The sequence below is a fragment of the Hippocampus zosterae genome, chromosome 10, assembly GCF_025434085.1.
Source record: "Hippocampus zosterae strain Florida chromosome 10, ASM2543408v3, whole genome shotgun sequence".
NCBI lineage: Eukaryota > Metazoa > Chordata > Actinopteri > Syngnathiformes > Syngnathidae > Hippocampus > Hippocampus zosterae.
The window spans coordinates 5264108-5336196 of NC_067460.1; the positions used below are offsets into that span (position 1 = coordinate 5264108).

Sequence of the window (72089 nt, forward strand, 5' to 3'; positions counted from 1 at the left end):
AGCCAAGTGTTATACAATAGGGATCAAATGGATCTGGCGGGAACAAGTGCTTTATCATTGTGTCATATTTATCCACCTGTCTTTTGTCAAAAGATAATATACGCATAATTGGCATTAGTGTTTTAAAATAGATTTATCAATTTGGTCAATAGTATCAACAAGCAGAGGCCCAAATGAAGAACATTTACGATGATCAACAGGAGTGATTTCTTGAGGAAGATAAAACCACGATCATCGCACGGTAGTTTTGGATGATGCAAATGTTGGCTGAAAACAGCAATACTTCATGTGTTTTGACATTGCCCAGTTCAATTTTCATCTATCTTTTAAAGGTTCCGTCAGAAGCAGGGGGCCACGTCATGACAAGTTTAATCCAGTGTATAAAGTTGAATTTATCGTGAGCTTTGTTTGCCATCTCAGAGAGGTAGACAGAGAAAGCCTGTCGTAAATTCCTTTAAAAGGTACATCCAAACATTTAGTGAAATAAATAAATAAATGCATTGTGGGCCATTTGTCGTGCCATCTTGGGAAACTTGCTTTATCATGACCAAATCCTTTCTCTCATCTGCCTGACTGCACGAGCTCTCCCAAAACCAGCAGAAACAGCACCACACATGGAATTTGTTAGGTTTCTTTTTATTTGCATGTTATGCATTTACAAAAACACCCTTTTTAATAACAGGACTGCAGAGCCAGAACATTAGCAAATTCAGAATCAGTACAACCACAAACCTTAAAATACAGAGTGGTATTGTCAGTTTTTAAGAGCAAGCTGTAAAACAAACTCCAGACACACCACAACATCAGTTTCTCCCTAATGTGCAGTTTATATCACTAACCGGGATGTTTTAAACAGTTTCTCAAAACTAGGTACAGTATCAAAGACACAAAAATAAGTTTGTCAGAAAGTGGGTTGTAATCAAATAACCTACAGTATAAACAATATGCAACATACAATGTACTGTATATACTGCATATATTATTATTAACTATACACATACTGCAGACAGTCACAGAATGAAGACGAACCTGACATACTCCCAACTGAAACGGTTCTATTCACATTTAACAAGAAAGATGCCATCAAACAGTAACCCATGATATAAAATTCAACAATATGTATCTATATATATCTATATATGCCATTATGAAGACAACTTTTAAATAAAGCATCGACTGGTAGAAAACTGGTATACAACACCAAGTGCACACTGTAAAGGCCTACCTTGCATATCATCAAGATATTGTCAAAGCATTGCACATAAAAGGGCTGAATATACGTGAAAGAAAGGTCATGCTCCAGCGAAACAGATCCAAAACCAGGCTGTAAGATCAACACATTACACTTGACAGAACACATCGGCAACGGAACATGAAGTGCTCTCAACTTTACATAGCATAAACATGCAATTTCAGAGATGAACACAAAGGAGCAGAACGGAACCAACCCCTTGTGTCACAGATCAAATGGTTCTATTTGTCTCCCAAATAAGTGATACATTCTTTTTTTAAAAATACATCTGTAACTGATCAGCATTCCAGAAACAGAAATTTAACTTTAAAACAACACCTCTCCATTTATTGCACATGTTAGTTCACAAAACAAAAAAACAAAAAAAAAAAAACAGCTGGGGCACTTTTCAGCAAACAGCAGCATTTTCATGTATATTAGGGATGCACGATAATTATCAGTATCGGATGGGTAATGACGTTTTTTATCAGTCCTATACTGCAAATTAAGGACGATATTGAAGCCGATGTTGAAAGTCGCATCAAATAAACTAACGTACAACTCGACTAGTGGTTCTTAACCTGGGTTCTATTGAACCCTAGGGGATCGGTGAATCGGTCTCAGGAGTTCGACGGAGTCTCTGCCATGAAGGTTAAGACACACGCAACTCAACATGTAAATTAGTTATGACATGCCCGCTTGGCCATCACTAGCTACAGATGATCACATTACATTGCTTGTGCAATCAGTGCTGCGGGAAATTGTTCGCTCAGTAGTCAACGTGTGACTGTCATGGTAGCACGTTGTAAAATTTAGTTTTAGTCTTGAAATTTTATTCACTGTTTTTAATAAATGCATTTTTTTATGTCTTGAATTTGTAAAAAGTCATATTTTTGTTTTTCACAAATGACGGGTTCAGTGAATGTGCATATAAACAAACGCGTTGGGTTCAGTTCCTCAAACAGGGTTAAGAACCACTGAACTAGACGAAGTCTCATCAAGTCTAAATACAATATTTATTATTATTACTCATATTTTAACAAAAAAAAAAAATCACAAGTGCACGTTCACGTTCACTCGAATGAGAGCCGTAACCGAGGCTCTCCTCGGAGGACACTGCCCAACAGTAGTGGCATTGCCTCAATGGCGGCCAGCTTCTGAGGCTGCCGCAGCTGGAGAATGATGAACACCGATGCCTTTTCCTCTTTAATTGCATTTTTACCTTTGTTGTTGGCTACTATAATCGCATGGACTTCATCAACATTGCTTTACAGCAAGAACTGATGACTCCCAGAGACTTTTCACCACAGTTTCAAACATGAACGACATCACATGCGACCGGCAGATACTCCGTAAATTGTTGTTGGGTCAAACAAGCGTCGTGGGTGGCGGAAGGCAACGTAAACAAAAGCGGGCCAGCCAAGTTTCAGCGCACTTTCAACATCCCGGAGGAGATCGCCGACCAGCGGCTCCTTTGTGGATTGGTGTCGGGTGTGTCAGTCGGCAGAGGCAACGTGCAGAATGGCGCATCTGTTTTTATGGTGTACCCCACAATCGAACAAAGACACCCGGAATAGGCTCGACAGCACGTCCACGACAGTCATGTTTTATGATGGATGGAAGGTATCAGTATCGGCCATACAAAACAGTATATTATTCAGAGAATGTGATGAACTAGTGGCGAAACAGTTGAAAAAATATTTGCTAATGTGCAACTAGAGTTAATAGGTCCATTGACAAAGGCTAGCCTGTTGGATGCACAACATTGTAATTTTTGTTTTTTGTTGTCGTTTTTTTAAGGGAAAAAACAGCCCAACCCCTTCAAGAGACTGCATGGACTGCTGATAATGATTATCTCTTTCTTTTGTGTGCAAGCACTGATTGGCATGGTAAATCCTCAAATGAAATAAGAGAACATTTGGTCCTAAGGATAAGAGATTGAGTTTTTAGTCAGACAAGGAAAAAATCAAATGGCACAAATTTCAAAATGTGGCAGACAGTCACTCTGTGTGACACAAAATCTTCAGACAGCACTCAGTGAATTTAAATAATGGTCACAGTTACAAAGAACAGACAATGTTCATCTCTACAATCAACTCTTCAAGGAGGGCTGGGGGGATAAGAATTACGTCCTCTTTTATGAACCTAAAGTGGCAGCTGCAAAATTTACAGAGGTTAAATATAAAGTTAGGCAGTCAGTAGCATTCAACTCGTGGATAATAATAAAAATGTGTGTCATTAATCAGTATCAGCAACGTCTCTGAAGAGAATGGCAAACACACAAAAAAATATATTAATTAAAAAAAAACCAAACCCCCCAAAAACAAATCACACGAACAACAAAACTACAACTACGACATCTCTCAAGTAATCTCTTCACATAATACCAAGAAACTATGCTTGGATAAAGTGGCCATGGGAAAACAACAGCCAGCACATGTGCTTCGGGATCATCATCACACAGGGACAACATTTCTAGACAATCATGTTGTAACAAACGTCCAACTGTTTGCAAGATCCTTTGCATGACTGTTATGCAACTAGTTACTTTACAAACAAAGATCACAAACATTTATGTGATCCAGCTGTTCAGTTCTCTTTTTTTGGGTACACGCTAAACGGGGAAAATGTGAATCCCAAACTGTTGCATTGTATTTGGACATTAGAATGAGAAATAAGATCATGTGTGGAAAAGCGAGAGATAAGTGGACACGGGCAGACGGGGAGAAATATCATCAGGTGTAAAAAGAAACAACACATTATCAAATAACGAGAAGCCGGACTGCAACCGACATGAAATGCTACATTCGGGTTTGTTTGAAAAGCTTGCAGTTTGAAATGTGAAGGTGTCACCTTCTACAGTCGTGCTCAAAGCTTTTTGGCAGTCACAGAAATATTGAGTTTCATGATCTTTGCTGCTTTACTTTTCAAATTTGTGATTCACACCGCTTACTATGTTGTTGCATTTAGATTTTTATTTTTCAACATTGGTTTGCCTTTGTTTTTTTGGGGGTAGACTAGAGCTGTCAGTTTAGCGCGTTTTTATTGGCATTAATTGAAATGAATTTTAACAGGATTACATTTTTTCTTGCGAGATTAACGCGGCACACGTCACAAGCGGATGTTACGTTGCTCTATAACAAAACAACAAGCACGCTGCAGAAGTCGACGCCCATGCCTGTTTTGCCAGCAATGGCAGCGCGAGACACCGAAAACGGATACTTAAAGAGTTTATGAATGGAGAGTTTACTTTTAAAAAGTTGCCAGATTGCTCCACTGACAAGACCAAACTTATCTGTTCTTCTCTCTCTCTGTATCATACAGGTTAATGCTGAAGTATGCCACTGATGCGATTGTTACCGTACTTGTTTGGAACGATTTTGTGTGGAAGGTTACAGTGTTCTGTGTCCATATAAGTAGAGCGGGTGGAGCTTCTCTGCGTTGTCTGACAGTGACAGTGCGCTGCAGTGGTAGCGACCTAGCGAAAATAAAACGTCTAGAGTGTTGTCATCGAACCAAGTGTATAAATCAGCATGTATTGTATTGTATTCGAAATGAGGTCGACACAAAACCGTAGAGAGACTTCCGCGCAAGAAGGACCAACACAATCAACATAGCCTGACTTTGATAGGGGGAGTGAAACCCCCCTCTTTCAGAATGGTTTGCCCCAGCAGCACGGGGGAAGTGCTTGCGCTTGTTTGTATGGCCGGCAGTTTTGAATACAGCGGCACATAACGAACACTGGTGTCCGGGGTCTCGTTATTCTCCTACAAACATACAGAAACAGACTGCTGTGTTCAAAGCAAACTGGTGAAAAACGAAGTATGCAACCATGGTTTAAATCCACTATAGGCTGAGTACTAGTTTACCTTAGATGTGCACTTTATAATGTTATATTACTCTGTTTTGATTTCATAAAAAAAGCTGTTAAAGCAGCTGTTGTGTGACACTTTTTTTTTCACTGTTGTTGATGGACAGTAATATGGTGTCAGAAATTATGTGTGAATAACTGCTCCAAATGAAAAATGTTCATCTAAAATTGAAAATGCATTTGCACATGGAAAACTGATTCATGATTCCATGTCGATGAGAGCATTAAAATGGGGAAAAATAGGACAAAAAAATGTAAAAGGAAATTCAGAAATGATAAAAAATGTGTGAGTAATCACGATTAATTTTTTAGTTCATTTGAGTTAATTATGACAGTTGCATTTTTAATTAGATTAAATATTTTAATCGTTTGACAGCTCTAGAATAGACATATGATTCAAAACAGGGAATGCAAATTGTTTTCCAGTACATAACAGAAAAGCAGCAACGTTAATTGTCGTCTTCTGATTGCCAACCTATTGAACTGACCGAAGCATAATAGATGTGACAGACCATGAAAATCATTCCATCACCTTCAAAGTTTAGTTTTTCGTGCCATTTTCCAAACATTGTCAGATGACTCTGTGAGGCAATCCACAACTTCAGACCACAACTGTGTAATTGAGTGAAAATGTTGCCAGTGCTAAAAATATTGATTGATTTGTGAGTGAACCCCAGTCCTGGCCTAAAAAAAAAGACAAAAAAATTAATGAGGAACTCTACTTGCAGTTTTAAACATATTCATGAAATGTATTTCATACACACATCATTTTTGTTCTACAACAGTTGACATGTACTGCAGAAGGGAATCTACACTAAGAGATATTGCAAGAGACGATACTGACATGTTGTGACAAGACCAAAAGAGACAGGTGTGTGCCCATACACATTAACATCATCGTAAGAGAGAAAAAAAAGCTCAGCTTGTAAAGCCTTAAGTTGCTATTGTTGGCAAACAAGTGCTCTTCATCTATTCTCAGGCACTTTTCAAAAGGACAAGGCTAGAATTTCACATACCTCCAGTGGCAGTGCATTCACGTCAAACAGGATGAATAACCCTTGTGAAAAACACACACGCACATGACTCATTTTATGGTGGAAAGCCATCACCGGGATAACCAAAGTCTTGATAAAATTTGTGATTCTGTCAATGGAAATGTGAAGTCCACTTGAGCTGTTTGGGCATCAATATTCCTCAGATTTTCCCAGATGTTATCACTGCAAAGTTGCACAACATGGGCAAGAAGAAGATTTCCATCACTCAATGGTGATAGAAGCCAACTCCTAGGCCAGGATATTGGGCCTCCGATGATGCACTTGGTCAAACGCGACGGGTGAACTGCCTCCTTCTCTGTTGTCCTTCTTGGTCTCCTCTGCCAGGGCAGCGGTGCCGCCTGCATGCTTCTTGAACGAGACGCGAGCTTCCAGGGGATCCATGGAATCGGGTGAAAGGAAGCCAGGTGAGCTCTCACAATTCTGGGTCGAGGCGGAGACCTGGGAGATGACAGCCATCTGAACTGAGGAGGAGGACGAGGTGGGAATGGTTGTGGATGTGGAGGTGTTGCTCGCATAGACACGGTGATGGTGAGATTCTTCCAATTCATATTGGACTCCGAGCACCTCCTCCTCCTCCTCCTGCACATGGCTCAGGTAGTCGGGCACGAGGAAATCACTACTGGGAAAGAGGAAGGGGAGGAAAAAAACAAAACAAAACAAAGCAATCACAGCACTTTTCACTTCTCCGTTGACTCTTCTAATATAATAAATATACAGCATATTGTTTTTTGTCTGCAGGCTCCTATAGCTCAGTGAAATAATTTGCAATACATTCCAATGAAGGTACATGCCTCATCGCCAACACAATGAAAACATGATTAAGTCCTTTAAAAGCAGTGTGATGCAAAACTGAAACCGGCTTAACATCTCAAGTTTGTTTTGTCTGAGGCTCTGAGGAAAGTGACATTTTGCGACCATTTGCGATCCCTTTGTCATTTCCAGACTGCTCTGAAATGGTCCGATTTTGCCCTTTAAAAAGGAGGCACTGAGAGTTAAATTTTCCTCCACTCGCGCAAAGTGCAACTTCTAAAGCTACTGATTTTGAAATGTTGTATTAAGATGAATATTTTTTGTTGCTGGCAAACTGCCAGCAACAAAAGCTGCTCCACACTTCAGATCAGAACTTTGATGACCGAAACAACGCTGGCAGGATGTTGTGATGACAAATGGGAAGGAAAAAAGAAAGAAGAAAAAACAAAAACGACCGAAATTTATTTTGGGTCATTATAAAAAGTAGGAAGTACACACAGTAAGACAGAGTAAGACCCATTACATTCCAGGGAAGTAAATGTTCATCAATTCAAGATACATTGACATGAATTGACAGTCTGTAATACAACTGAAGCGTGGCCCTCTAAATCAGACATGAATCGAATCACTTGTGACCATGATTCCCATGTTCAACCAAGATGTCCCCTCTAATTAACATCACAGACGTCTTCGAATTTGGAATAAGTAATTTGGTCTATTTAAATGGTGACAAGTAGTCGCTGTGCTATTTGGTGACATGCCGTGTACCACACTAAACACCCACCAGAGAAAGTGAAGGACAGAGGTGTCTCAACCTTTGCCACATTATAGGCTTCAAACAAAGATATAAAAGAGGATTTTTTTTTTGGTTTGTTTTTGGCAAAGCAGTAGCACCAAGTGGGACTCAATCTTGTAGTGGAATAAAATCAGAGATGAAAGTGGACTTTCCTGAAAATTGATACGTATATGAAGTTTAAATATCTATCTATTATATATATAAAATAAAACTTTAACGTTTGTCGACCTTTCTAATGTAGTCGGACAAAAAATCTCCGTTCAAGTCCTTTTCCTCAAGCCATGACCACTTGAACGTGGTGTTACAGTTGGTAGTGTTCGTGCCTCAACATGGCTACGCTCAGGAAATCAAAATTTGGACAAAAAGACACAGATTAGCAGAAAAACGTGTCCGTCCGACCTCGAGCGTCGTGTCATCTCCTCTCCGGAGGAACTTTCATGAAATTTGAAAATCCGGAATTCCGGGAAAATCTGCAGCACTTTCATTATTGTAAAATGTACTTGATATTCTAAATTTTTCGTTTTACAACCAAATAACTGAAAAGCTGAACTGAAAAATTATGAACCCTTTTTTCTTTCAGTAGAAAGCTGACGGACTCCAGAATTTCCCTGATGATTTCTGAATGATCCAATGTTGACCTAAATGACTGATGATGATGATAAACAGAGTCCACCAGTTTGAAACTGAGACTCGGTAGAAATACACCTACTCTGCGATGCTTTCAAGGACTGTTAAAAGAATATTGGGGAGCAAACAGCATTATGAAGAGCCAAAGGAACACACCAGAGAGGTCCGGGATAAAGTCGCAGTGAAGTTTAAAGCAGGATTTGGTTATAAAAAGATTTCAACATGTTTTAAAAATTTGATGGGGCAGTGTTTGATCAATCATGTTGAAATGAAGAGAGCATCAGACGAATGCAAACCGATCCAGATCCGGCCATTCCTCTAAACATCCAGTCCAAACAAGGTGAGCACTGATCAGAGATGCAGCAAAGACGCCTGTGGATCAATATGGATTAACTGCAGTGATCCACAACTAAAGCGGGGAATTTGTCCAATGGACACACTGCACAAATCGAGTCTTTATAAAAGAGTGGCAAGAAGAAAGACATTTCTCAGAGAAAACCATAAAAAGTACGGTTTATGTTTTACCACAGGCTACCTGGGAAACACAATAACCATGGAAGAAGGCCATTGTCAAAATTTGTGGTGGGGGCATTATGGTCTGGGACTGTTTCTCTTCAGCAGGACGTGGGAAGAGAGATACAGTTGATCGGGAAGGTAGATGGAACCACATACAGGCTCCTATTTTGGAAGAAAACCTGTTGGGGTCTGCAATAGACCTGAGACTGCAACGGAGGTTTATCTTCCAACAAGACAATGATAACTAAACGTATAGCAAAATCTACAATGGAATAGCTCATCCATCCATTTTCAAACCCATACTGCAGCCTATCCCAATTGCAAAGTTGTCAAGGAACACTTTATATGTATCAACATATTAGATATGTTCAATACCACTTTTTTTCAGCGCATACCAGAATGACTCTTGAGTCATCACAGATACTCATACGAAGTATCGATACATAATTTTCTTTTTTGTCAAACCAATGACAGATCATTTTAAAGGATATATGTAATATAAAAAACACAACCGTATTTTGCATTTGTCCTTGAAATGGCGTGAAACGAATGGCGCATAATTCATCATTTTTCTTGAAATATCTGGAACTCAACATTACAGCCATTGTGAGGTCACGATCAGTGATTTTAACAAATGATGGACAATCCATCACAACTGGCAGCTGTGTATACATACGTACGATATGTATTGGATAGAAAAACTGTGGTAAAGTACATTGTCACATAACCATACCAGATTGATTGAAGTATCGTATAAGAAAACAGACTTCAAGTACATTAATGTGACATAATGACATCAATATGACTGAGGTGTTTTCTATGTACTGTAAGTATGTATCAAATAAGAAAACAGAGTTAAATTACATTAATGTGACATCCTGAAATCAATATGATAGAAGTGTTCTCTGACCCCAATGTGAATTGAGTGAACGATGGGGTCTTCTCACCTGCTCTGGAAGTAGTTTGCTAGTTCAGATGCCTCATGGTTCAGACTCCTCAGGTGTACAATTAAATTGCCAGAGTTGGTGAACATGGCGCCACACGTTTTGCACTCATAAATCCGCGGCTTGCGGATTATGTGTCGGGAGACCCTCATGTGGTGCTTATATTCACCGAAGGACGTGAATGTGGCACTACAAATCTGGCACCGGAAACAGCGTTTACCTTCGTGCTTCAGCCGATGCATCTTTAGAGAGTAGGCCCGTGTGAACTTTTTCCCACAGCGGTCACACTGGAAAGGCTTAATGCCTAGCGGAGTAAAGAAAATAAAAACTTACATTCAGACTCGGTTTATTTCAGTCGCTGAAAATGAAATGTTTGAAATGTATAGTGGAGGAGGAAGCTAATAACAATTTGATTTTTTTTCCCGAGTTAACCGTTTCGTGCACCCTGTAACCTGATAACACGGTCAGCTGTCTTCTGTTGTAACCGCTGTCCCCGAAAAGGGTTAATAATCATTTTCATGAATTACAGTACAATTTTGTACACGGTCGTACTTCATAATGAGAGAATAACATCCATCCATCTATCTTCTACCGCTTATCCGGGGCCGGGTCGCGGGGGCAGCAGCTATAGCAGGGAAGCCCAGACTTCCCTCTCCCTAGCTACTTCTTCCAGCTCTCCCCAAGGGATCCCGAGGCGTTCCCAGGCCAGCTGGGTGACATAGTCTCTCCAACGTGTCCTGGGTCTTCGTCTGGGTCTCCTCCCGGTGGGACATGCCCGGAACACCTCACCATGGAGGCGTTCAGGCGGCATCCAAATCAGATGCCCAAGCCACGTCATCTGGCTCCTCTCGATGTGGAGGAGAAGCGGCTTGACGATGAGACCCTCCCGGATGACCGAGCTTCTTACCTTATCTTTAAAGGAGAGCCCGGACACCCTGCGGAGAAAACTCATTTCGGCCGCTTGTATCCGGGATCTCATTGTTTCCGTCACAAGCCATAGCTCGTGACTATAGATGAGGGTTGGAACATCGATCGACCAGTAAATTGAGAGCTTCGCCCTTTGGCTCAGCTCCTTCTTCAACACGACAGACCGACATAACGTCCGAATCACAGTAGACGCTGCACCAATCCGCCTGTCGATCTCTCGCTCGCTCCTGCCCTCACTCGTGAACAAGACCTCCTCCACTTGGGGCAAGATCTCCTTCCCGACCCGGAGGGAGCACTCCACCCTTTTCCAACTGAGGATCATGGTTTCAGATTTGGAGGTGCTGATTTTCATCCCAACTGCTTCACACTCGGCTGCGAAACGCTCCAGTGAGAGTTGGAGAGCCCTGCTTGAAGGAGCCAACAGTACCACATCATCTGCAAAAAGCAGAGATGCAATACTGAGGCCACCAAAACGGACCCCCTCAACGCTTCGGCTGAGACTAAAAATTCTGTCCAGAAAGGTTATGAACAGAATCGGCGACAAAGGGCAGCCTTGGCAGAGTCCTACTCTCACTGGAAACGATTCCGACTTACTGCCGGCAATGCGAACCAACCCCTAACATCGGTGGTATAGTAACCGAACAGCCCGTATCAGGGGGTTCAGTACCACATACCCACGAAGCACCCCCCACAGAACTCCCTGAGGGACACAGTCAAACACCTTCTCCAAGTCCACAAAACACATGTAGACTGGTTGGGCGAATTCCCACTCCTCCTCAATCTGAGGCTCAACTTCCTGATGGACCCTCCTCTCCAGCACCCCTGAATAGACTTCACCAGGGAGGCTGAGGAGTGTGATCCCTCTGTAGTTGGACCACACCCTCCGTTCAATCTTTTTAAACAGAGGGACCACGACCCCGGTCTGCCAATCCAGAGGCACTCTCCCCGCTGACCACGCGATGTTGTAGAGGCGTGTCAACCAGGACAGCCTCACAACATCCAGAGCCTTGAGAAACTTCGGGCGGATCTCATCCACCCCTGGGGCCTTGCCACGGAGGAGCTTTTTAACCACATCGGTGACTTCAACCACAGAGATAGGAGAGCCCACCTCGGGGTACTCAGACTCTGCTTCCTCCAAGGAAGGCGTGTTGGTGGAGTTGAGGAGGTCTTCGAAGTACTCTGCCCACCAATTCACAACGTCCCGAGTCGAAGTCAGCAGTGCGCCATCCCTACTGTACTCAATTACATTTTGTTATATGTTCAGAGCATAATTTGCACCCCACCATTTTATTGCATGCACCAAGCATTTTATACATTTTACTGTCCACATGATGGCGTAGTCGAGGAAATGATTCATCTTGAAGCCCCGAATCGTGTGTGAAGCATTTCCCTGCAGGGCTTCTCTGCTTTATGGTGCTTCATTTTGCCATCACTAGTCGATACCCATCTCTGGGGTCCCACAGGCCATAAAGGCCCGATAGGACTCATTCTTCAGCTTGACGGCATCCCTTACTGCTGGTGTGCACAACAGGCACCAACCACCTTACGTCCACAACTCAAATTGGCCGCCACAACAATAGCGGTCCATGGTCCATTCGGACTCAATGTTCCCCGCCTTCCCCGCATCCCCCAGGAAAAGCTCTGTCGGAGGTGGGAGTTGAAACTCCTTCTGACAGGAGATTCCGCCAGACGTTCCCAACAAACCCTGACAATACGTTTCGGTCTGCCAGGATGGACCGGCATCTTCCCCCACCATCGGAGGCCACTCACCACCAGGTGGTGATCAGTTGACAGCTCCGCCCCTCTCTTCACCTGAGTGTCCAAAACATGCGGCCGCAAATCTGATGATACAATCACAAAGTCAATCATCGAACTGTGGCCTAGGGTGTCCTGGTGCCAAGTGCACAGATGGACACCCTTATGTTTGAACAAGGTGTTTGTTATGGACAATCCGTGACGAGCACAGAAGTCCAATAACAAAACACCACTCGAGTTCTGATCGGGGGGGGGGGGGGGGCATTCCTCCCAATCACGCCCTTCCAGGTCTCACTGTCATTGCCCACGTGCGCATTGAAGTCGCCCAGTGGAACAAGGGAGTCCCCAGCAGGAGTACTCTCCAGCACACCCTCCAAGGACTCCAAAAAGGGTGGGTACGCTGAGCTGCTGTTTGGTGCATATGCACAAACAACGGTCAGGACACATCCCCCCACCCGAAGGCGGAGGGAGGCAACCCACTTGTCTCCCGGTGTGAACCCCAATGTACAGGCACTGAGCCGGGGAGCAATGAGTATGCCCACACCTGCTCTGCGCCTCTCACCATGAGCAACTCCAGAGTGGAAGAGAGTCCAACCACTTTCGAGAGAACTGGTACCAGAACCCAGGCTGTGTGTGGAGGCAAGTCCGACTATATCCAGTCGGAACTTCTCTGCCTCACACACCAGCTCGGGCTCCTTCCCTGCCAGAGAGGTGACATTTCATATCCCAAGAGCTAGCTTCTGCAGCCGAGGATCGGACCGCCAGGGTCCCGGCCTTTGGCTGCTGCCCAGCTCACATTGCACCCGACCCCTTTGGCCCTTCCCATGGGTGGTGAGACCATGAGAAGGGGGACCCACGTTGCCTCTTCGGGCTGAGCCCGGCCGGGCCCCATGGGTGTAGGCCCGAACACCAGGCGCTCGCCAATGAGCCCCACCTCCAGGCCTGGCTCCAGAGGGGGGGCCCTGTGACCTGCGTCCGGGCAAGGGAAACTGAGTGCCATTTATTTTATTCATCATTAGGGGTTTATGAGCCGTGCTTTGTCTGATCCCTCACCTCGGACCTGTTTGCTGTGGGTGACCGTACCAGGGGCATAAAGCCCCAGTCAACTTCGCTCCTAGGATCATTGGGACACACAAACCCCTCAACCACGGTAATGGCTCACGGAGGGGTAGAGAATAACAAGAGAAGCCAATATTGTCAAAATGAAGAAACTGTTGACAACTGTATATATTAAAAGGAATATTTCGAGTTGATGAAAGACAAAAAAAGTTGTCATTTTGCCAGACCTTGTTGTTTCACTGTTGAAACGGTCAGAATACAGTGGCAAAATTAGACAAAGCAAATGAAATGCAAGACTGTATTTTGTTGACAGTGCATCTGTATTGTGGCACAAATGACGGTGGATCTTGATTCTCATATCAGTGCAAGGTTCACTGCTTGTGGTTGCCAATTTGGCAAACCAATCTCCTCCAAGTTGAGCAGGGCAGTGCAGCATTAGGAGTATTTTTCGAAATGCACCTGGTGGAGTGAACAGTTGGTGGCAAAATGTCAATCTAGACTGAACACATGCTCAAATCACGTCGTACAACAGAGCAGGGTAGACAGCTGGTCTAATGTGATCCATTTCAAATATGTGAGTACAGTATACAGCCCACTTCCGTTTACGGGTTCCGGATTTGCGGTCAGAATAAATTTGCCCATTTTTTTCCCCCCAGGTATAACTAATTTGTGTTCTTTATTTTGGTGTATAATTCCACTTTAATTCGTTCATTCATGTACAGTATTGTGAAAGCAAGGCTCAAGATAAACGGTTTCGCATTGCATTTTGCGAGTCAAAATTTGCATTTAGCGCCACATCATACCCCACAGAATGGCAAAATTGAGAATCACAGATGTTGAAGTGTTTTTCTGATAATTGAATGGCAGAGATAGTCGCAAAAAGCTTTGCTGGCCAAGAGGCACACGTTTCGTCGCCAAGGCAAAACGTGTGGGCAGAGGCAATCTCGGCATTATTTATTAATTTTTCATATTAGACTTAAAATCCCCTAATTTACTCAAAAATCGACCTTGTGCTGCGGTGCTCCTGACACAGTTAAACCTCGGTTTTCAAACAAATCGGTTTTCGAACAGCCTTCTGGAATGGATTATGGTCAAAAAGGTAGGGCTGTATATGGATGGATGCCTGCCTTTCAGTTTCACAACTTTCATTTAAATTCCTTCATATTAGCTTTGCATTCTTATCTGCATCTAATCGCAAGCAGGTGTCATACCAGAATTAGAACTGCTTTCTGCTTCTGTGTCTACAAGAATGACTTTTTAACCTGGGTTCGATCGAACCCCACGGGTTCGGAGAATCGGTCTCGGGTTCGACGGAGCCTCTGCCATGAAGGGTAAGACACACGCGACTCAACATGTTAATTAGTTATAACACACCCGCTTGGCCATCACTGGCTGCAGATGACATTGCTTGTCCCATCAGTGAAGTGGTAAATTTAGTTCGCTTAGTTGTCAACTGTCGTGATAGTACGTCGTACAATAATTTTATTATTTTTTAAGTATATTTATCGCTTTAAATTGTATTTACTTTTTTCTGTTTTTAATAAATGCGTTTTTTTAATGTCTTGAATTTGTAAAAAATATACAGGTATATATTTACTTTTCACTCATGAAGGCTTCGGTGAATATGCATATTAACTGGCTGGGTTCTGTACCTCTAAGGTTAAGAACCACTGGTCTACAGTTTGTTAGTGCACAGGACATCTCATTAAATAAATAAAAAAAAACAAGGTAAACCGTGTGTGCTAATGCTAGCTTTTCCCATTGTCAAGCATGGTGGTTGCAGCATCATAGTCTGGGGCTGCTTTTCTTCAACAGGGACTGGGAAGACAGAATTGTTGAATGTGGCAAAAGGTCATTAAGTTCAAGGGGGTCTAATGCTATTGTAAGGCCCTGTATGCAATATTGTATTTTTGATACTTTAATCACTGCCGTGGACAGCCACAGTGGTGCACCATCGTCTGACAGCTTACAAGCCGTTTCATATTTTTTCTCTGAAACTATTATCTCAATTTCACATCTTTACTTACCGGAGTGTATGAGCATGTGCTGCTTCAGGTTTTGAATGCGTGTGAATCGAACTCCACAGGTTGGACACTGAAAGGGCCTGTCAGGGCCATTGGTGCCGGGCCGGGCTGATGGGCCAATATAGAGGTGGTATGGATATTGAATACCTTCTAATCTGAAATACCAAACAAGAGGAAGCACAGATTGATCTCACAAAAGAAGAACATATTTTAAAAAATGGATATTTCACTGGCTATGATTGAAGTCGGCTGTGACTATTCCCTCAGAGGTGCAACCCTCACTTGAACAATTCCGCCACCTGTTCTTGTCAGTTTAATTACCATCAGGTCTAACCCATCTCTGCACAGTTATGCCACATGCAGGTGCATGGTGGCAATCGGAAATTGTGTGAGATTCTGAACGCACCACCCCTCCACCAATGCTCATTACAATCAGTTATCATCTATATCAGGCGTGCCTGATAACTTTTTTTACCGAAGATCTCCCTTTCGATCAACCAACCTCCCGCGATCAACCCATTACCACGAGCACACTGGCACATACATACAGGCATGATGAGGAACAGCCTGACGTGGAGGCATGCGAAGCACTTTGGCAGCTTATCTATTGAAGATATAGCGCAACAGCTCCAATCACACGCAGGTCACGCAACACCGTAAGTTAAAGATTTACCTGATTACATTTTTAAGACTTTTTGTGAAGATGTGACTGATAGGATGGTTAGGGTGCAGTGTACATTAACACAATAAATATATTACTAACATCCACAAAGACACACAAATGGTTGAGGGTTTTTTTTCTCCTCAAAACCCCTCGCGATTGACTTGGGACACGCCCGTGAGCTACCGGTCGATTTCGATTGAAGTAATGGGCCCCCCGATCTATATCAATTACTCAGCTAATTACTTTAATCACATATTTGGGATGGATTTAGCAATGTGCTGTCGAACACCTTATCATTATATTGAACATTTCAATTCATTTCAGATGTGTTGTCTCACACTTTGGAGATTTATGCCATATTTCGTAGTCGACCACACTAATGACTTACTTTGCTGCAAGTCTAAACAAATTTAGATACCTTTCATCATCCTCCGCATGTCCTCCAGCATTAGCGGTGCTCTGAATTGACGGCAAGCCCTCTGACACTCCCTCATCCATTGATCCTGAAAATAAAAATTAAAATTAAAAAAAAACCTCAAAAGATGACATGGGGGTTTTTCTGAATTCATCTTAAGCATTCCTCTCACACAAGGAGTGTTCACATGGCACACAATTGCATCGGTGCTGCACCGGTGTATTTTGTTGCAATATATCTTACACCGGTCTAAATTTTGTGGACCGTTCACACATATAAAGCTGCTTACTGAAGAGAAGCGTGTTAACCCCGGTGCAGACCCACTTGCGTTCACACGGCAGTTTCTGCGGCCGTGCAATACGATAATAATATGGAAATAAAACATGCGAATGCGTAACGTGTACTTCCTTTTCCCCGCCTTGTTTGTGACATATCGAAAAACCATCCATGGCTGAATTCTGATTGTAATCTCCCCATTGCGGGACAAATAAAGGTTATCTTAATCTTTATAAAGTACTTCTCCAGATAAATCAATGCTGTGGTGTATCAGACACCGTAAAAGGATGAGAGAAGAGAGAAAAGAAAGATGACGGAAGTACAACAGAGCATGAAAGCAATGCATTCCATCCGTGTGTAATCAACTCTTCTCACGCGTACCGAGTCTACTCCTGTTGCGTTCACAAGTCCCATTTTATATCGGTGCTGCCCCGCAAACTAGCATTTACTCCAGAGTAAATGTATAAACCACCTCATGAGCAGGGTTAAATTTGCTCCAGTTTAAGCTGTTTTCAGGGGCTACACCGGTACAACTTTGTATGTGTGAACGCTCTACGGGGGACAGCCCCGGTGCTACACTGGAGTAAAAATTGCCTAGTGAACACCCTAGTAGTATCTTTAAATTGATAAATGTGCACAGTGTGTTGGGAGTCCACACATTTTGGCACTTTTGTACACATTATACACTTCATTATTATTGGCATATATGATCTACTGTGGAAATATGGGGAAATGCCTGCAAAACAAACACACTCCCTATTCTAAAACTACAAAAGAAAAGCAATTCAAATTATTAATAGATCAAAATATACGGAACCCACAAATCCACTATTTATCAGATTAAATACGATGAAATGTTATGATCTGGTTGACTTTAAAATCGCCCAATTAATGTACAAAGCACACAATAACCTGCACTGCCAAAACATTCTGAAGTTTTTCGAAATTCGCGAAAGCAGCTATGATTTAAGAGGTACCAACTTATTCAAAAAACTCAAAACAAGAACAAACATCAAGCAAAGAAGTGTATCTAGCAAAGGTGTTAATCTGTGGAATAATCTCGAAATGGACCTGAAAATGAGTAAATCGCTTGCTGAGTTCAAAAACAAATAAGAAAAAATAGTACAAACAACCTCCATCAGGAATGTGTAAAAAGATTTTTTTTACCCAAAAGAGTTCACGAACAGTCAGAAGTGCCTGAGTTTCCATGAAACCCTCAAGAAATACCCGGGCTTGACATTGAACTCAGCGTAGTGCAGATGCATTTTAACTTAACTAAAGCCCATGAGTTGCACTAACTCCCTCACCTATGGATGATGACTGTGGACTGATGAGGAGATCCTCCTGACTCTGCTCACTTCCTGGAACCGTCTGTTGATCATTCAGTGAGCTCTGGGAGGCGCTGACAGGGTGGGAAGACGCCTCCTGGACCTCCTCGTCGCTGAGCCTTTCCACTTTCACCCTCACATCTTCTTCCTCAGTTGGCACGGGTGGTGACACTTCCTTGGAGCTTTCACATGACAAAAAGTCACTGAGTCGCCGACCAACCACTACCTCAGAAGTAACTGTTGCTGCCTGCTCTTGGCACCGGGGGCTCTCTGGGAGCTTTGATTTATCTGAGTGGAATCTCCTATCAATGCCGAATGGGAAGGTCCACGGGAAGGCCAGCGAGGACTCCACAGGCTGGGCCGTGCTGTCTGAAAACGAAGGGGATGGATTGGGCACTTGGGGGGAGGTTGTGACCATCTGTGTCGTGCATTTGAGGGGACTCTCGGGCGAAGCCATGCTTACAAAACTCTTTCGTTTCCGTCGTGATTCACGGCAAACGGGAACGTTTCTCTCCATCACACTACAGTCAGATGACACGGGTGACACGCTGCCGTCAAGTGGCGTGAGGGCACAGTTTGAAGAGGCACTCTCAGGTGCTGATTCAAGGGGTTTGCCTGCTGTAAGCGTGTTGCTGTTGTGGTTACTTGGACTCCATAGAATACTGGACTTCATGAACTCTGAACAAGTGCTTGCTACGGCAAACATCTGCATGTAACTCGCAGCTGCGAGGACGTCGATAATATTTTCTGTGCTGATGGAGAGTGTGGATGTGTAGGCGTATTCCAGCAGAGGAGCAAAGCCACTAACGGTCACGTGGTGAAGGTCCAAGACAAACTTGTCCTCCTCCTCGGGCCGACCCACCAGTTTGGAACGGAAGAATTCACTGCAGCACGCCAGGACCACTTTATGTGCCAGGAAATGTTTGTCTTGCACCCTGATGGTAACATCACACAAGTCACCTTGATTACGCAAAGTGTTGAGCTTTTCGAGCATCTCCTGGCTGTGGGAGGTCGAGCAATGGGTAAAGGTTTTCACTCCCATGTTAGTCAGCTTCTGAACATGTAGAGAAAACGTGTCCTACGAAGACAAACAAAGTATTTAGTACGTACTTTAATAGAGGAATAAGCTCATGTAATCACTTACTACTCTGGCTAATAAAAGTATAGGATTTGCACTTAAACAACAAAAAATATGTAATAAAACAACCATTGGAATCTCTCTGTGTCACTTTCTTGTTAAATTTATGAGTGCATGCCAGTTGCAACTTAAAAGTCGAATGGCCGAAGTAGGGTTAAGTTTTAGAAAAAAATGATTCATTGTATCTAATTGATTTTCCTTGGCAGAGCCCGTTATCAATTCATAAAATCATAAGAATATAAAAAAGTAGTGTGTTTCCGGTAACCCGACGACCGAGAATTTCTACGTCGAAAAAAACTTTACGGTCGGCATTTTTTTCAAACAACCCTCTACATTTGCAAACTCTCGCGATATTCAAGTTGAGCGCGAGCCCTGTCGTCTGTCAACATCATTGAAACATGGCGGCGGCCGCGATCTGCGACGACAGTTTAAACCGCATTTTCTGTGTTACAGTTGCATGCTCGCACCGTAATGTTAAGAAAATAGCATCCATTGACGTATCGAAAAAAATCTGCGAACTATTTGATGAACACCACGGGCCGAGTAAACACCGATGGCGGAGGAGGACGTCGGCGGAGGCGGCGGCGCGCCCCTGCCCCCCCGAGTCCGGAGCGGGGAGAAAACTAAATAGGTGGTGGCGACCTACCGAACCTGTACTGAAATTTCATGTTACCGGAAGTTTCCACTGTCTGTCGATATGTGCTGTGCACTGCTTCTACCCCTAGGTGACAGTAATGCGTAAGGCATGGAGTTCGATGCGGTATTGTTAAGGTTTCAAGAAAAAAAAAACAACAACCACCACCACCCAGAAATAGATATGCTGATTAGAGGTATCAAATTATCGTATTAACTGTGATTAATTAATTACAGACCATTTAACGTGTTAGTTTTTAATCGCATTCTTCTTGATTTTAATCTCTGCCATTTTATTTTATTTTTTCTGTAGGTGGGTTGCCTTTTTCGAACAGCCCTTTTTATGTGTTAGCTTCCTGTGTTCAAGTTATTGAGGGTGGGGAAATAACTGTCAGTCACAGCCTGAAGCGGACATTTATTGGCTGCCATTATGTTGGGGCTTGTTTAGCCGGAGCTGATAGGCTCCCATTGGAGTTGGGCGGGCTTAGTAAGCAGCGGTGAAGAGTGGAGAGGTGAAAATGGAGCGTGAGAGTTTTCGGCACAATGAATCATAAATGTACATTCCAAAAACGCCCTGACGACACAATTGATAAAGGTAGAGTGGTGTGCCTAATTTGTAAGAAGGAGTTTGCGTACCACTGAAGCAACTCAAATTTAGCCCCACATCAATGCAAAGCACCGAGTCGCAAGTGCAGCCACAGCTAACATTAGAACCGAAAGCGGGAGCAATATAGCGAGCGAGCCATACGTAGCTCTTCGGCAAACTAAACTTAAGAACACTCCACATATGAGGCATCGTTGATGTGTCCTCTGTAGACTACTAGAAGTGATTGATGTTTTTTTCAGCACGTTTAGTTTGTCATGATGAACAGTGTCATTTCTGAAGTGCTAACTTACAGCACTGTGATTTAAGGGTATGTTTAATTATTATCTGAAGCAAGTTCAGTGTTGGGTATTTGTATTGCTCAGAAAATTGTTCTGTTTTTGTTATGTTAACCTAAGCACTTTATAAGGACCTAATTTTATTTTTTTTTGTAATTCTTTGGAGATTTACAAAAACAAAAAAAAACAGTGATATCCCCCCTCGTGGTGGAAACTAAATAATAATACATTTTATTTATAAGCGCCTTTCAAAACACTCAAGGACACCTTACAATCAAAACAAGAACTATAAAACCACAGATAAAATGATAAATTTGGTAATCACACTCTTCATTGTGATGTGCCAAATTTCAAAAGCATATTTTCGAAGACATCTTTATTTTCACTTTTCAGCAACTTTAAATTTAATTACTTCAGAATCTATTAGCAAGAGAACTTTGTAAAGTTTGAAAGAGAAGTTAAAAGTCCATTGTGGACAGTTAAACAGCAACATTAATACACTAATCGGAAAAAAACAGAGATGGGTGATAAGTGAATGGAGTGTCGAGGACAGAACGCCAGGTTATGTAACCACAATAAAGGCAATCCAGGCTCAAGTGGAGGCCAGTGAACTTCAGGATGCTTAGCAGCTGTCTGTGAGACATGTGGACTCCCAGCCATGAGATTTCCATCAAACAAAAGCTTGAGTACAGGCGTACCAGTAAGGAAAGCACACGCGCTATCACACACGCACACACACACACACACACACACACACACACACACACACACGCACACAGACCAAATAAAAGTACCTGCCCTATTAAAAACATGGAGAATAACAGACTTGGAGTAAAAAGAATAGAAAATAATATAATGCCATTTTCTCACAGTTGAAGAGCTTATCAGGCATTTCTATTGAGACATTTTGAAGGGACTTAAAGTTGACACACACAATTATTTTAGTTACATTACTTTGCCGTAATCACAAAACATTTTGACGGTTTTTCTGCAACATTGTAACAGAATGTAAATAAATCTTGAACGTGTGAATAAATGCCAGATTTACAAGACAAAAAACAACGTGGAGACTTTGGTAAACGAATAGGATTTTTTTTACTAAAATGAATAGGCCACAGGTGGTGATAGATGCTTGTTATTGGTTGTTGCAGATCATATTTTCGCCAACATTTTAAACCTAACCTGACATATTTATTGACTATGAAAGAATAACACACAAAAAGTTCACATCCACCGTACCTTTCAATTACTTGTGATGGCGGCGTCCAGTTTACAACCTGGTCCTTTCACTGTAACTATCATCACATCCTACTAGCAAGTGGTCAGACAGCTGAAACAAGTAGGAAAATGCTAGTTGAAGCCGTTGAGCCGAAATAAACAAAAAGACATGTCCTCTGTGTAAGACGAGCAATAGGAAGCCGCAAATTCCAAAAATGAACATTAAAAAACTCACAACAATACAGTTTAGCAAACACCAGCTGTGTGTCAAGTTCCAATTTCGAATAACGGTTGATATAAGAAATACTTCCTTTTTCACCTATCAAAATAAAACATTTCACAGTTACGTACTTCGACAGATTTTCATAACGCTGCCCCCCCCTCCCGCCCCAAAATGAGTGTGTGTGCACGCGCGCACGTGTGTGTGTGTGTGTGTGTGTGTTGGGGGCAGGAGGAGGGGTGGGGGGCAACCTCCTATCCCCATAGGTGGTTGCTAACTATAGCAATGGGCATTCAGCATACATGACGATGGCTGAGGGTAGAGTTAAATAAACATACAATACTATACATATTTAATTTATGAGAGTGCGTATTTAATTTGTAAGACTTGGCAAAATTGTTCAGCCATCACCCAATGCTTTAACGCTAAGTAATTAAAGTTTCCTAAGTGGCTGCTATGTCGTAAAGAACTATATTTAAAACAATACCGTGATGAAGCATTGTTTTCTTTATTAATATGTACATTTATAACTATTTAATCAGCTCGCTGCGTCGATTAATACGAGGTACAATCTCGACACCAAGTACACCTTGTTTTTCTGTCCAATTCAACAAATGCTTTTCTTTCGAAGTTTAAGATGATGAACTTCCGGTTTGACCGTGGATAACCCTGACTACCTCAACGAACCGAGCGATGCACGACAGCTAGCACGTTAGCTACGAAGATTGCCTTCGCATAGAATACACCATCCGACAACCAACGAAAAGGCTTAACCGACATATTAGTCGGATAAAAACCGCGCAACATAAGAATGAGACTAAAACAAATTACAACAAGGATATTTACCTTTAGTCCGAGGCCTCTGCGAGCTGCTGGGCCTGAGTAGGCAAACAGTCGAGCTGACACAAAGCAACTCGCGACGTGTCTTACATCCCCAGCGTTATCCCGGAGAATTTACAGCCCCCGACAACGCTCATTGGAACTCACATCATAGCAACTTGTCATTTAATGATTCCGTTTGTTATTTTCTCTCCTTTGTTATACTGGCTAGCCTTTTGGCGCTCGTATTTGTGTCCCCACAATGCAGTGCGCATCTGTACTGTACCGTACTGTAACGGAGCAGGAAGTGTCATTGTCCAACATCCCAACAATGACTCTGCCACATAGTTACCCACTATTTACCTTCACCTTTGCCAAAGTTGAATTAATTGCACGAACATTGGACTCAGTTCCCACAATATGGGGAACACAAACACCACAAATTACAAGCATTGTGACACAACATTCCTTTTAAAAACAAATTATCTATGCTCACTGATGCTTATTATTGTGGTTGTGGTCCTAAACCTCAAGTAATGTAGGTTTTCAATATTTGACCCTGTAGTACATGTCTCAAAATCGTAGGAGTACTGTACAGGCTTTTGGGAGACATTAAAGAATGACCCTAAAATGCGCCGAATGAATGAATGTACATACAGTGTCGATCAAAAGTTTTCTATTCTCTAAGCTGAATGTAAAAATTCTTGACAGGTCTTCTGTATATGTTAATGGTACTCACGAGCAGATGCCAACAATGGCTTGTTAACTTTCAAATACTGCTTGGAGCAGACGTGAGTCCAGTCATGCAAGCTATGATCATGAAATCTTTGATCACCTGGTAGAAGGAGGCTTTGAATCACTCCTCTTTCATCTCCACCCACTTCAAACAACAACGTGTATGTAGGAATGGAGACAAATAATTTGGTGGTTTATGTTTGTATTGTTGTTCGTGTTTCATCTCATGTGTTGTGTGAAGTGCTGTGTAACAGCTGCAACTATTGTCAAAGCACTATATGAATAAAGTTGAATTGAAAATGTTGAGCGCTTGATCAACCAATGTATTTCCTGGCTTGCTTAGAACTGGTGTTTTTCTTCATCGTGCTTTTATGATTTCGACACATCTCACAATTGATCAAGAGTACCTGCCTGTTCCGAGCTACAGACAGGATGGAAGTGGCCACTGACTTGTTTATAGTGTCACGTTGTCTTCAGAAGGTTACAAAAGAGCTGCACAATAACTGGAAGAGTGTCAGAACGGAACAGAAGTTCTCTTCTACGCCTTTCTGACACTCTTCCATATATAAAAAAAAAATATATATATATATATATATGTGTGTGTGTGTGTGTGTGTGCATATATATATATATGTGTGTGTGTATATATATATATATATATATATATATATATATATATATATATATATATATATATATATATATATATATATATATATGTGTGTGTGTGTGTGTGTGTGTGTGTGTGTATATGTATATATATATATATATATACATATACATATATATAAATATATATATATACATATATATGTGTGTATATATATATATATATATATATATATATATATATATATAAATGCATTTTTAATGTCTTGAATTTGTTCAAAATCATATTTTTATTTTTCACTCAAGAAGGGTTTGGTGAATGTGCATATAAACTGGTTGGGTACGGTACCTCTAACAAGGTTAAGAACCAGTGTTCTAAATTGTCGCTAGGTGTGAGTGTGAGCACGGATGGTTGTTCGTCTATATGTGCCCTGCGATTGGCAGGCAACTGGTTCAGGGTGTCCCCTGCCAACTGCCCGAAGACAGCACCCCCCGCGACAACTTGTGAGGATAAAGTCGATCAGAAAATTGATGGATGGATGGATGGATAATTGCAATCTCACATTCAACTGAACCACTCTATCCGAACAAATATTGTATGCTGGCATGAGTCTGACATTCCACATTAAATGCCTCTCATTAAAAGGGCCATACTACATACGTTCATAATGAACATGATTTGAATACATTCTATTGATTATCTTAAGTTTGTATGCGTTACACCATTTTGAAATACAATGAAAATGTAGATTCATACATTCCCTTTTAATCAGAACTGTGATTTTTAACCTGGGTTCGATCGAACCTCAGGGGTTCGACGGAGCCTCTGCCATGGAGGGTAAGACCCACGCGACTCAACATGTTAATTAGTTATGACAATTGGCTTTGACCCACTTGGCCATCACTGGCTGCAGATGATCACATGACATTGCTTGTCCAATCAGTGAGGTGGGAAATTTAGTTCGCTTAGTAGTCAACGTGTGACTGTTGTGATTAAAAAAAAGTATACTTATCGCTTTAATTTTTATTTTATCTGTTTTTAATAAATGCGTTTTTTAAATATCTTTAATTTGTAAAAAAAAAAAATCGCTCATGAAGGGTTCAGTGTATGTGCATATAAACTGGTTGGGCTCAGTACCTCTTAAAAGGTTAAGAACCACTGATATATATATACAAATTCAAGACATAATTGTATTTTTTTTTAATTGGATGGTCAGACGCTCTGTCAAACCCCTGAGACCGATTCACTGAACTCCTAGGGTTCGATCGAACCCAGGTTAAGAACCACTGACATACATACCATACACACACACACACACGCATGCACACATTGTGTGTATGTGTGTGTGTTTGTGCGTGCGTGTGTGTGTGTGTGTGTGTGTGCGTGTGTGTGTGTGTGTGTGTGTGTACATGGCATGGTGGTTGACTGGTGAGCATGTCCACTTCACAGTACAGAGGTCCAGAGTTTGATTCCAGGCCCCAGCCTTCTTGAGTTTGAATGTTCTCCCTATGCCTGTGTGGGTTTTCTTTTTTGCATAGTAGGTCAGTGGAAAAACTCTAAATTGTCTGTAGTTGTGGCTGAGAGTGCACTTGGTTCTTTGTCTATGTGCCCTGTGGCTAGCAACCAGTGCAGGGCATCTCCCATCTCCTGCCCGGATAGGCGCCAGCACACCTGCGACTCTTGTGACTCAGATAATGGATGTCTATGTGTGTATGTGTATGTGTATGTGTGTGTGTGTGTGTGTGTGTGTGTATGTTTCCATCCATCCATTTTCCGATCCACTTTTTCCTCGCAAGGGTCATGGGGGGTGCTGGAGTCTATCCCAGCCGTCTTCCGGCAGTAGGCGGAGGACACGCTGAACCGGTTGCCAGTCAATCGCAGGGCACACACAGACGAAGAACCATCCACGCTCACACTCACACCTAGGGACAATTTAGAGTGTTGAATCAGCCTGCCATGCATGTTTTTGGAATGTGGGAGGAAACCGCAGTACCCGGAGAAAACCCACGCCGGCCCCGGGAGAACACTCGTAATCACCATTTAAGAGCTGTATTCTATGTTTACTTGTATTATCGATGTCTAATATTTTCGGAGTGATTTTAGCTGTTCTCTTCATGGTGTTTGTTCACTTTGAGAACCCCTGACCGATGACTGAGCCCAAGCTGTCTAAAACTCAACAGCACACTTTACTCCAGAGTTTCCTTGCCAGTCTTGAGATTTCATTGGTCTCGCATAGATTCAAGACTCCCTGCTTTCCAAACTTTTTTTTTTTTAATGCGGTCCCGAAGTCTGTATTCTGCTCATATTTAGTGATGCCGTATAACCTTCCCATGCCCACAGCGTAGCTTGGCGTCCTTGTAACAATCATCTCCTAGAAATGGAATACTCGTCTTATTCCTCTCTTCTTAGTTAGGTTTGATGGTTAAGGTGTTATTCCTCTCTATTAGTTGTGTTTGTTCAGACACTTGAAAGAAACAATGTAGAATGCTGTTGAAGATATTTCCTGCTCACTGGGTTTAAAATCACCTTTAGTGCCCCTCGCCCCCCCCCCCCCCCCCCCCCGTGATATCATTACACTTGCGATGCACTGTTATTTTGAAAGTAATTTGAAAATAATATTTTCAATGTGGTCTTTGCCACTTTTGCCTCCGACGTACTGTATTTGAAGGAATCCATTAGGATTCAAGCCAATGACATTTTTACACTCACATAAATGGCTCATTGTGTTCTTTTTGTACACTGGTACAACACAGAGTCTTTGGGGAACATTAAACGCTGCCTTATTGACATAAATGTGTTTATTTGACCATTTTTAGAAGCAAAACCATTCTTGAGACAGTAGCATCTGCCAGGTTCATTACACATACTAAGTAAAAACTTAAAAAAATAAATAGCTTAAAAGGAAGCATTAATCATAGAATTGTAAGGTCCTTCATTGAAGGGATAAAGGCCTGATGCTCCCTCGATTTTCTCTCATTGCATACTGTGAATTAACAGGAACTAAGAATAAAGTAATACATAGAAAAGTTTCAAAAAATTGGATATGATTGTTGACATTGTTAAGGAACATGACAAATGACCATCGTAATCACATAACATGAAATGCACCTTTAATTTGGTGGAACTGACCAAATATGAATGTGTTGTTGCTTAAGCCCGATACCCTCAACAGTAACATAAAGCGGAAAGGAAAATACAGGACAGGGTAATTCTCTGTCTTGCACTATTCTTGATGTGAAATATTTCACACAGTGTGTCAACTCCCAAAACGTTTAACTTACTACAAATGGAGATTGGCACTGAAAACAAATTGTTTTGGCAAAAGCAGTCCAATATTTACATAGAGCCCAAGATCTTGCCCTATTTTGGACTCAATGAAACGTATGTTGATTTAAAAAAAACACACACACACATTTACGATCCTTAACATAAATCAACTGTCTGTGTCTACAAATAAGGAGCAGTGAACACGTCGAGAAAGCTTCAAACCCACAACACACTAATCTCACCCACCTCAGCAACTGAGATAAAACGCTAAATTGAAGCAGCGCAGCGGAGGACAGTATGTCAGATAAAAGCACAGTATATTCACACCATGCTGCACAATGTTAGGCGTCATGCTATTTTCTTCCTCCCACTATAAATGAAAGCTAATTTACAAATATATTCTGTAACCAAGACTAAATGGAGCGCCAATAAATTAGTTGTCATTTAAAGCGGAGAAAATAAAACACAGCACCTTAATCGTCTAGCATCTATAAATGGCATCTTATGACATTTCCGAGGTAGTTTTTTTTTCCCATTGGTTACTTTCAACAGTGGTTGTCAACAGTCCAAAAATAAAACGGCCAAACCATACTCAGGCAAATGCACTTTCTGTGATGTGATGCAATCCTTTGATAAGTGCAGTCAGATCAAAAGGGGAATTGTTCAGTGGGCTTATGTTCTTCATCAGCACTCAAGGTTAAAACATTCCCCAGAGACAGGCGCAGGTCTTTTATTCGGGTCGCACTTTTCTGGTTCAACAGTCTTGCCAGTGTAGTCTATACAGAAAATACTGCGGCGCCGCTCACCCTGACCACAAGTTCGTGAGCAGGCCGACCAAGGTCCCATCTGCCAGATGGGACAGGGCTGATCTCCGCAGGCCCTGATGTCCGTTGGCTTCAGGTCTTTATCACAAAGGCTTGAGAGAAAGCCCGCACTGTCTCTGCACTCCACATTCCTCCGCGACCACCCCGAACCGCAGCTCTTTGAGCACTCGGACCACTCTCCGAGCACCCAGTCTGACACACTGAAAGGATGAATCACGTGCAAAGATGCTGAAGAGCCCTTCTTCTCTTTTGACTTGAAAGCAACATCTCTGGGGATAAAAAAAGAATATTTGACTTTCGTAGGACTGCTATCCCCTGCTGTGGCCAAAAGCTGAATAACGATGGCCTCCTTGAGCCGCATGAAACTCTGGATCCTCTCCAACGTGGTGGAGGAACCACTGTATTTCAGCACAGCACCAAGTACAGGAATGTCCTGTTCCACCATCGATACGGAGAAATTTCCATTGAGGATGTAACTTCCACTCTCTCTCATGATAGCCAGATAATTCCCGTCGTGTTTGATTCCTCTGTGGCTGCGCTGTTTGATATCGATGTTGGTTGCACCGGCAGGGATTGTGACAATGTCACTGTATCCATAGCTGAAAGTGAAGAGTTCGACATCATTTAAATACAGAGTATTCTGCCCCGGAATAGTTCTGTGGCACAAAGGTACTTTTCATAGTGTGGTGTGGCACCAAAAAGAAACGTTTCTGCCCTGACCAACTAAACCAGGGGTGTCAAACTCATTTTTGGTGCGCGCCACATTTTAGTTAGCGTTTCAATTGGAGGACCGTTATGACTGAAACCATATAAAGAAGTCAGGAATAACTGTTGATTCAACTATTGTTTAAGTTACTATCATGAGGGGTTTGGTAACAAGAATATGCTTAGAATATATCTCTTATTTATAACATGTGGGAAATTTATTACATTGTCGACAATTTAGAAAGGATCACGGAAGATGATATGTTTGAGCTGCTTTTGCAGGCCACATAAAATGATGTGGCGGGCCACATCTGGCCCCCGGGCCTTGAGTTTGACACCTGTGAACTAAACTTTATAGATTTCAATATTTTATGCAAAAAAAAAATAAAATAGGTCACTTACCTTGCCTTGTTGTAGGACCCAGTGATCTTCCTGCAGCTCAGTCCGTTTCCTCCACACACGCCACACTTATCCACCCGCTTATTGGATCCGATCACCTGATCACAGCCTGCCTTCACACACTGGCCTTGTACGCACACAGATGTGGTGTCAGGACCACAAGGTGTGCCATCAATTACCTACACAAATGTATTGATTGCATGATTAGAGTTCACAAGACGTTTTGGGGAGTTTTCAAACAGTCATCATCTTTTCTGGCGATGGTGTTGTATAAAATGCGCTGTACGAAATACTAATCAATTGACAGTATGAACAGCCACAGTGAAACAAAGTTCAGTTTGTGTACAGTATTTCCATTTGTAGATGTTACCACAACAAGTCGCCTGAAAGAAAAATGCCAATTCAGGACCGATTTGGATTACTTTCATTTGTTTGTAATCCTGAGTCTCGGATAGTTTTTGAACACGTTGTGATGTTGGATGTGTGTACCTTGGACTCAAACACCTTAAATTCACTGCTGCCCCTCGCCCGGCAGAACAGTTTGCATCTGTCCCTGGGAGACACGCCAGCATACTTTGGTATCCAATGCTTCATTTTACCATTGTAGTCCAGGTAGTTTGGGCTATTGTACTTCTCACATTGCTCCTCTCGATAACTTTTGCCTGTTAGGGGAAAATAGAACAAAGATGTGTCCGCGACCTCCACGACGTATCTTACAACCAAAACACTTTGTTGTACTCATTGTAACTGGCTCATTATGTTTCAGAAAGTTCCTGATGCAGCAAGGCCAGAAATACTGACCGTAAGTTAACAGAGCTCCTGGGGCAAAAAAAATGTGATTGTACTAACAATATGAGATGATATAGAGCACAGGTGTCAAAGTCAAGGCCCGGGGGCCAGATCTGGCCCGCCACATCATTGTATGTGGCCCACAAAAGCAAACCAAGCATGCCAAGTTCCTTGATGCTTGCTAATGTCTGAACTAAAATTTTAAATTGTCACATGTAACAGGCATTATTCTTGACTTCTTATTTTAAAACTAGTTAATCTGTCAATTTGTTGTGTGCTGTGTTTGTCATAAGTGGAGGAGTGATTCAACATTTATATGGTTTCCCAAAATTCATAATGGCCCTCCAAGGGAAATCGTAACCACAATGTGGCCCGCGACAAAAATGAGTTTGACACCCGTGATATAGAGAGACTACAAAAAAACCTACACACCCCTCTTGAAATGGCAGTTTCAATCATTTGAACGTCACATTCAAAGGTGGATTTTTGTGTGGTTTCTTTGTGTGTATGCATGTGTGTGTGTGTGTGTGTTTATAAACATACTGTATGTAAAAACAGACCAAGATAAATCATTTCACAACTTTTTAAACCATTAATGTGGCTTATAACCTGTAAAAATGTGAGGGGAAGTAAAAATAAATGACTGAATCAAAACTCATTTTAATCGCAGCCATCACACATCTGACACCGGTTAAAGGCCTCTGATTTAGCCCAAATAAATGTTAGACGTTTTTGAAGGCTTGTTTCAGTTTTGTTTCGTTTTTCTTTCTGGCAAAATAATGAAGGTTTTGTGATCATATTGGCTGCTATTTCCAAGTGTTCTTTATTCCCCCCACATTGCCTAAGGCCCCAAATGAATTATCCTGGTCTCAGTTTTAATAACACAAACAAACTAACATTTGAACAGGGGCGTGTAGACGTTTTATTTCCACTGTATGGCGCATCAGTTGATTATGTGGCTCAAAACCAGAGGGAATCACTGAACTTTTGCCTCACCATTGTTGTCACAAGGCTGTGTGTTGCAGGACTGGTATCGAACCCTCTGTCCCTCACAATAGTTGCCCCCATTCTGAGGCTCAGGGTTCGTACACTCCCGATAGGAGAACTCTACTCCACCTCCACATGTCCTGGAACATTGTTGCCATGGTCCCCACGTGCTCCAGCCGCCATCCACAACCACCTGCGGTAAAGAAAAAGGGGACAAAAACAGGCAGTAGTTAGAGAGGTTGGTTGCCACAGGAAGTCTCAACTGTGCAGGCGAAACCACAGTCTGGGCTTCTGGCTCTGAGGCTGCAGCGGGTTGGCATGCCGTGACTGGAGGCTAATTCTGTGTTGAAGTACGGCACGCGTCTCCTGTCTGCTTGTGTCCACATTCTTGCTACATGTGTCACTCACTACTTGTGGAGCCTGCCATAGAGCTGCTCGCCGAGGTAAAATTTACAATTTGTGCGCCTTTTCCAGAGGTTGAATGACTTTAGGACAGCTCAACTCCCAGCTGGCGATGCGTCTGTGCGTAAAAACAGATGTGGGATCATAACACATGGGTAAGATATCAAGGTACCCAGACTAAATTTAAACCGAGCAAGCGACTTTTTCTGAACAACATCTACTAAGAACTTGCTGAATATTAACGATAATTTTGAACATTTTATTTTGCTGTCATGTACATTCCCAGCCTTGCAGTGGCAAAAGGCATTCATATTTAAAGAGTTGTTTTGAAACCGAGAGTTACATCTTTGGTACTGATTAATGTGTTATACACACTTTTGAAAAAAGACATTTGCTTAAATTAATACTACATGTTATTATTAACTAATGATATTCATTGTTGTGAAAACCCCCGCTTACGTTTGTCAGATTAATTAGGAAACAGATAAATATCATATGTAACACTTAATTTCTACAAATTTCTCCCAGTGTTTCCATTTTCAAATGTTCCCTTCCACGGCATCCCGACAAAATAAGGTCCCTTCACTGGTTAGCTGAATTTAGAACACGCATGCGGGCTGCTCATGATTCCTTGAAGGTAGCTGGTGCACACCACCATTGGTGACCTCTGCATTAGATCCATTCAACAGATGGTTGTTATTTTAACGGGTACTTCATATTGAAATGTTTTTCTTGGTCACAGGAAATGGGTGATGCTAGAACAATTTTAAAACAGGGTTCTTTTCTGTATATTGATGTCAGAAATTCCACTTAAAAAGAAACTGTGTTCTGTTATGAGTTTGTCATTTAAATACCATATGACTACCACTTAAATAAACATAAAGAGCTTGATTCCGGCTCCGGCTTTCCTGTGTGGAGTTTGCATGTTTTCCCCATGCATGTGTCGGTTTTCACTGGGTACAACAGTTTCGTCCCACATTCCATAAACATGCATGGTAGGCCAATTGAACACCCTAAATTGTCCCTAGGTGTGAGTGTGAGCACATTAGGTTGTTTGTCTGTGTGTGCCCTGCGATTGGTTAACAACCAGTTCAGGGTGTACCCCGCCTACTGCCCGAAGACAGCTGGGATCGGCTCCAGCACGCCCTGCCAACCTTGTGAGGATCCGATTCAGTTCCATTCCATACACACATCCTTTAAATCAAAGCACATTTGACAAGAGCTGTATCAAAATATTTTGAATTTTAACAATAGATTTTGCATTGAGGGCATAATTTGTTCAACCACATAATGTATTACAGCCTGTCCCAAAATAATGTTTAGATTCCTGAAGGCTAAACTGCCCTTTTCAGATTAACCGTTACAGTCTATAATGGGGTCCAGAATAATCTTTGAACAAATTAAAAGTTTTCCCTAAAACTCGACTGGACACCAAACATAACACAGTACACCCTATTCTAAGTTTGAGGTCTGATTACATACAAGTAGCATTATCTTCATTGAAATAATGCCTGATAATTTCCCTGCATTTAAAAATGAAGCGAAAGTAATCAAATACCATCTTTATATCTGTATACAAGTGTATACACGTGGCCGCCTTGTGTACGCTGCTATTCTTACCAGTGGCTCCAGCACCTCCTTTGTCGGCATGCAAACACCGTGGAGGCATGTCCTGTTGAGACTACAAGGGGTGCCGTCAGCCCAGGGCAGGCTGCCATTCTTTGTGGAGCACTGGGATGTTCCATCCTCTTGGCACCAGAGCTGGCTGCAAATATCATTTTCTGTTGTGTTAGGACAATGGTAGAATTCCTCTCCAAAAATCTGTTGGCACTGATGGTCTAGGTTGTATTTGGTGCCTGGCAGGTCCTTTGGTAATGGCAAACTGCTCTCTGGAACATCCAGCAGGCAGTCTCCTGTGGTGACAATTCAGAGCAACATTGAGGTAAAAAGGAAACCGTGGTTTCTGTGGCGATACGGTACTTGTGCATATGCCTTTTTTGCATGGTGACAACAAGAAGAAAAACATTCAAGTTTGTGTCCTCAATATTGAACTCATAAAATTAACCGATACAATGTGCTTTTATAGGCATATCTGACCTATTCATCACTGTCGAATTTGCTTTTATTGTGTTCAATAAGCGATTCGTCCCGAGTAACATTCCCACTTTGGAATGAATGTGTTTTGCCACAAGCTTTCTTTGCAGACAACTGATAAAAAGCATATTTTTCTGACAAGAGCTGTTTCTTTTGGCTCTTGAGGGCAAACTGGAAGTATTCCATGCATAGTAAGACTCAAAGACCAAAAAAGGTTCATCAGTAGTTCTAGCAAGTGTACGAGCCGATGAAAGATACAAGAACAATGAGTGTCCTGCGAACAAAAGAAATCTAAGCCGCTCCTGAAGTAGACGTGTGAAGACAGTATTAGGAAACCTAGGGTGAGATAAACTATACGACTTTATTGGGGTGGCATGTTCAAGCAGGAAAGAGAGTTCATAGGGAATATCGGCATGTTATTCATATTAATAATTATAGAGTCTGTGCGCATGACGGATGTCCACAATGACGAAGTGTCAGCTCATATTATTTACACATTTACTTTTCTTACCATGACCGTTGTCAAAAAATTCCGTGATGTAGAGTGCACTACAGGGAGACCAAGGCATGTTTTTGTTGAGGCTAACAAACAAAGGGGCCATCAAGTAATGTCCTCCAAGATCCCCAAACAGCCTCTCGCAGGTTTTGGAGTCATCATGGGGCATGCTCAGAACATGACCTAAAGTAGGAAAGAGTGTCAAATATAAAAAAAATAAAAAGACAAAATACGGAAAATGTATTTCACGCATCCAACAAACTAACCAAGTTCATGTGCAGCTGTGAACGCAGCTTGCAGACCGTTGTCCTCGATAACAGAGCAGCTTCTCTTGGGATCGCACATTGTCCCGACATCGGCAACACCCAATGTATCACAGCTCTTTTGTCCACAGATGTCCTGCCACAAAATGAAAACACAGAACACTGCAACAGCAATATTTTGACAGGAAAGGAATGATGTCCATCCCAATGCCGACAATAAAATAATTTTTGTCAAAAATAAAATGAGAGAACAAATTAGCTTTTGTGTCTCCCGAGTGATGCATATTATTGGACTGTATGTCATTAAGACCAGCACGCCTTCTGACGACACAAACTTTTCCTGGTAGGAATTTTATTATTCAGTGCCAAACGGTTGCTCGTTTAGATTACTAGTGATGTGTTTTGATCATTTAATCAGCACACGGCACACCCAACACACTGGAATCAAACGATGTGTTGTGAGTCTCATGAGATTGAACACAAGAGCTGGATGGGGAAAAAAAAATTCACAAAGATAATAATGAAGTGGTAAAGATTTGTCAACATCACAGTGTGTCTGACTGCAAATTAAGTCACAACCATACACAGTGCTTGCTACCTTTGCTGTAATCCCATCTCAACATTAAGTAAATCCTTTTCAATGTCAATTGAATTGTTTTTGTTGTGTTGTGTACTCTTTTCACCGATAAACTGTAAATCCTATCCATTTTGAAGTACTGCTCTTTGTAGCTAAAACAAAAAAGCAACCAACATATCGGAAACAGCTCTCACAACTGTGCAGTGTTTCTTCTTTACAGCACAATGACATTAAGAAACAAAAAAAGCAATACATCTCTGAATGAAAATCAAAAGAAAGCAGCGTGTGTGTGTGAGTGTGTGTGTGTGTGTGTGTGTGTGTGGGCACACGAACACGAACAACCATCCACGCTCACAATCACATCTAGGGACAATTTAAAATGTTCCATTAACGTGCCATGCATGTTTTTGGAATGTGGGAGGAAACCGGAATACCCTGAGAAAACCCACGCAGGGACGGAGAGAACATGCAAACTCCACACAGGAAGGCCGGAGCCGGAATTGAACCCTGCACCTCTGCACTGTGAGGTTGACGCGCTAATCAGTCCTTCAACATGCTCCTACAACCAAAAGATATATATATATAAAGATATATAAAGACGTGTATATATATATATATATATATATATATATATATATATATATATCACACAGACACACACAGAACCAGAGAGCGGGAGAGAGACAGCTTAGATAGATTTATAGATTTGATACATAGATAAATTGGATGATGAACAAATGACTAGTGTCAATGTGAGCATTTTGTGTGTGTGTGTGTGTGTGTGTGTGTATGTGATGTGTGTGTACATGTGTGTGTATGTATCTCTTATATTCATGTCAAGACTTCAGAGATAAAAACACTGAACCTGATTTATATTAAAATAAACAACAATAAATGCAAGCACTCAAAAAGTTCATTCGACACATTCCCAAATATTCACAATCCACTATAATTGACAACACATCTGGTTTTGGCACCACAGTTGAGTACTGCTCAGCATGTTTGCACATCTTGTTCCACAAAAGCATCTGCCATTTATGTATTCAGCTCTACGTCAATGCCTGTAAGTATGGTTCAGCACACGGGGCCACAATATTAAATTTGCAAAACGGAGACTGTGAAACGTCAATAATTAGATCAAAGTTGCATGTTTTCAAGGCATGCTACAATGTGGTGAAGCGAAATGGTATACTACAGGCTCTTGTGACTTTGTAAAAAATGACATCGGCATCAGAAAACTGAACCTGGTTGAGCATTCGAGCTGGACCATAATGTCAAGGTTGATTTGTGAAGGTCCTAAAATTAGCTCATTCATGATCTTGCATCCTTTGCATTCCAAATTGTATCTCCATTGAATGGAAAGAAAACCACAAAGTATCTTTGTAAAAAATATGTCTTTTCTCAATGGGTGTAACTCTGCAATACTAACTCGGAAACAACCCATTTGTTGAATCATCTTGTTATAAGATTTATGGAAGCGCATGACTCAGTGAATCAGTTGGGTCTGAGTAGTCCAGACAAGTGGAATGCCTTCATTTTCTTGAAGATGGTATTTACATTTAAAACATTACCTTTACTGTGGTATGGTTCTATTAAAATTAAATGTGGGGTTCCCCCAAGGACCTGTTCTTGGACCACTGTAATTTACTCGTGGTAATAGAAGAAAAGGAGCATTTTATGGTTCATTCATCTATCTATTTTCTAATCCGCTTATCCTCACAAGGGGCATGCTGGAGCCTATCCCAGCTGTCTTCTGGCAGTAGGCAGGGCACACCCTAAATTGGTTCCCAGCCAATCGCAGGGCCACACATAGACAAACAACCTTCCGCGCTCACACTCATACCTAGGGACAATTTAGAGCAGGGGTCACCAATGTGGTGCCCAGGTAGCCCGTGAGGACCGCATGAGTAGCCCGCCAGTGCTAGAACATTGTGATTTGCTCGGAATGTTGTCGAAATTATGATTTAAAAATGCAAACACTGGCAGTATTGTGAGACATCTTCAACGTGACCAGAGCCGGCAGATTAAAATCATCAAGTACACATGCTAACATTCACACAATCAGTACAAGTGAAGTAGCGCTCGCTCTCTCTCTCTCCAAATGGATGGTGAGCCCTGATTTAAAGTATTATTTTATTATACAGGCCAAAATAATCAATTTGAAAGGTTTTTGGTTTCTTACCTTCGAGAATTGCTAAGACACAGCTGTTTTTGTTACTTATAATAAATGTTGGTTTCTGATGTTTGCTTCCCCTGTGCATTTTCTTGGATTTTATTATTCAAGATTAAAGAAATGCACCAAATGTTGTCACTTACCTCTCTGGTGAAGAGCATGGCCGTGTCGTAGTGCTCTGGATGACGCTGACTTGGTGGGTTGAAGAGCTGCTGCCACGAGCAAAAGTTCCTGAGAGCGACCCCTCCATTGCTGGAGACTTCTGGCCCGACCTCCTCATCCTCGACCACCAGCAACTTCACGACCACTACGTTGGCAGAATTCTTTATGCTGGGGTGCTTGTATAGCTGGGCAGCCATTGACATTAAGGTCAAAATATAGTGCTGTGGAAAGAAAGAACAACAGCAAAAAAAAAAAAAAGCTTGAAAGGTAAATGGCAAAGTAATATAGCTCATGGAAACATTTTTTGAGAGATTCAGTGTAAAACAAACAGTTGTATATTAAATGGTTGATTGGCATTTCAAGTACAAGTTCAAGTCAATTTTATTGTCAAATTTCAATTTGGAGGTCTTGGGTGAGTGTTCTCGCAGCCTGTTCCAAATGTTATTCTTTTAAACTGTATTGTTTATGACCCTGAAGATGATAGGCGGAAGAAAAATTACAAATGGATGTTTTAATTTAACAATCAGAATAGAGAATCAATTGGATCAAGAGGAAGTAATGGTTTGAGACTGAATCAATCCAAATTGACACAGTTACAAGGATATCCAAGGCTAAAATGTCTCCAGTAGTTGAAAAATGCTCACTTTAATCGCTTAGTTGTTATGTGGAAGAGAAATCATGATGATTCCTGTCACCCCCAGGCCAAACAAAATAATTGAGCTTGCATATCCTGAGCATGAAAACTGTATCAGATTATTGTGGTAGGTGTATTTTAAATTTTTTTACATCAAAATGGAGAAATCCTTCTGGCCAATAAACAGTGTTGCCATTTGGAGGGAATGAGAGGAGCAGATGTCATGAAGCCTCCAAGTAATGTGGAATATTTAGAATCTTCTCCATGTCTTGAGCAAAGTGAATAATTAAGATTGATCGCCTTTTTGGATTTGACGGTGGAAAGACTTGTTTTCAAATAATCTTATGTTCACTCGCCACGACTTTTATGTGAAGCACGCTTTCCCAACTCTCGTTTTGTGTATGTGTATGTGTGTGTGTGTGTGTGTGTGTGTGTGTGTTCTTTTTCAGAACCAGTAAAACACAGTCAATGTCGTTCTGTGCCATGCATGATTTGCAAGTACCTCTGAGGATATAATTTTTTCCTTGTTGCACATATTTTTAAGCATAGACCATGGTGCCAAGTGTTCATTCTGCCCCTGTTCATCTATCCCTTCGTGTGTGGCATTTTTGTTGTTGTTGTCATGACAAACACATGCCAAGTTGATTGTGCTTGTAGAGTTTCATCAACATCTGTTGATTTTGGTCAATAACGTCTCAACAATATGGTCACATTGTGCCAACATACATACTTTCAACTCACAACAATTGAAATGTCACAACTTCATTCAAACAGGAAATCCACCATACATTTTGCTATTGCGTTCCATGGTATGCACTTTACATAGTTAAGTTGTGAATCATGGGAAGTATCTTCCATGATGCTGCTGCTCCGCTTGCCAAATCATGATCAAGCCCAGAGGAATGCGTTTCAGCATTTTTTGGTGCATTTATTTTCTCCCTGACCTTTTTCTTTTATGCAAAACAGAGAATTAAATCACTCTCGATACCAAAATCTTATTTTGTCCATGCCCCTTAATCTAAACAATACGCTATTTATAAGATCATTAGGGCAAAAAATACGGGGCAATTACAACTTCAGGAGAAAAGTATGGGTGGAATCGTTCAAATATGTTGCCAAAGGTGATGTGCAATGTGAGTACGGGCGAGAGTCTGACCTTTATTTCATCCCCGTAGAAGTGGACCATGCTTGGATCTGCCACTGCCAGGGTCTCTATGAACCGCGGCGCTGAAACGAAGCGTCTCCGGCGAGGTTCCCTTTGTGCGTCACTGCCATCACGCGTAAAACTTTCCCATTTGTTTTTCTCCAGTGCACTCGCTTCGATCGCGTGATCGAAAAGGAAAGGGACATCGTGGCTTTTGGACAACGTCCTCCTCTTGATCACATGCAGCTGTTGAGCCGAGTGTGACCCAAAGCCTCCTCGAAATTTGGGTTCAATTAGGTACTCGGTTCCCTCCGTTATGAAGGAGCCATAAACGCCGGAGCATAAACTCAGAGCCACAAGCGAATGTTGATCTTCATCAACGTTACCGGAATAAAAGCAACTTCTCAGTTGTCCTTCGCTCTCCCCCGTCCGGTTGATTAAATTGTGGAGCTCTTCGCCCAGTGAAGGTTGCGCACCTGTGGCGCTGCGCAAAAGCCCGACGTCTTTAGCTCGGAGGCGCTGGACGGTAAAATAAGGTGAGATGAAACTGGTATCGGGAATAAGATTGAGGGTAAATTCTTTGCCAAATGCGTTGAGGATGACTCTCGCCTGGTCCTCGCTTCTTTTCCAGAAGCGACCGCTGACTCTTCCGTTTATCCGAACGGGCACAACATCCTCGGATTCAAACAGCGCGGAGAGCGTTGGATGGAAGACGCATAAAAGTAGCAAACAAGCAACGGGGCACATCTTCGGGAAGTAAAAAATAAAAATAAAAATTGGCTTCCAGACGAATTTATCACAATGATATGCTCCTTAATCTTCGACAAAGCGTCTGTCTTCGGGAATCAACTCAAACTCTTGCTAGAAAGCTTCTCACGTTCACGTTTACGTCCTGTCACGTCAGTCTTAGTCAAAGTGTGTCTGCTTGTAATGCTCGCGTGCGTGAGTGTTCCCCGATCCGAGCTCGCTCGGTCCTTGTGTCACTCACCAGCGTCATTCGCTGCAGTCTGCACACAGCAGGTCTATTTATACGTTCTGTTCTTCTCCAGACAGGAGGCGACGGGGGCGGTGGGGGTGTATTTTTGATTATCTCGCTTGCTGGAAACCCTCCTCCCACTCGGAGGTCCACTCGAGAAAAGAAACTGGAGGATAAAATGAACCCGATGGGAATAAGCCTACCCTTACCCTTGTGGAGAAACTATTATTAACCAAGCATGTTAGTGTAGCTGGATAGGCTGAACATGTCCGCTACTCTAGTTATTTCAGTGTGTGTGTGTGCGTGTGTTTGTGTGCGTATGTTTGTGTGTGTGTGTGAGAGAGAGGGAGAGAGAGAGAGAATCAGTGACAACCCCCCAAGACCTAGGCCACCCCCATGGATAATTTTGTTTGTTTGTTTATTGAACATAAAACATATGCGGTAATAAATTGACAGAAAGTAAGGTAAGTAAAACAGTAAAAGGAAAGAGTTATCACTCCTCATTCAACACAATTATTATGTTCAAAGGAGTGGGAAGAAATAAAGAACTTATCTAGTCCTACTCCTTGTTATGTGTTTATTTATAAATAGATCATTTTTATATCAATCAGAAAAGAAAGAAAGAAGGAAGAAGTCTCCACACAGGCTCATGCTTTTACCCTTAACCATGATATTTTTAAAACTTTTCGGGATTTTATACATACACACCCTGGCAACACAGTTAAGGCAGATTGTGTGGTCAAAATCAGAGACCCCAGACCAGTGTCCAAAAGCTAAAGTAAGCATACGTACTTTTCGTTTCCGACGAGATTTTATATGATAGTTGTTTAAAATAGTCATGTTCCATCTTAATCAATTCCACCTGACATTCACACGTCCAAGCAAGCAAGCATGCACGCACACTCACACTCCACTTTAGTAGAATACTGCGTGTGCATACTGTATGTATACACTCACACGCACACACACGCTTACACACTTACTTATTATGATACCTTACTACTTTATCATGTTCTATGTTCCTGATAGATATAGGCTATCATACCTTGAAAATGCACTATATAAAACTTTGTCATATAATAACAAGAATATTCTCAATTGTTATCATTCTTCTTAATATTTGTATTATCATCACCATCATCATTATGAATATCCATCCATCCATTTTCCGAACCGCTTGATCCTCACAAGGGTCATGGGGGGAGCTGGAGCCTATCACAGCTGTCTTCGGGCAGTAAGCGGGGGGCACCCTGAACCGGTTGCCAGCCAATCGCAGGGCACACAGAGACGAACAACCATCCACGCTCACATTCACACCTCGGGACAATTTAGAGCGTTCAATCAGCCTGCCACGCATGTTTTTGGAATGTGGGAGGAAACCGGAGCACCCGGAGAAAACCCACGCAGGCACGGGGAGAACATGCACACTCCACACAGGAGGCCGGAGCTGTAATTGAACCTGGTACCTCTGCACTGTGAAGTTGACTTGCTAACCACTGGACTACAGGGCCGCCCTCATTATGAATATTATATTTGAAATGATTTACAATCTCGCTGATCTGTTTACGTGCACCTCAACAATCCTACAGTGCAAAAGATGTACTGTAAATAAAATTCTCCCTTTACAATCACAATCATTCTCAGTTGTGTTGAAGCTATTACGCGGGGCATTGTTTTTGGGGCATGTTTATTGCAATTTTGTGTTCCTCTCAAATGGCTAAATAATGAAAACCGGTTATTATAAACTCAAAGCATAATACACGATAGTCCACTAAAATTGCGGCGACCGATACTTTGGTAAATTAACTTGTTTGACAATCCTAACTGCGCTTTATCAACGTTGTAATTGCACGTTACCAGCAGATGGTGTGAGAATACAAGATATTTTCGTCGCGTCACAATTGTGACGAAGCCAAGGTGGTTGCCATCACCAGCAGGCGTCGCTGTTTGCCAATTCCCATTGTGTTTCAGACTGCCACATTGATAGAGTGTCCAAATGAAAGCTTTGACAAACGTTATTACCGATGCAATACGAGACCACGATACGCCAGAAAATACAATGTTTATTTTTGTTTGTTCAAAGTTCCGAAATGTTTGAATAATTCCCAATGTTTTCAGCGTTTTTGACACAGTTGAACGCGTGTTTGTCAATATAGCAGGAAATCAGTCTTAGAATAAGGCTGAAATAATATTTTTTTCTGCATTTGTATGAAAAGGTGAAGTGAAGCTGTGTGCGCATGCAATGCGAGTAAACCATCTCTGTGGGTCTCTCGCGAGTGGGGGCAAGTGGGAGGGCTGATGATGCTCTGGCTGCTGTCACATATGCTGCACAGCAACAATAATATTTGGAGAGTTACAAGTGACTGCGGTCTGCAGCACAAACCGAGATGCATGAACAATGAACTTTCTTTTGCGCAAACCTCCAGCTGACAGAGGTCATCGGTGTGCACGCTTCGAGATTTTCTGCATGGCCTCAGTAGTCACGCCGACGACATAATTGTTCAAGAGCAAAACGAATGGAAGTTGTAATTCTTTTTTTTTTAAGCGAGTGCTACTGTGCAATAAACTGCAAGCAAACGTAATTTAGAGGATTTACAAGGGACTTGCAAGAAGTGGAGCAGCTATGGCTATACTGATAACTTCCACTTTGATCGTTTGCGTACAAGTGGTTCTTTATTTCACATTTACGCACAGCATGGAAGCTGATTTCTGCAAGCCTTTACGAGTGGCGCGTGGAAAGCATTTACAAATGAATGAAAAACAACTTACGTTCAGGATCAATGCGTTCAAACAAGTTTTTTACCTCCACCTCCAGCCGGATTTTAATTTTCTCGGACCAGGTAGTTTAAACTCATTCGAGCCCAACGCATCGACAGCCGCAGACCTCAGGAAGTGCTTCTACTCCGGTAACGTCAACTCACAGCCGGACTCGTTTGCTGCCCTAAGCTTATGTAAAGGTCTCAACGGGGGGTTTTACGAGAACGGCGTGGAATATTTCATCAGCCTCGCAAGAGGTGAGGATGGATCATCCGAGACTGGGGACTCTTCATCCAAGACGCACGTCATCCAACGCCGCAGTCGCTCTGCACCCTTGCTCGGTAACTTCACCGGCAAGTGTGGAGTGACACGTGACTCTAACTTCAACACGTCCCTGGAAAAATACAAGTATTTGAGCGAAATGGAAATTGGAGGCTCTTCTGAAACTGTGTTGGAAAGACTGGGGAGGTCCAAAAGATTTACCTCCATCCCCAGGTTTGTGGAGGTGTTGGTGGTGGCAGATCCATCCATGGATTCGTTTCACGGGGATGAGCTGAAGCACTACCTGTTGACACTCATGTCGGTGGCTGCCAAGCTTTACAAGCACCCCAGCATCTTAAACTCCATCAACATAGTGGTTGTGGGCTTTGTGGTGCTAAAAGAAGATGACAGAGGGCCAAAGGTTTCCAATAATGCTGCCCTAACTCTGCGCAATTTCTGCTCTTGGCAGAAGAAATTAAATAAACACAGCGACAAGCATCCTGAGTACTGGGACACTGCAATTCTCTTCACCAAACAGGTAAGAAAAATCCGAACGTACGCAGCTGGTATGCGTCACTCTTCTGATGCAGTCTGTGATCATTTAGTGAGTCACTATAAAATACCCACAGTATGGAAATTTAGTCGCTAAAAAGGTTTTGATTTCAAGAAGTCCGTGTTCATCTGAGTAAACAACTAGCTCGCATTTGTATCTCATAAAATGTCAATTTTATAAGACTGTATATCTTCTGTACCGTCTTCGAAATGAGATCAATTGATTTAATGGTAAGATTAAAATTACTTATGACTGTGGCACAAACAGTTGTTCTGGGGTACTTGCGTGCAGATTGAACAACCGGCTTTGAAACCAACTCTGCCCAAAGCTTGTTTCTGACAGTGTGAATTAAGTGAACAAAATCTCGCTATTTGCCTCAAAGATGGGTTCACCAACATTGCTGCCAGACCACAGAGCAAGTAATGATACCCTTGAAGAATGTTGTCGTGACAGCACATAGAAAAAGCTCAACCAAGAAACAACCCAACTGTTCTTGGTCTGTGGCAGGAGCGCAGACCAATCTGTCACCGTGGCTCCCTTTTATTACATACCTGTGCTCAGGGGTGCCACTAAGTTTGATGGACAAAGAGGGCTCAAGAGATGTACAGGAGGTGAACGAATCCAACATGCGAGCACATTTCACAAGCAGCGAACAAAAACTGATAATACTGTCAAAGTTGAAAATCACCACATTGGATTTGTAGTGTTATTTTTGGTCTGTTTTAATACAGAAGACAATCAGGAAATGTGTTTGGAACCTTAATAACCCAGAAAAAGAGAACATGAACACATTGCCACATTGTATGCAAAAAATGGGTCACTGTGTTGTCACAAAGTAAGCCAAGCCATGATATTTAATAAACAAAAACATTATAGACAAAAACGTACCATCTAAGGGTTTTTAATATCCACCCATCCATCCATTTTCTAATCCGATTCATCCTCATTAGGGTCGCGGGCGTGCTGGAGCCTATCCCAGCTGTCATCGGGCAGTCGGCGGGTTACAGCTGGAACTAGCTGCCAGCCAATCGCATGGTACCCATAGGCCAACAACCATTCACACTCACAATCACACCTCGGGACAATATAGAGTAATCCATTAACCTGCCATGCATGTTTTTGTAATGTGGGAGGAAACCGGAGTACCCAGAGAAAATCCACGCAGGCACAGTGAGAACATGCAAACACAGTAAGGCAGCAGCTGGAATCGAATCCTGCACCTTTGCACTGTGAAGCAGACGTGCTCACCGGTCCCGCACCGTGCCGCCTAAGAGTTAATAATGGTTTTAAAATCAAATTAACAGCTGCAATGGACAACTACTTGGTCAGTGGAAGCGGGGAAGAGTCCCGCCGTTTTTTTAAAAGGCGGTCAATCGGTTGGTTACTGTGCTGTGACTCTGTGCATTGAGGCTAATCACATGACTTTGACTCACAGCACAATAAATGTTTGTTCCAAAATACTTTTGATGAAGCAAAGAATGGATTTTGGCGCACATGTGCCTAAATCAGGGGTGTCCAAACTTTTTGCCAAGGGGGCCAGATTTTATGTGGTAAAATGTCGGGGGGCCGACCTTGGCTGACATTCTTTACATTGAACAACAATATTGTTCAACAAATTTTAGTAAGCCAGTCTGTTTCACATTTCCATTTTTATTTTAATTTCAACAATCTTAAGAATTTTTTTTGGTTCATTTGAAACAGGTATATCACATGCAACTGCTTATTCACTTGACTTTTTCTTAAACAGAAGTCTCCTGAGTGCAAATTGATTGATTTGAAACATAAAATGTATCACCATGACTTTTCAATAGTCACAAAACCTTTGACTCGAACAGCAGGGAAATGAGCAAGCAATACACATATCCACAACTGCAAGGATCATTTGAAATATGACATATCAGTCAATATAAACACGGAGTGATGTCTTGTTAACTCGTGAGTGATTCCCTCTAGTGTCAAAATGCTATTACTCATTTAGTGAATGCTATTACTCATTTAGCCACTAGAGGGAAGCAGTACTCTATGAAACATCACTCCCCAGTCTACGAGACCTCAGTCAATGCAACACGTGTTCCATTGCGCCCAACCTGCGGGCCAGACGGCACTGATATTATGACAGGGGCCGAGGGCCGGATGAAATTCGACCGCGGGCCGGATTTGGCCCGCGGGCCGGACTTTGGACATGCCTGGCCTAAATGGTTGGGGAAAAATATGACTCACTGATGTTTTAATTCAATAACAAAAGTAATTTTAAAGTTGTTGCCTTGAAAATATCTGGGAGATGCTAATTTGGTTTCATCCCTTGGTCCTCTCCAATTTAATTACATTCCGAAATTAAGTTTGAACTAAACAAGTCTTATGTGATGCACCTTGCCTGAAATGTTTCATATTTCGGATCCACATTGAGTTGCATATCATTCCTATTGACAGTCTGTATCACAACTGACTTTATTCTGTGAAATCTTAAGGCCACACATTCTGATATTCTGCTGTTCGGCAGGAGCTAACTAATTGTCACTAACAGCAGTAATGAAGTTTTACTTTCTTGAAAAAAACATCCATCCTTCACATTCTTTTTATTCTCTTTTCTGCTTTTCATTGCCATGTTTGCTAATAAGGCAAGTAATAGCGTCGTGAGGGAACGGGCTAATATATGACTGCACTAACAATTCCACTTACTCGCCATAGGGATAAGTGAAGCCACCGGCAGCCATATTACATTGCTATATATAAGTCCATTAGTAACTGCTGCTAGCAAGGACACAGGTAAATCACGGGCTGGCCTTACAAGAAATCCGCTGTCCCTGAAAGGGTTAATGAAATTAAAAACAAAAATCCATTAAGAATGCAGCCTTCATTTCGTAGTGGCTTCAGCCCCACTAAAATAGGCCGCCCCTTTGTTTGTGATACTTAAAACTCTAACAATCAAAGCACTATGCAAAAGCAATTGGATTCTCTCTACGTTTGTTGTTTTCCCAATGTCATGAAATGCATATGTTACTGCAACGTTGCTCAGTGGAGAAATGGATGTGCCTTTGACAAAGGATTTCAACAAAAGACTCAGAATGAGAAAAGGATGTGACATATCCACGATATGTCAAACTGGCAATAAATGAAAAACAGAACCAAAGCAAAAATAAAATCCATTGTCGATGCTTCTCCTTTTCAATCTAAATTAAGTACGGTAAGCGAGAAGTTTATTCAGGCAGCTGCCAGTGCATTTAATTTCTTAAACGATTCCACAGAGCATCGGTCCAACCCAGTGGTTTACCACAAATCAATAAAAGACCAATTTAAGCTCACCCACAACTTGTGATGCAGTCGGGAAAGGAAAATTGCCCAACCCTACTTCACCAGAAATAACAAAATAAATTCCTGGCTTATTCACCTATCGTTGACTATAGGCTATAATTACTGCACACGGCTGTATGTGGGCTAAGTGTATGTATTCTTTCCTAATGCTCTTGTATTGCCTTTATAACAAGAGTCAATCTTGCTGGAGCCCATCCATTAACACAGAGTAAGTTTACAACAAAGCCAGAGCATGTGCATTGTGTTAGTGTCTGTGATCGTCATGGCTCAGTTATGCCAAACATGTCGCGAGTAAGGTTCTGATCGCTTCTTCAAGCAAAACACTTCATAATGAACTGTTACCAACCAGGATCTTTGCGGGGCCACAACCTGTGATACGCTGGGGATGGCTGATGTTGGGACCATGTGTGAGCCCAAAAGGAGTTGCTCTGTCATTGAAGACGATGGCCTGCCATCAGCATTTACGACAGCCCATGAACTTGGTGAGATGCAACGTTGTTCACTTCTTTTCCTGTTTTGTTAGAGAAACCCTGATCTGGCTTGTATTTCCATTACGATGCTGTTGGCAATCGTCATGTTATGCAAATAGCAGGATATAGCAGTACAACTTACCAATGAACTAAACAATGAAAACATTGACATGGTGCAGTGGTGACAGAGGATGGGTCTTGAAAAAAGGCTACGCTAAATTAGAGATCTGAAAGAAATGGTGCTAAAAAGTGGGAATGTATCGATGTTTTATGACCCTTTATAATGGAAATACATCACACTGGCAATACGTGTCATGAGCCACACGTTGATACACACATTCTGTATTCATTTCTGCACTCAACTTTGAAATGACAAAAAAAGGAGATAGTCCACTCCAGTTCTCAGTGGCGAAATTATAATAAGGTTAGCTGTAGCTGTGTCCAAAACAAGCTAATAACTCCCCCCGGAGACGCATTGCATTCATTACATTCCTCTCATATGTGTCATGTAACAAGTTGTTAAACAATTTCACTGAACATGTTCTTCTCATAATTGATCACTTTGAAACCACAGTTTCGTTTTCTTTTGGACAGTTCTTCATGTTCATATTAAGGGAAATAAATTGTTTCCTTGGGAACTGAATTCCCCTGTCAGGCATGGTTAAGCACATGGATGTATGCCACGCTTTATATTCCCATGCATAGCTGCATTCCTGCCTGCTATGACATCAGCTTCAAATCAGTCCAATTTTAGTCTGGTCTGCCTTCTCCATACACAATGAATGATGTCTGGCAAAACCTTTAGAAAAAATATTTTCACATGTGTCAGTGTTGCTTCTAGAAACATAGCAGTACATAGTCTGCAGACTTACAGATTGTCATGTTTTCAATAAACTGAAAAGAGAAACACTTCAACTACGATGTGACTTTTTTGTTTTCAATTTTCCCTTCCCACGCTATCCTCTTAGGTCACGTCTTCAACATGCCCCATGACAATGTGAAGGCATGTGAAGAGGTCTTTGGGAAACTCAACGACAACCACATGATGTCCCCAACTCTAATTCAGATAGACAGGAGTCGACCCTGGTCTGTGTGCAGTGCAGCCATCATTACTGAATTTCTGGATCGAGGTCATGGTTAGTGAACCCTTCCTATACACGCTTCTTGATTCAAAAAAAGAAATCCAGATTTTGTCCCAACGCTGGTCATCATCTATTTGTATGTCTTTAAAAACAGCTTAAACTGCTGTTACAAATGTCATAAAACACAAAAGCAAAAGCAGTAGTCATTGATTCATGAAAATGCTTCAAAGTCAATAATGGTGGAGTGGTTCATTCACTTGACTTCTGTGGCAGCAGTGTGTGTTTAATTCCCACTCAATAATGTTGTGAACATAAGTATGCATGGTTGTCTGTCTGTATATGTGACTGGTGACCATTCCAAGGTGTAGTGTGCCTTTCTCTCAAAGTTAACTGATCTCTCCAACACCAAAGGGGGATATGCGCTATAGGAAAGGTATGGATGGATGAAAAAAAAAATTAATTACATTTTCTTTACCTACCGGTAGTTGACACATTCTTGTCGATCAACAGAATAGCTTAGATTCTGTGAGATCCCCCTTCCAAAAATATTGACAGCAGTGCTATGAAAAAAAAATAAGATGATAATGATTATAATACACTCAATGAATTTATTTCTCCAATGATTTTGAGGGACTGTCCTACTTGTCATATTTGCAAATTCAATAACATGACGTCAAACACGCACGTACGCAAGCTCCGCATTTGTGTGCCCGCGCCTCGAACAAATATATCAAGACAGGCGCAACACTGCCCCAAACACACCAGACTAGCATTGCACATTGGCCTACATCCATGGGGCCCGGACGGGCTCAGCCCAATGAGGCAACAAGGGCTGACCACCCATGATAGGGGCCCAAAGGGTCGGATGCAGTGTGAGCTGTGCGTCAGCTAAAGGCGGGGACCCTGGAGGTCCCATCCTCGGCTACAGAAGCTAGCTCTAAGGATGTGGAAGGTCACCTCTCTTGCAGGGAAGGAGCCTGCGCTGGTGTGCGAGGTAGAGAAGTTCCGACTGGATATAGTCTGACTTGCCTCCACACACAGCCTGGGTTCTGGTACAGTTCTCTTGAGACGGGTTGGACTCTCTTCCACTCTGGAGTTGCCCACGGTGAGAGGCGTAGAGCAGGTGTAGGCATATTCATTGCCCCCCGACTCAATGTCTGTACATTGGGGTTCACACCGGTAGACGAGAAGGTTGCCTCCCGCCGGCTTCGGGTGGGGGGACGGATCCTGACTGTTATTTGTGCATATGCACCCAACAGCAGCTCAGCGTACCCACCCTTTTTGGAGTCCTTGGAGGGTTTGCTGGAGAGTACTTCTGCTGGGGACTCCCTTGTTCTGTTGGGGGACTTCAATGCTCATGTGGGTAATGACAGCGAGACCTGGTTGGGAGGAACGAGTGGTGTTTTGTTATTGGACTTCTGTGCTCGTCATGGATTGTCCATAATGAACACCTTGTTCAAACATAAGGGTGTCCATATGTGCACTTGGCAGCAGGACACCCTTGGCCGGAGTTCAATGATTGACTTTGTGGTTGTATCATCGGATGCGGCCACATGTTTTGGACACTCGGGTGAAGAGAGGGTCGGAGCTGTCAACTGATGATTTTAAATTGGTGCTCTGCAACATGATGCATGCAAGTCTGGAGTACAATAAACACTACTAACTCTTTATTGTTTTCTTTTCAACTTGTCCTTTTCCACTGAAGCCTATCTTCTGCATCCTCACTCTACATCTATCAACCTTCTCTCAGGTGTTTATACAGCGTTCTTGCCTGTAGCTCTTTCCTTATTATCTTTCTGTCCATGTACGTACTCACTATCTAATCAGCTTTCTAATATCCGTCCACCTGCTCCCTGCGTTCACAGTCGATCACAGTGTCATCTGGGAACATCATGGTCCATGGAGATTCCAGTCTAACCTCATCGGTCAGCCTATCTTTTGTTATGCCAACAGAAAGGGGCTCAGAGTTGATCCCTGGTGCAGTCTCACCACCACCCTCTTCGGTCGCACCCACAGCACACCTCGCCACTGTCCAAAAGCTGTTACACATGTTCTGTCGTATTCTAACATGCTTCTCTTTCACTCCTGACTTCCTCATGTGGCCTCCCTTGGTATCTATTCATTAAGCTTACAAACTGAATGCATTAAATTATATTATCCGAGAAATAAAAAATGTGTTGCATAACATCAAACTAGGAAAAATATCCATCCATCCATCCATTATCCGCTTTATCCGCGGAGGGTGCTGGAGCCTATCCCAGCTGTCTTCGAGCAGTAGGCGGGGGACACCCTGAACCGGTTTTCCAGCCAATCGCAGGGCTAAAGAGAATATTTCTATTTATTAGTCATTTGTCTTTTCCGATGCAGATTCTTTATACCAAGTTTTCCCAAGTGTAAACTGACTGTAAGTGGATTCTGTGTGTCTATGACAACAAAGCACGCTGATTTTATGACATCCTCTTGTCCTCTGTAATATTTGTGAAACGAGCAGTCAGTCATAATGTTTAGCATGACATGAGTCATTTTCACTAGCCTAAAACATTTTGTGAAGCTGCAATATCTTATGCAGTTCGTTTCTCTGTGCCCTGCGATTGGCTGGCGACCGATTCAGGGTGTCCCCCGCCTACTGCCCGGAGACATTGGGATAGGCTCCAGCACCCCCCGCGACCCTAGTGAGGATCAAGCGGCTCGGAAGATGAATGAATGAGTTCTGTATAATATTCTGCACAATTTATGTTCAATACTTACTCTCAAGTAGTCATTTAAAGAACACACGTCAAGAATTGCTGTCATTGATAGTGCAGCAATTTTCAATTCTCACACTGCGATGGTGTGAATCTGAGCAAGAATAGTTATCCGTCTCAATATGTGACTTGTGATTGGCTGGTTCCGGGCCAGCATATAGTCTAAATTTGTCCAAACCCAGCTGGAATATGTTCCAGTTCTCTGTGCCCCTGAACAGCACAGGCAGTTGTACAGATGCGTGGATGGATGTTTTTTGTATCAATATAATTGAATGAAGTACTTGAAATTGATTGTTTTTCCAACAGTTTTTTGTTGTTGTTATTGTTGCAGGAGACTGTTTGCTGGATCAGCCTGGGAGGCAGCTGTCTCTCCCCGATAACCTGCCTGGCGCTAGTTACAGTCTTCATAGTCAGTGTGAACTGGCTTTTGGTGATGGCTCCAAGCCTTGCCCCTACATGCAGCCTTGCTCCAAATTGTGGTGCACGGGGAAGGCCCATGGCCAGCTGGTTTGTCAAACCAGACACTTTCCCTGGGCAGATGGCACCAGCTGTGGCACTGGAAGAGTTTGTTACCAAGGGATCTGCACTGAGAAGAACACTACCATGCACATCAAGGTGTGGTACACTGTTTAAGTAAAGGAATTTTTAAAATTATAAATACTTCTCCTAAACCAATGTATTTTCTGGGACACGTTTGTATTTTGGGAAGAAATCTGCCATATGGTGCTGCAAATCCAGTTCCAACTAATTTTTGACACATGGTCGCATGTGATCACCTCAATTATTCCGCTTGGGCTGAAGTGTTTACCCCAAAAGTTCTTTTAAGCCAATGCAATAAAGGTATCTCAAATATGAGGCTGAATATTAACAAATGGTGTTTATCACATTTGAAAGGTGCGCGGCATGTTCTATTCTGAGAAGTATTCACTTTTTTTTGTTTTGTTTTGTTTTGTTTTTGTCCCAGGTGGATGGTAGATGGGGGAAGTGGGGTTCATTTGGGGATTGTTCCAGAACGTGTGGTGGTGGTGTCCAGCTGGCCAGGAGAGAGTGTGACAACCCAGGCCCTGAGAACGGAGGCAAATACTGCTATGGCCTTCGAATTAAGTATCGGTCCTGCAACCTCAACCCCTGTCTTGATACAGGTACAAGGCTTTGTCTGTACATTCACACTTTTATCACAGGACGTTGAATTCTTCATCAGAAATTTACCTGTGATTTTCATTGCAATTTAATTAATTAATTTTTTGTGTACCCCTTTAGTTAAGAGTTTCCGTGAAGAGCAGTGTGAAGCGTTCAATGGCATTAACCTGAATACTAACAGATTGGGCTCGTCTGTGGTCTGGGTTCCTAAATATTCTGGCATCTCCCCCAAGGACAAATGCAAGCTCATCTGTCGTGCCAATGGGACGGGTTATTTCTATGTTCTTGCCCCAAAGGTACGTATGGATTTTCATCATTTCTAATGTCTAGAAAAGAGTGAAAAACAATAATAGTCATTAATGGACCTGGAATAACAGACAACTCATGAATCGTGTGTTAAGTGTGCATTAATTAAAAAGTAGAACACTGCTCAGGAATGCATCTCTTGTGTCGTCCATTTCTGTCCTTTAATGTACAAATATAATATGAGTAAATAAATTGGATTTCAAGGTAATTTCTTTGCTCCTTTTGCATACTAAAAAAGTACAGTTTCATTCTCAAGGTCTATAAAGTCACCTTATTTTAATATGTGGTGTGGTCGTAGTTCTCCAAGGATTGGTTGCTGCAGTAGAATAGCTGGTCCACTACAGACAACAACTATTTTGGCTTTGTCTATTTTTTTTCTTTTTAATAATTCAATATCCGTACCTTGCAGGTTGTTGATGGGACGCCCTGTTCACCGGATTCCACTGCTGTATGTGTTCAGGGAAGATGCATCAAAGCAGGCTGCGATGGGAAGCTTGATTCCAAGAAAAAATTTGACAAATGCAATGTGTGTGGCGGTGACAACCAGGGCTGTAAAAAGGTCTCCGGAATGTTCACAAAACCCATGTATGTAGTTTGTATGTGATTAGTCAGCATGTTTGAGAAACTATGTCTCAACAAGATTGACGCTAAAAACAACAGAGCTACTTTTTAGGATAACTAGCAGTCTAAACATTATTGTTACAGCGCATACATGATATCATCATTGTTTAGTAACTGTTGAACCCATAAATGTTGGCGTGACTTCCAAAGAGCCAAAACACAACACATACTACAGGAAACAAACAAGAAACAAAGAAGCACGTCATGAACTTTGTGCAGCCGGAGACGAACAGTAATGTTTCCGGCTAACGGGCGTCTCTATGAGCCACATATCCATCCCAATTTTTGGTTCAATGATTGAACTTTGTTACTGAACTTGAAGTGTGCATTTAAACCATTGACCACTTCTCTCATTTTCCCACTGTTTCAGGTGTCTTAAAAACAATTTCAGCCATTCTTTGGTGAACATACACAAAGGGAAAAATATTGACAATACATTTAAAACCAATTTGTAAAACCCCACCTGAAATTGTTTAGTTTAGGCTGTGCAAATGATGTTATATAGCCAAGACCAATACATATTCAATTACAATGATGTCCAGGCGTGGAGTTAAGGCACTGTGACGAGAAGAGCAGATACTTGTTAGTAAGCAGCGTCTGAAGAGAAAGGTCAGCAAAATAAATAAATAAATAAATAAAAAAGGGGGGCAGCACTTGAACACTCAGATGCCAGCATCGGTCAATCAGTGAAGCTGATTAATGCATGTGGCACATACAGGCAACACGTTACTAACCTGTGCTCTGCATACACTATGACGGGGGTCGGCAACCCGCGGCTCCGGAGCTGCATGCGGCTCTTTAGTGCCGCCTTAGTGGCTGCCTGGAGCTTTTTAAAAATGTTTGAAAATGGAAAAATATGGGGGAGTGAAAATGTATATATTTTTTTGAATATGTTTTCTGCAGAAGGATAAACATTCTTAACGTTTTCCAATGCTGTAAAAACATGTCGAATAAATATTTCATTTCAACATTTCTGTCAACGAAGATTTGCGTCATAGCCTGCGACAAACGTTTCTTATTAGCAGGGCGGTATGCAAGGCAGGTGGCTGTTGTACGAAGAAACGGGGTTTCATGTCCAATTCATCGAGGCAACTGGCATAGAATGGCAATCTGAAGGACCGAGAGAAGCATTTTAAAACGGTACACGTCAGCTCCGAAAGTTAACACACTGCAAAAGTGTGTCCCGTGCCTCATTCTTCTCAAGGGCTGTTATGGCTGTTGCTCATTATGGCATGCGAGTGTAAGAGCATGCGTGCGTGTGCGGTCACAGGTCGATCGCGGGAGGCTGGTTGATCAAAAAATAGAGCTTTGGTCAAAAAAGGTTGGGCCCCCCTGCTCTTCAAGTTGCACTTCAGGGAAAAAAAGTTTAATCAAGAAGGCTCTTTGTGTATTTGTAGCTGTATATAGCTAATATGGATACATACACCATGTGTTGCCTTCTTTCTAAGGCTTTTAATTTGGTGCGGCTCCAGACACATTTGTTTTTCATTTTTTTGGTCCAATATGGCTCTTTCAACATTTTGGGTTGCCGACTCCTGCCCTTTGACTTTGATTTGATAGTGCAGAGACCCAAGAATAAGTTGACAATTAAAAAGTCAATATTCTTGATTTCTTTTCTTCAAAGAAATTACGTCTCTTCAATATCTTTTTACGCCGACTCACCTGGAATGACTTTAATCTATTTACATCTATGCTCTTTTCCAGTCATGGCTATAACTTTGTGGTGACGTTGCCTGTTGGCTCATCAAACATTGACATCCGCCAACGGGGCTACCGAGGAATCGTCAGTGACGAAAACTACCTCGCAGTTAAGAACGGGCACGGGAAGTACCTGCTGAATGGCAACTATGTGGTGTCAGCTGCGGAGCGCGACCTGATGGTGAAGGGAACCCTGTTGCGCTACAGTGGCACTTCAACATCTGTGGAGATTCTTCAGTCCACTAGGCCGCTGCAAGAGGCACTGACAGTGGAGGTGCTCTCTGTCGGGAAAATGACCCCTCCCAGGGTGCGCTACTCCTATTATCTTGCCAAAGAGAGTAAAGAGGAAAAGACCTTGCGGAAAGAAGAGAAGAAGCAGGTGTCACACAATAGCATTTTATTGACTGGCAACAAAGTAGAAGCCAAAAAGAAGGTGACGGGGAAGCAGCCGGTAAAACACTGGGTGACCGGAAGCTGGGCTGCATGCACAGTGACTTGTGGAAGCGGCCTGCAGAAGAGGCTGGTGCTCTGTCAGAACACGGACGGGAATCCAGCCTTTGGCTGTCACAGTGCTGACAGACCTGTTGCTCTGAGAGCGTGTGGAGATCCATGTCCCATGTGGGATGTCGGAGCCTGGTCTCACTGTTCAAAATCCTGCGGCAGAGGCTTTAAACGGCGGCTGGTGCGCTGCATGACTGAGAATGGTCTTAATCTGCCACGAGACCACTGCTCCGGAAGAAGAAAGCCTCAGGAGCTTGATATCTGTTATCTGAGACTGTGTTAAGGGTGACTCAAATGGCATTTGACACATGCCACATCATCATCATGGTTGTATCTCAGTGGTCTTTGTTGGTTGAAAGTACACTCAATTGCCGCGTGACTGCAGCCGGCAGGGTGTTACAGCAACAAAAACAAAGTCACTGACGACCGAGAGGGTCTTCCTCAGACCTTCTGTTTATGCAAGAGGGACATGTTTTTGTTCTCCTCAACTGACTAACCAGTTGAGTCAAGTTGGACTTTACGTAAGTCGACCTCTTCGGGGACGTGAACTATGCCTCTGTATCCACAAGTGATACCTGGCATGCATGGGAGGATGTTTGAAGAACAGAAAATAGTCAAAAGTTCAGGCAAACTGATAAGATATACAGAGTATGCTTGAACCCTGTGCTTTTAGCAGTACCATTAAATGTGCGTTGTCTGTGAAATGACTCTCCCCACACCCACACAACCCCCCACACCCCCAACTCATTTTAGCAAAGAAACTGGTGGAAATGTGAAATGCAGTATCGTATTGGAAATATTTCACTGAAATGTATGTTCCTGTTTTGTTGTTGTTTTTTGTTTCAGTGCTGTTGGCTGCTGAACAGTTATCTTGGACGAGTACACTGTAGGTCTCAGTGTCCAGTTTTGATTCTGTGTCCGTATCAGATGCTTTTCATAATTACATAGATTTTCAAAGTACATACTGTATATCCAATTTCACCATTTACATTTACTGAAGACCTGAAACAAACCCATATACAGTACATGCAAACAATTCCACAAGCATAGCATTGAGTTGGCCAGAACATACTCCCCTTAGATAAATGCTGCTAACCTCTGCATTGTTTTCCTTGTTTAAAGGTCACCAAAGCACTAATGTATTATATTTATACCACATTTAATGCCCTCTAATTTTGCTTCAGTTTAAATTTTCAGGGGGCATTTTTTTTTCAAATGTTTTGTCTATAGACCCCCCACATACAGTGCTTCCTCAATTGATGAAATTCTGTAACATCAGACTCACATCGACAGAGTATTGTTTGTATGATGAGTCTGTTGACACTGCAGTCACCTTGGCAGGTGTCTGATTCATATCAGATTTTTATCCACATCTGAGGTTCTCCAATTTCAAATCACCTTTTTCTCTCCATGTGCTGTGATGTACTGTATATCTGAAATGAACATTATGTCACCTGAATCATGTCATGAAAAACATTGCCTTTGGTTGTAAAATAAAATGTGCGCGAACAATGTGACAAGAACAGTCATTCAGATTTTCTTGCGATCAATCACATTTTGTGACTCATTTCATTAAAATAAAATGTGTGGTTAGAGGCAAAGTGTAACTATTTTGTCGGAAAGGGTGACATGTGGACTGCGGTGAATGTGGGCTGATTACATACCATATGGTTCATTCAGAAATGAGCGAGCTGACAAGTTGTTTGTTCTGTGGCACCCAGAATCCATGACCTTAGAGACCTTGATCTGGGTATCCGTATTCTGAAGGTGGAACAAGAATCGCCACAGACTCAACAGAAGCAACCTGAAGTTACGGTTGTCACGTTGCAACAATCGAGTGTTCATATAAAAAGCTACCGTACCTCATGTGCATCCTTGTTGTTAGCTGAGTGATTAATCATTTCTTAACACAGGAGCGGTTTGTTAATAAATATGGTGAATGGATTAATTAGTATAGAATTTGCATTTTGTTTTATTTTTAATTTCAATGCATACGTTACCAATTGATGAATCAAAAATCACAATAGGCAAAAGCGTTCATAGTTACTCCAAGTTGCTTACTGTTATCTTTACTGTATCGTCAGCATGGCTGATTTAGCACCTCCCGAATAAAAACAAAAACAAAGCAAACAAACAAAAAAAACCCCACACATCTTAAATTGCTAAATTATATTTGTGTTATTTTGTTTTTCCAAGCTTGCTGTATATACAATGCAGAAAATATAAAGCCAGGTTCATGCCTGAATTTGAAGGGAAGATGACCATAACACCGTACTCAGTCCCCATAAGACTGGTTATTGCGTTGCAGGACATATTGCATTGCAGTCACCATTTTTCTTTTTTTCTTTTTTGTGTAAGGACTGTTTAAATTTCACTGGGGATATTGGTGCTCATGTCATACGATCTGTTCCAATCCTAACCCTCCATGACTTGTATCAATCGCATGGAAATTTTCCACCATAGAAAGTTATAAGGGCCCATTTTTACCTTGTCTGTTGTGTTTAGTTTCAGGGATACATTAGTAATATTGACTCTCTTTCCTTATTCAAAACCCAGCTCAAAACCCACCTGTTCAGACTTGCCTACCCGCCTTAAATCTTTCTTTCTTTCTTTATTATTTTATCTGTGTTTTACTATTGGCCTTGGCTGTACAGTGTCCTTGAGTGTTGTGAAAGGCACTTACAAATGTGATGTATTATTATTATTATTATTATTATTATTATTATACATATCATCAACTCTAAAAGATGGCAATGTACAGTTTGTTTCTCCTTACTCAATGGACTAAAGACATTATTGAAATTTCATTATGAGCGTTATGAGTATGTGCTGCTTGTCAGGAGCTAAGGCTGTTGGATAAAACTACCGTATTGCACGCAGTGAAACTGCTTTGCTTACCTTTTGGCTTTGGCTTTTTTCAGAATTTTTAGCGGGTTGCTTTTGACTGTGGTTTTGGATCTTCACCCGGCTTAGCTGCCAATCCAAGGAAGGACGAAATTGTGGGGTTGGTGTTGAGTGAATTAGCCCCACTGTTTGGAATGGAAAAAAAAGAATCAAACAAGGCGATGAGAATTTACTTGTTTACCTTATTTTCCGCCCTACAAGGCGTTCAATTTCAAAAAATTTCAATTATTTATTTTTGTTTTGTATTGTGTACTATGTATACATTTGTCTAGACGTGAACAAAAATAAACTCTCTCTCTATATATATATATATATATGTATATGTATATATATATATACACACACACACACACATATATATATATATGGATGTTGGAACACACACATATATATATATATATATATATATATATATATATATATATATATATATATATATATATATATATATATATATATATATATAATACATTTTATTTGTGGGCGCCTTTCTAGAAACTCAAGGACACCTTACAACAAGCAGTTAAAATCACGAGTACAATGTTAAAAACTACATCAAATAAGATAAGAAAAAATACAACAAAAATAAATAAATAAAATAATGGCTTTATGGTCTGAGTGAATAGGCTTGTCGAAACAGATGTGTTTTGAGGCGGGATTTGAAATGTGTTAATGAGGCTGTATTACGAAGGTCAGCGGGGAGTGAGTTCCATAGCTGGGGAGCAGAGCGACTGAAGGCTCTATTTCCCATGGTGACGAGGCAAGCAGGGGGGACAGAGAGGAGGACAGAGGAGGAGGAACGAAGAGAGCGGACAGGCGTAGGAATATGGATGAGGTCAGATAGGTATGGAGGGGCTAGGTCATGAATGGATTTGAATGTGAGGAGCAGGATTTTATATTGAATGCGGTGTAAAATGGGGAGCCAGTGGAGATGTTGAAGGACAGGTGTAATATGGTTTATGTATGGCGTGAGTGTGATAATGCGGGCGGCTGAATTTTGGACCAGCTGAAGCTTATGGAGGGTTTTTTGGGGGAGACCAAACAGAAGGGAATTACAGTAATCGAGTCGCGAGGTGACGAGGGTGTGTACAAGTATAGCAGTGGACTGAGGAGTGAGAGAAGAGCGGAGCCGGTGGATGTTTCGAAGATGATAATATGCAGAACGAGTGATGTGGTTGATATGTGAGGTGAAGGAGAGGGTATATATATATATATATATATATATATGTATATCCTCACTCGGGTCGCAGGGGGTGCTGAAGCCTATCCCAGCTGTCATCTGTCAAGTCAGTCATCATAATAAAACTGACAAAAAGTGTTTGCCATCAAAAATAAAGAAATATATATGAGATAAAATAAGATATCCTTTATTTGTCCCACACTGGGGAAATTTACAGTCTACAGCAGCAAGATTGTAAGTAGAAAGAAGAAAGAAGAAAAACAAAGTGTTTGCATTCACAAAATAAATGTTAGTTTTATACATATATATATATATATATATATATATATAGCGGCTGGATAGCTCAGTTGGTAAGGCATACAGGAGACGGTGGTTCGAATCCCGCTTGGGGCAAAAAATGAGCACATAACACCATCCAGTGTGGGTCCTTGGGCAAGATCCTTCACGCTAATGCCTACCTCATACAATGATGAGAGACAATAAAACGAATGACATGCCAGCTCAGACGTCGCCCGGCCAAACAAGGTCTGCGTCAGGTGCTGGGGAACCAGAGCACCTTGATGAAAAATGGGCTACTGGAACAAAGCGGAGATGGGCGAGAGGCGATAACATGGCTCTGTTGGAATGCTACTACTCAAGCAACCCTAGTCAGAGGGGTTACATGCAGAGAATGTGGGCTAAATGGTTACTTCGAAACCCACAGTCACGGCTGACCACGAAACAACTAGTAGCTCAGTGTTCCAACATCCACAAGCGGCAACTGCTGTCACAACTTGAGATTAATGAGGTACAACGCAGGTTCCATGGTGAAGGGCCCCAGGCTGCCAGATCAGAGGAGGAGGTCATGCAAGAGATTGGGAGGCAAGCCCCAATGAATGCAGATGATGAGATTGGGTGGCCAGCCCCAATGAATGAAATGCTGAGCGAGGCAGCAATTGACCTGAAAGCTAAGATCATGGCGAGAATGAAAGCTGGGCAACCTAGAAACCGATTACAACGGCTATGTGAAGTACCATCTGAAAGTCTCATAGAAAGTGTGAATGCAGCACTGAGGGCGATCCCTACCGTAACGATCACAGAAACCAATGAGCTGATATACGCTTCAGCATCAGTGATCCTGGAGACTCTGGGCTATAAGAGCAACCATGGAAGCCATGAGATACGTTACCCACCATGGAAAAGACGGTTGGAGGCTAAGATCAAGCCGGCCCGGAAAGATGTGAGTCAATTGACGCAGGCCCAGAGAGGTGTGATGAAAAGGCCGATACCCGAGAGGTACATCCAGATGACCATACCTGAAGCACTCGAAACTGCCAAACAAAGGCTCCAAGCCTTGTCCAGTCGCCTAAAGCGGTACACGAAAGAGAATGAGGCCAGACGAATAAACAGGCTGTTCGCAACACAACCTGCGAAAGTGTACGCTCAGTGGCAGGGTCCTAACAACAGAGCTGACCCACCAAGACTGGAAACTGAAAGGTACTGGAAAGGCATATGGGAGAAGGAGGTTGCACATAATAGCAGTGCACAATGGCTGGTGACCCTGAGAGAGGAGCAAAGCAACCTCCCTGAACAGAACCCAGTTACTATAACAGTGGCAGACATACAGGAAAGAGTCTCAGATATGAAGAACTGGACAGCACCAGGCCCGGACATGGTCCACACCTTCTGGCTAAAGAAACTCACAGCACTCCATGAGCGCCTAGCAGTACAAATGAACCAGCTGCTGAGGGATGGGACTCACCCAGAATGGCTAACCGAAGGGCGAACGATCCTGATTATGAAGGATCCCTCGAAGGGTGCAGCCCCATCCAACTATCGGCCAATAACCTGTCTCTCCACAACATGGAAGCTCATGTCAGGCATCAATGCGGCTAAGATAAGTGGACACATGGATCAATACATGAACGAAGCACAGAAGGGCATTGGTAGAGATACTAGAAACATCAACTCCTGGTTGACAGAACAGTCGCACAAGACTGCAGGTCCCGACGTACCAACCTGTGCACAGATTGGATTGATTACAAGAAAGCCTATGACTCGATGCCACATACATGGATCACTGAATGCTTGGAGTTGTATAAGGTGAATAGGAAGGACCCTAAGAGCCTTCGTTGCGAACTCGATGAGGATGTGGAAAACCACACTTGAAGCCAATGGCAAGCCACTTACCCAAGTGTCCATCAAATGTGGCATATACCAAGGTGATGCACTCTCCCCACTGGTGTTCTGCATAGGACTGAACCCCCTAAGCCAAGTAATCACCAAGACAGGCTATGGATACCGCCTCAGAAATGGAGCTACAATCAGTCACCTCCTCTACATGGATGACATAAAGCTGTATGCTAAGAGCGAAAGGGACATAGATTCCCTGATCCACACAACCAGGATATACAGCAGCGACATCGGGATGTCATTCGGGCTTGAGAAATGTAGTCGGATGGTGACTAAGAGAGGAAAGGTAGTCCGCACTGAAGGGGTCTCACTCCCTGAAGGAACAATAGCAGACATTGAGGACAGCTAAAAGTACCTCGGTATACCACAAGCCAATGGCAACCTCGAACTGGCAACAAGGAAAGCGGCTACGGCCAAATACCTCCAGCGAGTGAGGCAAGTCCTAAGAAGCCAGCTCAATGGCAAGAATAAGACCCGGGCAATAAACAGCTATGCCCTGCCAGTGATCAGATACCCTGCAGGAAAGGAAGAGACTCAGACCACGGACGTTCAGACCCGAAAGCTCCTAACCATGCATGGAGGGTTCCATCCCAAATCCAGCACCCTGAGACTGTACGCAAGCCGAAAGGAAGGAGGCCGGGGACTAGTGAGTGTGAGAGCCACTGTCCAGGATGAAACATCCAAGCTCCATGAATACATCAAGGAGAAGGCTCCAACGGATGACGTACTCAGAGAATGTCTCAGACAATGGGGAACAGAAGATGAGGCGCTGGAAGAGGGACCATCATGGGAGGACAAGCCCCTACACGGGATGTACCACCGGACCATAACTGAAGTGGCTGATCTCAAGAAGTCCTATCAGTGGCTAGAGAGGGCTGGCCTGAAGGACAGCACAGAGGCACTCATCCTGGCTGCTCAGGAGCAGGCCTTGAGCACCAGAGCCATCGAGGCCCAGATATACCACACCAGACAAGACCCAAGGTGTAGGTTGTGCAAAGAGGCACCTGAGACGATCCAACACATAAATGCAGGGTGTAAGGTGCTGGCAGGAAAGCCTACATGGAACCCTATAACCAGGTGGCTGGCATAGTCTACCGAAACATCTGTGCGGAGTATGGACTGGAAACCCCAAGGTCAAAATGGGAAACACCTCCGAAGGTGGTGGAGAATGACAGAGCGAAGATCCTGTGGGACTTCCAGATCCAGACTGACAAGATGGTAATGGCGAACCAACCAGATATCGTGATCATAGATAAAGGGCAGAGGAAAGCCGTTGTAGTGGATGTAGCGGGACCAAGTGATGGAAACATCAGGAAGAAGGAACATGAGAAACTCGAGAAATACCAAGGGCTCAGAGAGGAGCTGGAGAGAGCCTGGAAGGTAAAGGTGACAGTCGTGCCTGTGGTGGTCGGAGCACTCGGAGCAGTGACCCCCAAACTAGATGAGTGGCTGCAACAGATCCCGGGAACAACATCGGACATCTCAGTCCAGAAATGTGCAGTGCTGGGAACAGCAAGGATACTGCGCAGAACCCTCAAGCTTCCTGGCCTCTTGTAGAGGACCTGAGCTGAATGAGGGACGGACACCACCCGAGGGGTGAGATGAGGATTTTTTTTTTTTGTGAAGTAAAGGCATGTAATACACATTCTTTCAGGGCACTTTTTTTCGATGGACATTTTGTTCTTTACTCATATGCACGTACGCACACACACATACATAAGATACACAAAACAGCTTATGCAGACTAAAAAGTCGATGTGCTATAATAGCCCATCTTCCCAATCACACCAATGAGAGAGTATTTGTCATCTCATCACTAACGCCTGCACGCCTGTTCAAGTGAGGCATGACTGCCGATGAAAACAGATTCATTCATCCATCTCAAAATGATGTTTTGTCAAGCAACCTTGTCCCGACTACACTCTGAAAACACACCGTGCAGAGCTGGCACAAAACCCTCATGCATTTTTCATAGACATTTGGGCTTGACAATCTCATTTTGGCAGAAAAAAACTCCCATGTGATTAGGTTTTATTTTTAATACTCCATGAAGTTAACCCTTTCAGGGACAGTGGTTACTCCAGTGGACAGCTTATCAGGTTCTCAGGTTACAGGTTCTCTTTGTCGGTGCGTGAAAGGGTTAAACTGGGGTTAGTTAGGTTATCAAAAAGGTTAAAAGAAAGGACTAATCCAAGTTGTGCTTGATACAAAACATCTTGATCTGGATGACTCAGAACATCCATCCATCCATCCATCTTCTACCACTTATCCGGGGTCGGGTCGCGGGGGCAACAGCTTTAGCAGGGAAGCCCAGACTTCCCTCTCCCCAGCCACTTATTCCAGCTCTTCCCAGGGATCCTGACGCGTTCCCAGGCCAACTGGGCGACATAGTTTCTCCAGCATGTCCTGGGTCGTCTTCGGAGTCTCCTGCCGGTGGGACATGTCCGGAACTCCTCATCAGGGAGGCGTTCAGGAGGCATCCTAATCAGATGGCCGAGCCACCTCATCTGGCTCTTCTCGATATGGAGGAGAAGCGGCTCGACTCTGAGCCCCTCCCGGTTGACCGAGTTTCTCACCCTATCTCGAAGGGGCAGCCCGCACAACCTGCGGAGAAAACTCATTTCGGACACTTGTATCCAGGATCTCTTTCTTTTGGTCACGACCCATAGCAAGTGACCATAGATGAGGGTTGAAACATAGATCGACCGGTAAATTGAGAGCTTCGCCCTTTGGCTCAGCTTTCTTTACCATGACAGACCGATGCAAAGTCCGCATCACAGCAGACGCTGCACCGATCCGCCTGTCGATCTCTCACTCCTTCCTGTCCTCACTTGTGAACAAGACCCCAAGATACTTAAACTCCTCCACTTGGGGCAAGATCTCTTCCCCAATCCGGAGGGGGCACTCCCCTTTTCCGACTGAGGAAAATTGTTTCACATTTGGAGGTGCTGATTTTCATCCCAACCGCTTCACACTCGGCTGCGAAACGCTCCAGCAAGGGTTGGAGAGCCCTGCTTGAAGGAGCAAACAGTACCACATCATCTGCAAAAAGCAGAGATGCAATACTGAGTCCACCAACGCTTCAGCTGCGCCTAGAAATTCTGTCCATAAAGGTCATGAACAGAATCAGAGATAAAGGGCAGCCTTGGCAGTGTCCCACGCTCTCTGGAAACAATTCTGACTTAGTGCCGGCAATGCGAACCAAACTCTTAACATCGGTGATATAGTGACGTATCAGGGGGTTCGGTACCCCATACTCATGAAGAACCCCACACAGAACTCCCCGAGGGACACAATCTAACGCCTTCTCCAAGTCTACAAAGCACATGTAGACTGGTTTGGCGAGTTCCCACATACCCTCGAAGACCCTGCTGAGGATGTCGAGCTGGTCCACAGTTCCACAGCCGGTATGAAAACCACACTGCTCCTCCTCAATCTGAGGCTCGACTTCCTGACAGACCCTCCTCTCCAGCATCCCTGAATAGACCTTACCAGGGAGGCTGAGGAGTGTGATCCCTCTGTAGTTGGAACACACCCTCCGGTCCCCCCTTTTTAAACTTGACTTCAACCACAGAGAAGATAGGAGAGCCAACCTCAGAGTCCCCAGACTCCACTTCCTCCAAAGAGGGCGTGTTGGTGGAGTTGAGGAGGTCTTCGAAGTACTCTGTCCACCGATTTACAATGTCTCGAGTCGAGGTCAGCAGCGCCACATCCCCACTGACTCAGAACAATGATGTTGTATACAATTTAAAATAAGTGTAAACTTGGAATGTTTTTTTCTAAAAATCTTTGATCATCACTATAGAATACTTCATACGGTCACCTTCACAGTTTTTTTTCTTTAGCACCAAACATTTTCTCAAGATACTGGCCACATCTGCTCAAGCAACATCCTTAATAAAACAGATCATTTAATTCTACCCCTGAAATGAAATTACTGATAAATATAATATCTTCAGTATTTGATTCCGTTTTTTGCATATTCTGAAAAAAACTGAAAAAAGACCACATTTGGTGACATGACCCACATATTCAAAATATTTTAAAGACAATTTTACTTCATCTTATTTGTGTCCATAATCATATATAACTTCATAAGCATGAAGTACATAAAAATGATAATCCCAATTTATAATAATAATAATAATAATATCCATCCATTTTCCAATCCGCTTTATCCTCACAAGGGTCGCGGAGGTGCTGGAGCCTATCCCAGCTGTCTTTGGGCAGTAGGCGAGGGACAGCCTGAACTGGTTGCCAGCCAATCACAGGGCACACATAGACGAACAACCATCCGCGCTCACATTCACACCAAAGGACGATTTTGAGTGATCTATCAGCCTGTCATGCATGTTTTTGGAATGTGGGAGGAAACCGGATTACCTGGAGAAAACCCACATAGGCACGGGGAGAAGGGAGAGAATGCAAACTCCACACAGGAAGGCTGGGGCTGGGATCTAAGCCATGACCTCCACACTGTGAGGTCGACGCACTAATCACTCGCCTGAGGGAAATGGATCCAGGGCACAAGTAAAGGGTTTCATCTTCCTTAAGATCTCCTCACTCTGTCGCTGAGTGGTGTCTACAAAACAGCAAAGAGAATGTGGTCTCGAAATGGGTACAAGAGTTGGGTTTGGAAGACAGAAGGGATGGAGGCATTTGGCAACTGGGATGGGAGGAGTCTGGATAGATGGGATTACATATTTTCATTTTACATCTTGTGAAGAACAAGATGAATCTGTGACAACGCTCCAGGGAAGTGTCCCTTGAAAAGGGGGTTTTGTGGCTTGTTCAGGGGATTTATAGTGGAGAAAAGTTGCTTGGTGTTTCCACAGCTACTGTTGATTATGTGGGAGTATAACAGGGACCATGTGTCACTAAGGAGCTTTATTGCAGGGCTTCTGATGATGCCGATAGGCAGTTTTGTGGATAGTAAGTCCCTTGTCCTTGTAAGCACCATTTAAGGACACGTCATGCTTTCTTCATTTTTTCACAGCTCATTGGTGTACAAGAGGGAAGTGTATGTAAAAGTGACCGTTTGGTCCTTACTGGGGCATGATGGTAAAAATTCAGGACATGACAGATGGTCAGGGTATCTGTGTAAATGTTTTTGGGGTTTTTTTTGGGGGGGGGGGGCTAGAAACTGATGACTCTTTCATGTTTACTAACAAGGGGGGTAAGGGTGTTGGTTTCCATGGCAATGTCGTTGTGCTCAGACAAGCCCAGATCGTATAATGGGACGTTCCTGATCAAGGCAGAGTCTATAATAATCTGATTAAGGGAAAGGCTTCTGGTGTTTGTTGGGACATCAATGTGTTGGGTGAGATTGAAGCTGTCCAACAGATGGAGCAACTTGGTGACACAGTCGGAGGACTGGGTTTTAACAAGAATGTTGAATGCTGGGCGTTAACAAGAATGATACCGCTTCCTGGAGTTGTACAATGGGTGGTGAAGAGGTTGTGAATCCCAGGGATGAAAGATGGCTTTGGGAGACCGGTAGATAAGAAATACCGTTGTGGAAAGCGGAGGTTGACATTTGAATACCTTGCATCCAAATTAGTTGAAAGTAGGCAAGGGTATACAATATAATACAATACATCCGGTGGACAGGTTAAAGCAGTTCTGGTGCATAATAATTCGGCCACCGCCCTGGCCTATGGTGCTAGCTTTATTGAGGGAGCCGGTGATGAGCACATCAGTACGTCAGTCACCACTCTGTCGACATCAGCAACAGTCAGTCGGCATTGAGAACGTACTTACTAAGTCACATGCAGACGGAGAATAAGCAGGCTCAAGTTAAAAAAAACTAAACAAAACAAATTAAAAAAAAAAACACTGTTATATACCTGGTCACTGATGGTGTAGTGGGACACTCGGTTGACTTCTCTGCGAGCAGTGTGGGATCATTTCTCACTCAGTGACGGTGTGCATGTGGGCGTGAATGGTCGTTTGTGTCTATATGTGCCCAGTGACTGACTGGGGATCAGTTCAGGGTGTAGTTTGCCTGAAGTCACCTGACTGCTGCGACCCTCTTCAGGGTAAGCGGTGTTGAAAATGGATGGATGGATGTTGTGTATCTTTCACTCACTCAGACCACAATGATGTATTACTTTTACATGAGTAGATATGTAAAAACAAAAAAACAAAAACAAAAAAAACACTACTTTTAGTCCAGTATGTTAAGCTAACAATCCATTCACTACTTTCATTTTTAGCCATTCATTTTATTGCTTGCACAATTTCGGTTTTTTTCCATTTAAGTGTATGAAAAATAAATTTAATAGGTTATCTGTGCATAAACGTGAAAGGTTCGGCATACAAAAGCTTGACGTTTCCCCAAATTGAAGACAGGTCTGTTGTTCTTTACTTGCTTCGGCTGGACAAGGTAAAATAAATGATCAAGTATATTTCTTCAGGCAGAAGGGGTAGAGGGGACACAGCAACTTATTTGAGGGAGCTTTGTCCAGGAATGCCCCCAATGACACTGACAGTATTGTAAGGATGAATAGATTAACCTGACCAACAAAACACATCTACTTGGGTTTCCTTGATGATGTTTGAAGGAAGTGAAGTTGCATTATTTTGCAGTGGCTTCCTGTCTTTTCATTGCTGCTTTCGTGGCACTCTATGGACTATACACACTGCATCCTTAAATGAGAAGCTCGACTGAATGTTATAGTTGGTTAAGTATTGAGGGAATCATTCACAGTGGGGCTCTGCTGCAGAAAAGTGTGACGAGAGCTCTTGTCCGGAAATCACATTATCTGCATAACAGAGTGTGGCCTTGGCTGAGAGTGCAGTGGATTCTGATGGACCGCCCCACCACATCTCCACCCCAATTGGGGGCTTTTACACCTATTCAGAGCACACTTATGTGATTAATGGGCATGAAGGGTTAATGTTTGCAGTCCATGGGAACTGCTAAGGCTTCAAGTTGGCCTTTCTTCACATTGAGTGAGGCGTAAAGTCAAAATGACTAGCGTTACAGAGCGAAGTGCATGTCGAGGGCTGTCAACAATGGGTCAACCCAGGAAGTACATCAAGTTCCTCTCCTGTTTAACTTATTCATAAATTCAAACTAATCTTTTAGCAAAACCCTTTTTTTAAACTCAAGGAATAAAACCACATGGCTAAGTTGATCATTTGAATTGATTTCAGTTTTAAATGTGATTTGAATGGCTAAACACCCCAAATGATTGTCACTTTAAATGGAACATATTATGGAAACCCTTGTATTGCTTAGAGACTCTTGAATCTTAAGAGTGCCTGCCCAAACATCCATCCATCCATCCATCCACCCATTTTCTGATCCACTTTATCCTCACAAGGATTGCGAGGGGTACTGGAGCCTATCCCAGCCATCTTCAGGCAGTAGGCAGGGGACACCCTGAACCGGTTGCCAGGCAATCGCAGGACACATAGAGACCAAAACCTATGCGCATTCACACCTAGGGACAATTTCGAGTGTTCAATCAGCCTGCCATACATGTTTTTGGAATTTTGGAGGAAACCAGAGTACCCGGAGAAAACCCACACAGGCCTAGCCAAACATCAAGTGTGAAATTACACAACCAAAGCAATTGTTAGTGCACTGTCTGTCCTCTGTCTGTGAACTGAATTTTGCCCGACTGTGATGTCACAATCTGCTAATGTTATCCCCAGCTGAGGTGGGAACAGCAAACAAGACCCTTGTATGCCCCGCAATAGATGGGGCAGAGGTGGCAGTGGCTGCATTTCTTTCACTGTAATTTGATTCAATAGTCCACTACTGGCCATGCTGGCACAGATGAGTTAGCTTGTATTAGCCATACAACCTAATGGTATACCGAGAACCCCATATGAATAAAGGATATCTTATCTTAATTTCTATTTTGGTGCCATTCTGTTAATGGAAAGTATTGTGCCATGCACTACCTTTTGAGTCAAATGTCTGTTTTATTATACTCACATGAGGTGTGCTTAGATATAGTACATGTTGTTACATTCACAAGAAATGCATTTCTCCAGAAGCAGCAAGCATTGTATCTCCGACTAAGTCATTCCTTAAATGGGAAGAAAAAAAAAGAAAGGGAAAAACACCTTTTATGGGAATGGATGGGCACAGACCAACAGTAACTTCATCAGAAAGCAATGCTGTCTGAAGGTAGGGAGTTCACAGGGGGCAACGTCATATATCCATCACAAGTCATTAAACCAAGTATGAAGAAAATAGATTCGATATTGGAAGAAAATGTGATATCACTGTCTGAAAAGCTTGAAAAGAACATTACCCTTAAGAATCCTGGTGTTTTCTGAAAGACCGTTGCTAAGTTTAAGGAGCGATTAAGCGCACATGCATGCCATCATCCGTGATATTACGTAGCTTCAACTTGGGGTGTTTTTGAAACATCAGGGCTATATTTTTCCTGAAAACTGGTTGAATCATTGTTGAGATTTTGACCGCAGACACAACACCATTTTTGGTCAGTTACAGTAAATAGAGTGAAGGTCTCATGTGAGGATAATGGAGGGAGCCAAATTATTATGTTATTATTAATAACATAGCCAGATTGCCATCCGCACAAACAAAAATAAATGAATGACTGAAAAGCTTTGGATCAAGTTTTATAATATGCTGACAAATGTGTTGTTACCCAACAGCGTCCTTGATTCTGTTGGCCCAAGGAACTATACCTTGGGTGTTTTGAAAGGCGCCTATAAATAAAATCTATTATTATTATTAAATATCATGTATGTTTTCACACATTTTTGTCCAATAAAGTTAAAAACTAATTTGTGGCAGAAAAGTCACAAGATAAAGCTCAAGACACGAAACCTTATTTATTGGTACAGAAGAATTCTCACGTGTTTCTTCACAAATTCAAAGCTCGAGTGGAGGATTTCACACACATCTGTATCTGCGTGTATCCAGTTTGGCTTATGTCAGAAAGATGACCTTGCATTTATGGAGGAGAGGTTGAAAGACAATATCTAAAGTACATTAAAAGGGTCGCAGGTGTGCTGCAGCCTACCTCAAATGTCTTCGGCATTCGACGGGGTACACCCTGAACTGGTTGCCAGCCAATCGCAGGGCACGCTTAGACGAACAACCATTTAGGCTGAACATCACTTCAAGGGAAAATTTCAAATATTACCTTAATCTGCCATGCATTTTTTTTAGAATATGCTCCACATAGAAAGGCCAGAGCCGAAATCGAACAATGCACTTCTGCACTGTGAGACGAACATACCAACCAGTCACCCACCGTGCAGCCTACTGTTGACAAATGATTTTCGACTTTCAACAACAACAAAAAAACCTCATTGCATCACCCCTCTCCATCATATTGATTTGAATCTAAATCCCACAGACTCAAATGGAATTCAATCGTTCCACTTGAAAATGTACTCTCCTTGAATCATATTGCGCTGCATGTCTCGAGAAATGTATCGAATTGTCTTTTATTGGAGGGATGCACACCATTAGTTGCTATACAGCCAAAATAATAAACTAATGATTAAACTGGAGGACCTGTATGTTGAGACACTCGTTGCCATCATCATGAACAGAATGTGAAAAACGGTTTTCTGCCGATATAAAAGTCCAACGACTCTTATTGTCACAGGTTCCACAAAATAGAGTCTGGCCGCTAAACATTTATTCACAAGTTCAAGTTTTTCACGGTTTGTTCGGAACACGGGGTGGCACAATTTGCCCCTATGCTCAATTTACCTTTACCTTTACACATAGACAAGTGATACACACTCATTTATCAAAATAAGGCAGGTAAAATGACCCTGAACATATTTGGGCATTCTTCATACTTTGACTCGCACATCCTTTCTTGGTTCTCTCAGAGAAGAAAAATGCAGAGAACACGGGGTTTTCCAGGTATAGTGTACACAGATTTACGTTACCATGGAAACCCTGCAAAATAAGGGTCAGGCTCTACTTAAGTTTCAGCAATCAACTCGACTGTGATGAAAAGCAGCATGTGGCAATAACTCCCCTCTTTATGCTTCTT

The 72089-nt window shown here is 42.5% G+C and overlaps 3 protein-coding genes and 1 long non-coding RNA gene across 7 annotated transcripts; 1 reads left to right on the top strand and 3 right to left on the bottom strand.

Moving 5' to 3' along the window:
- Window positions 1-620: 620 nt before the first annotated feature.
- Window positions 621-23521, bottom strand: zbtb44 (zinc finger and BTB domain containing 44). Of its 4 annotated transcripts, none has more exons than XM_052078914.1 (7): window positions 23176-23521; window positions 22131-22221; window positions 18218-19316; window positions 16638-16722; window positions 15559-15710; window positions 9794-10094; window positions 621-6773 (listed from the first exon to the last, which is right to left on the bottom strand). In XM_052078914.1, exons 3-7 carry the CDS (start codon window positions 19278-19280, stop codon window positions 6386-6388), a joined length of 1989 nt encoding a protein of 662 aa, XP_051934874.1. In that variant the 5' UTR covers window positions 19281-19316; window positions 22131-22221; window positions 23176-23521; the 3' UTR covers window positions 621-6385. The 4 variants fall into 4 exon arrangements, with proteins under 4 accessions (XP_051934874.1, XP_051934873.1, XP_051934876.1 ...); XM_052078913.1 differs by having other exon boundaries at window positions 621-6776; window positions 23176-23520; XM_052078916.1 differs by having other exon boundaries at window positions 6599-6773; window positions 10011-10094; window positions 23176-23514.
- A 3751-nt stretch (window positions 23522-27272) lies between these two features.
- LOC127609126 (A disintegrin and metalloproteinase with thrombospondin motifs 8-like) lies at window positions 27273-40198 on the bottom strand. Its single transcript, XM_052078865.1, has 9 exons — window positions 39421-40198; window positions 37612-37851; window positions 34722-34854; window positions 34471-34638; window positions 33486-33778; window positions 31473-31656; window positions 30177-30349; window positions 29691-29866; window positions 27273-29182 (listed from the first exon to the last, which is right to left on the bottom strand). The coding sequence occupies exons 1-9, from the start codon at window positions 40153-40155 to the stop codon at window positions 28444-28446; spliced, it is 2841 nt and encodes a 946-aa protein (XP_051934825.1). The 5' UTR covers window positions 40156-40198; the 3' UTR covers window positions 27273-28443.
- On the bottom strand, window positions 32357-33486 carry LOC127609309 (uncharacterized). The gene is made up of 2 exons (XR_007964528.1): window positions 33348-33486; window positions 32357-32450 (listed from the first exon to the last, which is right to left on the bottom strand). It is a non-coding gene; the product is annotated as an uncharacterized LOC127609309 (long non-coding RNA).
- A 2482-nt stretch (window positions 40199-42680) lies between the features above and the next one.
- Window positions 42681-57352, top strand: LOC127609127 (A disintegrin and metalloproteinase with thrombospondin motifs 15-like). The gene is made up of 8 exons (XM_052078866.1): window positions 42681-43940; window positions 47617-47749; window positions 48706-48873; window positions 51895-52178; window positions 52528-52705; window positions 52824-52999; window positions 53419-53594; window positions 55335-57352. Exons 1-8 carry the CDS (start codon window positions 43008-43010, stop codon window positions 56110-56112), a joined length of 2826 nt encoding a protein of 941 aa, XP_051934826.1. The 5' UTR covers window positions 42681-43007; the 3' UTR covers window positions 56113-57352.
- The last annotated feature ends 14737 nt before the right edge of the window (window positions 57353-72089 follow it).

Bases quoted from the DNA above. Each gene is read 5' to 3' on its own strand.
- zbtb44 (XM_052078913.1), bottom strand. From the start codon at position 19,280: ATGGGAGTGAAAACCTTTACCCATTGCTCGACCTCCCACAGCCAGGAG. The intron at 16,723-18,217 runs GTGAGGGAGTTA...TTTTATTTTCAG, and splicing joins TCCACAGTCATCATCCATAG to GATCAATGGATGAGGGAGTG. The intron at 15,711-16,637 runs GTATCTAAATTT...TTGGTATTTCAG, and splicing joins CATGCGGAGGATGATGAAAG to ATTAGAAGGTATTCAATATC.
- LOC127609126 (XM_052078865.1), bottom strand. From the start codon at position 40,155: ATGTGCCCCGTTGCTTGTTTGCTACTTTTATGCGTCTTCCATCCAACG. The intron at 34,639-34,721 runs GTTAGTTTGTTG...TTCCTACTTTAG, and splicing joins CACAGCTGCACATGAACTTG to GTCATGTTCTGAGCATGCCC. The intron at 29,867-30,176 runs GTACACACATCC...ACATTTGTGTAG, and splicing joins TTAAGGTGTTTGAGTCCAAG to GTAATTGATGGCACACCTTG.
- LOC127609127 (XM_052078866.1), top strand. From the start codon at position 43,008: ATGGCTATACTGATAACTTCCACTTTGATCGTTTGCGTACAAGTGGTT. The intron at 52,179-52,527 runs GTGTGGTACACT...TTTTTGTCCCAG, and splicing joins ACACTACCATGCACATCAAG to GTGGATGGTAGATGGGGGAA. The intron at 53,595-55,334 runs GTATGTAGTTTG...GCTCTTTTCCAG, and splicing joins GGAATGTTCACAAAACCCAT to TCATGGCTATAACTTTGTGG.